Raw genomic sequence first — 69,456 nt, 5'->3', positions numbered from 1 at the left:
TTAACAGAAAAGGCAATTGGGTGCATGTGTTTGCCTTGCGACTGTTGTGTTTGCTGGCTATTACATCTATTGCTTATATATCTGGAGAGGCTTTAAGTGCCTTAATTGACTGACGCATAGTCACCATCAGACAGGCAGCCATTTGTTCTCTGCAGAAATCACCTACAAACACCTGTGGCCCGTTCATTTGTAGCATCTGATGTGAATGTTCTTGCTTTAAAAAAGAAGAAAGCAACTACGTTTTTTTTTCACTGAATGGGCAGCAGGAGGCTCTTTGTTCTTCTTCCCATTGATTTTGGTCCGCAGGAGAAAGTAGGTCTGATTACCTTTAGTCACAATGCAGTGATGCATAATGCAATCTTTAAAATTACCAAAATGTAGAGGTTTTGACTGTGCTGTCTCCGTTTCCTTTGAAACAGGGGTTCACATTTGCAACTAGGCCACTGCTGACAGTGCACAGCACACACACACACACACACACACACACACACACACACACACACACACACACACACACACACACACACACACACACACACACACACACACACACACACACACACACACACACACACACACACACACACAGTGTACTACCAGCAACATATTGTGTTTATTGCCAAAACACATAAAAAAAAGAAACAGTAAGGTGACATTTTCTGTCAGAATCCAATGCTTTTTTTCCTGAGATAAAAACATTTTCCTTGAAACGTCCAGAGTGATTGTGGTTCTGTTACAGCAGCAGGTGCCTCATTTATGCACAGAAACAGGCTGAATTACACATCTCGCCACAGTTTTGTACAAAGAGAGAAGCTGTTTTGATTTTGATTAAATTTGCAATTGTAATTATTGGGGGGGGGAACATGCCCTTTACTCGGTGTAGAATTGTTTTACAATGCGATGTAATCAAGTTTGAACTAAAATTTACCCCAGCTGTGTGACGATGCCAGCAGAATTGGAGGTGCTTATTTGAATTCTCTTCTCGAGAAGTATTGAACCAACATGTCTTTAAAGGCCAGAACTGTAGGATTCTGGATCTGGAGCACTTGGTTATAAAAAAAAGCTTTTAATAAAAAAGGTGCAGCAACCTTACACATCTTATTAAAGGCTGTATTTAGAACTGTGCGCTCCAGATCTCATCTCTTGTCTTGCTTTTAAAGACTGGTTCTCCAAATTAAGTGGAACCGTTACTATGTCCTTACTATAGCAGGAGGAACATTTAGATCACATCCCACACATCCACCTGTTGTAATGCCGTCTTCTTACCCCGAAAACTCACTGGGGATGTCTGGGTCACATTCTGGCTGCACGGTTGTAAAACCCACTGGGAGCGTTTCTGTGCGGAGCGTTTAGCCTGGCTGATTAGTTGACTTGCTGAGAGTTTGTTGATCTGGTCATATTGTCGGTTTTGAACGTGTGTCTTGTGTGCATTTACTCTGTTGTGCTACAGACAGCAGCTAAAGTGAAAGTTTATTCCACATCCAAGACCTCTCGTCTAACATGGTGTTAAAAAACCCTCTCACTGGTTAATGTCTGGCCTGGTGCCACCGATTCCAAAATAACACTGATGTGGTGGTGGAATATATGATTGAAAGTCTGTATGGGGGCTTCTATTTTGAAAACTGACCGGCTTCTCTTTACTGTTTGTTTGTCTGACTTCCTGCCTCATCTGCTCTGTGTTGGTTGACGCAGTCGGGCTGCAGCCTGCGTCGAAAATAGAAATGACGCTGTGGCCCTCCCAGTGGGTTTTAAAGCACTGACTAGAGTGGCTGCGATCAGCTCTGGCAGCCGCGAACGTGATGCAGACGCCCCCGGTGGGTTTTAGCCTTTACCTTTTTACCTTGAACACAATCACTTGGCCAGTTTTGTCTTATGAGGAGGTTGACTTCTGAGCCTTCAGCTGAGGAAGAGGTCTGGTATTAACGAGACCACTACAGCACTAGAAGAGTCTTTGCTCCCGAGGGTGTGAGATGGAAAGAACCTCGGTCATCTGTGAAAGTGATTAAAACCGAGCACCCTTAGTAGTAAAGCTTGTTTCTGGAAGTGTTTGTGTTGTGAGAAAAAAATACCTGAGGCTATTTCTCTTCATTTATCTGCTCCGGGGAGCCTGCTCTCTCCCTCTTTACTGAAACCTTCTCCTCCTTGATGCTTCCATCGTCTGTTAGTGCCGCTGCCTCTCTTTTCCTCTCCTCCTTAATGAGGTTATTTTTCACCTTTTTCTCCACAGTAACTGCACATGGTGGTTTTACGTCGGTGGCGGACTCAGAGGCGTCTGTGGAGCTCTCACAAATAACTGTGCCCTCCCACTTAGGCGTGTCCAGTCCCAGCAGCGCCATCAGCTGTTTCATGACCTCATCCACGTAACCGTTGATACGCAGGTACGCATGCTTGTCCTACAAGAAAGAAAATTACAACCCTGAAATGATGAACTTGAAGGTAGAGGACAGATCACAGTATTTCAAGTGCTATTCCATGTTTTTAATACATATATGAGTGAGTGGGTGAATGAGACTCACATGCTTCGTGGGCTGCAGGTTAACAATGGCCACTTTCCCCCCTTTGCGCTTAGTGAGGAGTGGGAGGTCTCCACTGGGTTTGATCTGCATGGAGGTGCCAAGCGTCAGTGCCAGGTCTGCTCGTCTGTGTGCACAGTCGAGAAATATATCACATATAATGGTCCCATATGGGTGACATTCTCCTTATTTGCCTATTGTTAACAGGGATTCATGGTTGTGCGTTAAGGGGTTGGCTGAGTTTCCGATGCTGTTAGAGATTGTTGGCTGTGAGGAACACATTAATAAAGCCTCAAAAGGCGTCCAGATTTTTGTCCAAGTTTGTGCCTCACATGTATCACGGTTACAGCTGAGTCATGGCACTAATCATCGGTTTCTCTGAAAAGTAATGATGTGTTGATGTTTGAAAGACCCGGTGGATCTTTTCATGAGGGTGAATGGATAAAAAAGATATTCTGTGTGCTGCATTAGAGCCAGACATGACATGTGTCCTTATTCTTTTTGTACAATATGTGCAAGTTTTATTTTTGTTTGGATTAGAAAGAGTGGTGCAGCTTGGAGAAACAGATTCAAAATCTTCTTCATCCACATGGTAAGAAAGGTCTTTAGAACAGCCAAAAGTGCTAGAAAATGACCGGCAGCGTTTTCCGTAGATTACTGGGTAATTATAGACACCTATGGATACTACCATCACTCAAACATAATGGTAATAAATGAGGAGTGCAGACTGTTATCTGCTGCTTTTCAGTAATATACTTCTACCGTAGCCATCTCCACTTCAAACGTTCTGCTCACTATCAGTCATTACACACAATAAAGGAAAGAGGCAATTACACAGCAATAGTCTCCTGTTCAGAAGTTATATGGATGTAACTCAGTTCTGCAAGTATGTGCATAACCCACCATCTCTCTATATCACAAAGTAAACGCAAGAATGTGAAAACGGTTACTGTGGGGGAATATAATGCATTATGTATAAACCCAACTTCAATTAGCGTTCAATTGTTTGTCACATTTTTGTTAGGACATATAAACATGCTCCACATGGGCCTGCCTCGAACAAATGACTCAAAGTTCAGAGGTCGGAGTTCCAGATGTCCCCTCTGTAATTAAAATGGTAATTATGCATCTATTATATCTGAATGTACTGTCACTGACACAAACATTCAATTCAACTTGTTGCATTCTAAATGCACAATTAAAGCTTTTCTGGCCGATGGATTGAATGGAACACACAGGAGGCAGAACTGGACTGTGAAGCATACAAAAAGGTTTTAAATAAGGGCTGACTTGCATGTCACTGGGAGCACAGCCACACACAACAATAACTTAAATAAATCCAACACATTATTTCACATTTTTTTCAAAGGACATGTTTGATGTCAAAGGAAATCAGGATTGATAAGAGTATGTACAGTGTGTTAATTAGCTACCAAGGCAGGTGCTGAATAAAAAAACAAAACAGTCAATAGTATAATGTAAAAAGGAAACAATGGAGCACAAACTGCTCTAATTCACCTGCTGGCTTCTTCTGCTTTGTTCAGGTCTCTGTCGGGAAGCGAGTCCTCCCAGTCAAGTATAGTGCTTATCAGCTTTCCTCTGTTTTAGTAGAGAAAACACAGACACACTAATAAATGGACCATGCTGCACTATTTGTTATTTCAAAATGTGGCTGAAGCATGTATTACCTGCAGGCTCTGAGTCCTCTGGATCGTACCACGTCACAGTAACGTCCTGTCGGTTTCAGCCCCATCACACCGATCACCTTTTCTCTGACATACTGCCTGGAAAACCAACAATTCAGTTACAGTTAAGGAGCTCCTGACAAGTACCACACCAAAGTCCATTTATACATGTGAAATGACACAAAAGCATGAAGATATAGACTCAGTGGCCACTTTATTAGATAAACCAGACAAATTTTGCCGCTTGACACCCTGATTTCTTGCACATCAACACAACAAAATGCTCTTTAGAGATATCAGGAAATCATGCAGCTGCTGCAAAGGTGTTTAAAGATAAAGCACAATTGTAACTCAGCTCTACTTTATTCCAAGAGTAATCTGCTTGGATGGCATCTGAAGACCGTACAGGTCACTGGAGCAAAGTGAAGTCGCTGTCGTGTTCCTGGAATCATTTTCAGCTAATGAGCGTTCTGTGAAAGGGTGCATTATCCTGCTGGTCTGGCCTTTCTCCTCTAATCGCTCTAATTAATGAGTTGTTTTCAGTCATACAGCGGCCGCTGAATGCCTATTTTTTTCCTCAACATGTCACTCTCTGTTTTTGAGATGCTAGAAACACAACCTCTGTCAGCAACGATCACAGCAGATGCAAGAAAGCTTAGATACTGTGCATGCTAATGTGAGGTCAACATTACCTCCGGAACCTCCTGTCTGCATGCTTTATGTATCGAGTTGCAGCTACATGATTTGCTGCTTGCATTAACAAGCAAGTGTACTTAATAAAATGGCCTCCAAGTGAAAGACAGTAGCTTGTAGAGATGGAAATTATCAAGATCAAAATGTAAGGGTTTGGTGTGTGTGCACATACCTGCCACACTTCTCGCACTCCTCCACAAACATGTTTCCATGAAGCTCTGATAACATATCCCTAATAGAGCAAGAGGGAGAAGAATCCACAAAGGCAGAATGATCACACAGATGATATTCACTTAGATCAATGTCTCCACAGTTAATGTCTTTTAAACAACTTTTTCTCACTTCTTGAGCTCTGATAGAAAACAAGTCCTCAGATTCACTGCTGCGATCCACCTGGTTTCACTTTACCAGTTCCTCTGCTTCTGCCTCTGATTTCCTCAGAGGACTTCCACTTTTCTGTCTGGCCACGTCTAAAACTGGCTGATGGAGGGTAAAGGGAGAGCTAAGAAATGACTTCCAGGGAAGTCTTCCAATATGAAAAAAGTCTGGACATATGTTGTGAATGAAAAATTAAATTGTTGGCCTTGGGTTAGTCCAATATGATTGGATATTGCAGCATCAGACCAAACATTTTCCATTACACTGAGCATTATTTTAAGTTATTTGAGTGGTATTTACAGAACCACTCATTTGATGTTGGTACAATTGTTATCACAAAGCGGCAGATTCATATTTAAAAACAATGAGTCACAACTAAACAAACTGATGTGGAACACTGTGGTCACATAACTTGCAATCCTGTATACATTTTGATTGAACAAGTTAACTTTTTCTCTAAATAAGGACCTCACGTCCTCTGCTCACTTATTCATTCCCTCTTTACTCACTTTGCTTCAAGCACAGCATGTCCCTAAAATGTAACATAAATTAGCATAAGGAGAACATTTTCATCTACATCTACATCATTTTGCAGGTAGAAAATGCTGTAGAAACTCAAACAGGATTTAATAGGATGATGCAGCTTTAAAGCTCCATCAATTAATATTTTGATATTAACAACAGGTCAACTAACAATATGAAATGTGAGGGGGTCACAAAAATATCATTTGATTCCTAAACTCTACGGAGAGTTTTGGCAGCTTTCCGCTCATTGCTTTGGTTCGGTCTCATTGCATTTAACAGATAAAGAAACAGATATTTCCCTGAGGAGTTACTAAAGACTCGGTTTATATATATGTATATATACATTTTTACACAAGAACTGTTCGTAGTTGTGGAGCTACAAAAATTAGCTGGTTAACACTGAATGGTTGAAATAATAACTGAATGGATGAAAAATGAAAATAATCATTACTTGAAGCCCTGCAGTGTTACTGCTTTAAGTGCTACTTGACGTTATATATATACTTAGCTGTGAGAAAACTTAATGCTCCATGCCTACCAAACTATGATTTGAGTTAGTTATATAGTGTGTAAGATGCTTGATATTTCATGCTACAGGACAGGTGGGGTTACCTGGGGAAGCCTGATCGGACGTGTAGGCCGTCCACATTCTGGCTGATGAGGTACTTGAGGTACCCGGCCCTCTGCAGTCCAAGGAGGGCCATGTGAGTCAAGCTGGGTCGGGCATCTTCAAACGTGGTGTCAAAGTGAGGTGACTCGCCCTTTTCTTCTAACGTCCACACACCCTTTGGACCCCTGAGGGGGAATATAGGGATGAATAGACAAGCAGTACTTATAAACAGGATTGGATGTGTTGCGATGCAGTGGGTGGATTGGAGGCATTCAGTGTCTAAATTTGGTGCGTGGGTTTGTGTGCAAATTGCAAATTGTGTTGAAAATGAACAATCTTTTGGGAATTTCTGCAGGAGTTCTGCAAAGTCTGTGCACCAAATTGACAACATGTTGTGAAATGCTGCAACTCTGAGGTCACTAAAAATATGGACCATCAATTGCACACTGTGCAAAGATTCTCCCCCAAAGAAATCCAACAGCCTAATTTGACAGAATTATTTCTAACAGTATACAGTGACAACTTTTCAGACTCAAATGTATAAATATCCCCTTCTCAGATCTGAAATAATTCTGTTCATGCTTCTTTAATTAATCAGTCAGTTTTGGGTGTCTTAACGAGGGATGAACACCGTGCTACTGTCAGTAGTTGTGCTGCCAAACACTGACAATTACGAAGTTATTTCAAGGACACTCGACTTATCTTTATGCGTCTGATGAGGGAGCACTTCCTGTGAATTCTCAAACACAGGCACAACGGCCTCATCTCTTGCGCTCTATTTTAACAGACCTATTTCCCACCATCCATATGATTCATAGCCTGCTCAGCCAAGACCAGTTCAAAGATGTACCAGCATTAAGTGAGAGGGGTGTATGTCTGTTATTTCACGCTTATCACCATGAGAAAGACGCTGCAGGACATAAAAACCACAGGGGGTCTGTAAAGCTGCTATATTTATGTTTTAGTGTCAACCTGAACGGTTGAATTTCTTACTCTGAGCTAGAGCATGTGTGTATGCTTTAGTTTGTGTGTGGCATAATTGTGTTAGTAGGCCTGATGTGTACACTCTATAGAAACCTTGGTTTTAATGATACGGTCATCCAAGGTCAATATCACATGACTGACAAGCACAGTAGTCAAATATTAATTAGGTTCCCATAGCTGACATCTCCGGGCATCTATATGTGAATTCTTTTAGGCATATTACCTGATGGTGAATCCACTCAATCTTATGCACCACAGCTATTATTAATATGTGTTACAGTATCAAAGGACACTCTTGCACTATAATTGAAGAGTGGGGATTCATGTCAGTGTTGCCGTTTTACACAGAGCTGGATCTGACAAATAATAAGCAAGTACCACCCTCATCTGCTCATACAGCGGTACTACACACACACACACACAAAAAAAAACAGGAGGCTAAACCACGAGGTACAAATTACATCTACCAGAAATAGAAGAAAGTGATTTAAGCAAAATGATCATTTCTGGCCTGGATTCACTGATTATGCGGTTTACTTAAGTACAGTATTTTGATTATGCTGACCACAATTTTGATCCCTCAGAGTTGCAATGTCATATAATCCAGCTGTCAGTTCAGTCACAAAGTGAAATCCATAATGGGCATGTGGTTTAAAGAGTAAAGACTCATCACTTGACTCATTACAGCAATATTTGTCTCTTATTGTTATAATAAACTGTACTTTCTTTGTCTATGTCAGTTATTAAGCACAACTGTCAAATATGTTCCCGGAATCGCACATTAGGATTTGTTGCTTTTCTCTGTATATCAATATATTTGGGATTTGGGAAGCTCGTCAGATAAAACTAGATGTCTGAAGACATCGTATTGGGTTCATTTATAGACTAAAAGATAAATTCATAAAAAATAAAAAAAAAGGATAAAAGAATTGACCGTTAAAATAATAATTGATTCCAGCGTTATCAGTAACACACCCACAGTATGTTACAATGAATGTGCAGATAGAATAATAAGAACAAATATTTTGTTTAAAAACTGACAAATAAGGCTGAAGCATTCCGTGGGATAAGGAGGAATTTGGTGTAGCATATTAGATATAGCATAGCATATTAAATCAGTGCTCTCTCTGTACTTGACCTCTCAAAGACACTTTTGGAAACTGTACATTTCCTTAGATTTCCCTGTTCATTCACTACCACCATGACAATCAGAATTCTTTGAGATTTTAGATTTACAAAAATAATTCAGATTGAATCATTTGGGGCATCAATAATAAGATGCATGCTTATTTCTGTAGGATAATTTGAAATCAATAAAAATTACTACATACTACTACAAACATAGTTTAGTTGTAGACTGGCTGGCTTTCACATAACAATATGAAAAGTATATGCACATAGGAAAGGTTTATTTCAGCAGTGTAACAGCAACATACTGTCCCAATATATGGATACACCTAAATAAAGCACCACTGGTATTCCAGACACAGGTCAGGCTACAACGTTGTCTATTCAGCTCATTTTTAAACAGCAATGAATTTCAACTCTTAGGTTCCTGTCAGTTTCCTGGTTGTTGTGTGACACCTTGTGGTGAAATGTGGTGACAATCACATCAGGAGATGGGATCATGTTATGTGTTTGTGAGCCCTCCAAAAATCAGATACCATCAATAACAACATTGCAAAATATCAACAAAATATATGTTCACTTTATTGTCCTTGTTTTCCTGTCTATTTGCGTGTAAATACATGAGAGCAGCAGAACAACCAGTGTAAAAAGCTGATTCTGATTCATGACTATGATACATGGTTGAGGGTGAAAAGCAGTATGTTAGTAAAAAAAAAAAAGGCTGAGAAAGGAGCTGTAGTGACTTTGTTTGTGCCTCACCTGAAGTCAGGGATGCCCGTTGAGGTGCTGATTCCTGCTCCAGAGTGGACGACCAGATACTGAGATTCTTTTATCAATTGAGCAAGTGTCTCCACCTTCGCCTTCAGCTCCTCTGGACTATCAAAGGTCTGCCACAGAACAGAAAACATCAGGTATGTTATGATCTACTCTGGGGTGAGTGATGTGGTGGCCCTGCAGGAAGAGAGATTCCCTGCTCATTTCACACAGCATGAACTGAAGCCAAAAAAGTGTCTTACGTGACAGTTATGCAGCTTGAAACTTAAGAAAAAAAAATGCTCACAATGCTGCAATAACAAACATTTATCTGAATATGTTGCACTTTTAAGGTAGTACAACTAACTAAAGACAATTATAAGATAATAAAATCTAATCCATAATTTGTAGCACAAATGGGGCAGAAAATACCAGAATTTGTTTCCATCAGAAACTTTGCATTGGCTTTTCAAACACCTTAATGAAACCAGCTTGTCTGCTGATTTAAATGCATTAAACCACTGAGTTGTCGCGTCCTGATTGTTTTTTAATGTTACCTGTAAATTACTTTTGCAGTTGAGCAGATTTTTTTTCCTAACAAGTAACAGCTTTGGGGACAAAGTTGTGAAGTCTAAAAGAAAATTTTAACAGAGAGGGTGACATTATATTAATCACATCTGTTTTCAGTTTTGATGTACTGGTACACTTTCATTTCATGCATTTTGATACATATCTTATATCTGATTGCTAGAGTCACTGTTTCAGCCTTAGTTTGTGCTAATCTTACATGGCATGGCAGTCTTACATGAAAACCCTGTTGTATAACTACAACACAAACACTGGCTCCAGACAAGAGGCAACACATGCACATTACACTACTAACATGTAAAAAAAATAAATAAATAAAAAGACGCATTCCTTGAGTATAGATCACCTAAAGAGGACCAGCTAACTTACAACAATAAAAAACATGCGTACACATTAGCAACTGATGTACAATTGATGTTAAACTCTGAATGGAGCCATTCTTAACAAAGACTAATGACGTTAATGCTTTTGATAGCATTATTTTCTGTACTTTTTCTTTAGCACATTTTGGAATAAAGATTTGTTAGATGTCGTTGATTATTCTCATACAGAACCACTTGAATTTGGAGGCATTTAAATTCTTTTCTTCACCCTGACATGAAGCAGCTACCCTCAGCCGCTAGCTAGCTGTTGATTAGCTGACTGAAGCTAACTACCGAGCTCACAGTAGCTATGTTTTACCTCAGGAAGTCCGCAAACACCTTTATCTGCGTACGGCGAGAGCCCGGCAGCATAATTCACAGACATGCTCTTGTTGGTGTCGTTTCTTTATTAATTGTGTTCAGTAAACTGTACTTCAGTTAAAATGCTAACTGAGCTCTCAGGCGGGTTTTAACTGTGTTGTTTGTTTGACGTCATCTTTGAGAGACGACGTGTTGCATTCAAAAGTGTGGGGGAAATGGGAACTCACAATAGTCAATCATTTTGGTATTTTGTAGTCTCTTGGTGAACTGTATTAATAATTGATAATTATGAAGCTTAATTGTCTAGGGAGATCATTTATATTAGATAAAACAACCAAAATCTGCATGAAAATTAGTCATGACATCTTCAGGCCGTCGATAAAGACTCATATAAGAGGCCGTAACTCTGAGCTGTGAGGATAATGCCGATATTCCCCGTGTGACCTGAATGCAACACAGTGGATTCCCAATTTCCCACAGCACGTTAACTAGCATTAGCATTAGCACATTAACTGTTAGTAGCCTGTAAAGAACACAGGTGCAACTACAAACTATTCTTTAACAGGCTATGAATTTTTATGCAAATATTAGGTGCCTTGATTCTGTAAAGAGGATGAGCGCTCATAGTCCACTGTCCTGCCCTGCACGTGCTCTGGTTGAAAGCATCTGTGCCAATAACATTAGTCTACAGCTGTTAATTTGAAATTCATTCAAGTAAAATTGGTTTGGCTTTGCGCCCCTGAAATAAGCTCAGTTAATACAGGATGAAGACACAGGCCACTTGTTTAACACACTGGTAGGTGAGCAGTGCAGCGGCTAATACACAAACACAGCGTTAGCTTGGAGCCAGGAAACCCTTCTATCAGGATCTTCTTCAGGACATGGTGGGGAACAAATCAGAGATTTGAGATGTGAGATTCAATCCTGGAGCAGCCAACTCCATGGTATCTCTTTCACACAGTGTTATTAATTTCAATTGGCTTGCGTGGAAGCTGTTACCATCTATGTGGGGCAGGGTATTAATTTTCTCTCAAAAGGCGGCATGGTGATGAGAGACATATTGCTTATCTGATCTATACCTATTCAAAAGTATTGGTCTCCCATGACTCTTGAAATTAGCCAAAAGAAAGAAACACTCTGGTTGGCTGAAGAAAGAACCTCTTATTGGCCAAAAGACTTCTTAAAGTTACTTTTTGGTTTAGTTTTCAGTCTATTTAGTTTTTGGTTATTTTTTAAGTTACTCTTACACAAAGTTGAGTCATTCAGCAAGTGTAACTGAGGACCACTGCTCAGGTGTAACATTTACCTTCACCAAACTACTTACTCATTACTCTAGCTTTAGCTTGTTTAAGTGTGGATGCTGTTACCACTATGCAGGACGGGGGATTGTTTTCCCCCATAAGGACTGTGGTGATAAGTGTTACCTCGGGGCGAAGTATTGTCCATTAGAAGTATACAGACACATAAAACAACCAATAACAGGATAAACAGTCATGTCTGTAGAGCACAGACCATGTAGACTGAATATAAGAATTGTGGACCTCCATTTTGAAGCCTCGAGTTTGGCTTTATGGGTGTCGCCATCTTGTTTCTTTTGGAATCAGAAGTGAAGTTCGTAACACAAAGACCGCCTCTGATTGATAAGTCACATTGTAGTCCCACCCTAAAGCATACCCTGCTTTACTGTCTATTTCCCTCTAAACTGGACCACAGTTTACTAAATGAACATCATGCAGTGTTGAAGAAGTCTGTAAACTAGTGACTGAGACCATAAATTCATTAAGTCTTTACTGAGGCAGTAAATCAAGTGAGAAGGAGGCTCATTTTCTCATAGAGTTCCATTGACTCCTACTACTTTTTGCAACTAGCTTAGTCACCCCCTGCTGGTCATTACAAAGAGTGCAGGTTTAAGGCACTTCCCCATTGGCTTCACTTTTCAGACCTGGAAGCTACGTCCACTTCTTTCATAGCATATGGAAAAGACATACAGTAAAAAAAGAAAAAAGAAAAAAAAGATGTAGACACACGGGCCCATTATCACACTTGTATACGCAACACAGCTAGAGAGGAAATCTAAAATGTGTAAATTAGCCTTCCAAATCTGTGAGATTTAAAAACTACATCCATATATGAGAAACAATAATTGTGTGTTTAGGGGAAATTAATCTTTGAGCACAAAGGAAAAGCTCACATACAGACCTATAAGAGTTTTAATACCAATACGATCAAAAGATGAATATATTTTGAAAACATTTAAGATGTGTCTCCCGACTGGAAGAATAAATATCAAACGTGCAACCTGGAATAATATGCTAGATTTTTTTTTCCTCAAATAAATCTTTATTTTTCAGTTTTAAATAGCGGAAAATAAAAAATAAAAGACAGGTGAAAAGAACAATACGGCGATCATCCATACAGCTACATGTGCATATCAGTTATGGTTCCTGTTAAAGCTGTAAACCAACTCTGATGACCACCTAAAAAGAAGAAAATACTTGCTTGTAATTGTTTTGTTATATGTAAGTCATTATCCTGAGAAATTCAGTATGAAGTGCCAATTTGAGTAAATGAAACAATCAATATTGCTAATGCAAAAATGCACACAGAGGACACCCATGCACTCCAAAAATGATATCAAAACCTGTCCGCTGACGCAAAGGATCGAAATGAAAACAAAGCATGGAGGCCTTGTTCTCGTTCACCTCCAGAGACTTCCAGGGCTGAAAAACTTTGATAATCCTGACTGAAACGGCAACACCACCTTTTGACACACACTTTTCATACAGAAGGTTTTTTTTTTTTTTTTGCCAATTCAACCTATTAATCTCATCACATAAATCATTCTCAAGCCAAGACTGCAGGCATAATGTCTAACCAAAGAAAGAGACTAAAATAACAAAGCTTGCAAGAGAGCAAATAAAGACCAGAATACAACAAACAGTCGAATGTTCTGGGCTGTCTTTTACACTTCTTTAACTCTTTGGCTCCGTCAGGCCTCTCAGAGAGCAAACCAGAGGAGAATCGCAATTCAGATCAGTAATTAGTTCTGCCCTCCCCCCCCCGAAAAACTTGGTCATCCTACACAACTCTTAAATCTGAGCTACTCCAAATAACATAACCCCACACTCAAAATGACAGAGAAACACGTCCAACAGTAACTAGAAGAAACACAGCAATGATCAAGTTCATATCACCAAAAAAGGTCACGAGGATCTGACCCACTGACTCGGGTCCTCCAGATGCAGAGTTCTCTGGGATCTCCATTAAAACAAGTCCCTCTTATCAGCGAGCTGAACGCAGATCATGATGTCGGTAAACAGTCCGCCAGTAAAAGAGACAAAAAGCTTCTGATGATGTTCTGGCATGCACAAGAACTTTGAAAACGTCGTCCCGTGACATCCCGTCCTACTGAAGTGCGACGGACTGTGAAACTTGGAAATGTCTGATTCGGAGTTTTTGCACAAACAGGCTGCTTGAAGTCCTCCGTCTTCTGTCGCTCACTGAGACGGACGACTGGTGAGCAACACTCAGTTACAGTTAGGGAAATAAAGATAAGCAAGAGCGAGGCTGAGCAGGGTTTGGAAGTGTTTGCACCAGTGCAAATGTTGCTATTGTTAACAGTGGTATTAACCCCACAATACCAGATACTGTACAAGAGACTGAATGATTCAGTAGGACTAAGTAATAGTTTAAGTTATGCTCTTAAAGTAAGGTTTAAGGTGATGATGAAAACGGATTGCAAACTTGAAGAAACTGGTGACTTTTGTGCTGGTGCAAATCTTACCAGGTCTGACTCTTTCCACAACGGCGCATCGAATTTGGCCTCTGAAAAAGAATTCAGAGGCTTCGGAAAAACAGCTCTTTTCATTGGTTTACGAGTGGGACGCTTCAAATCTTTCTTGGTTGTCAACCTAGAATTTCTAGCAACCCTGGCAACAGGCTAGATTGAGGATGCTGTCAGAAAAGCATGTCACGACTCCTCGTTGCCAGAGTCGTCCTCATCGTAGCAGCAGTCGCCATCGCCGTCCTCCACGTCGTCGTCGTCGTAGTAGTAGTCGTAGAAGAGGTCGGAGCCTTCGTCGGGGGCCGGAGCGCGCGTGCGGACGCAGTACTCGGCCAGTGTGGTGGGCACCTTCACTCCGTCTCGCTCAGCTTCCGCCTTGGTGGCCAATACCTGTTTCCTGAGGGAGATATTAAAGAATGTACACAATGAATCAAGTCTGACGCTTGCTCCGTGAGTGACGGCAATTAAACGTAATAAAGTGTTTACCTGATGATCTCTACGTACTCCCGGTCCTTGCCTTTGCTGTCCCTCCATTTGCGGTACATGACGGAGGCGTCCACATTGGCAGGAGAGAAGGTGTTGGGTTCATTCAGCAGCGAGATCACACTCAGCAAAATGGTCCTGGAACCAAAAAGAAAAGTGGCACTGTTACAAAAATATCCTCCCAAAATGAGTGATGGAGTGAGAGACATTTTAACCAGAGTAACTTTTGATCTCGCCGACCAACAGTCCAAAAGCCCAAAGACTAGACTAGCATACAGTAGATTCCCATTTGGGAAGCTGGAACCAGGAAATGTTTGGCATTTTGCTTAAAAAATAATTTCAACAATTATCAAAGTTGGTGCAATATTCTGTGCATCTTAAACTTACATTAAAGTCCCGTGTTTAGCATTTAGCAGCAGCCTGTAAAAGACATATTCTATACAATCACAGCTGTGTTTTACTGTATTAATATTATTATTATTCATTATCTGTGGTGTAGACGGTAGCAGTTATATCTGGCATTATCTGGGTGTATAGGCTACAAGCAAATACATATAGCAAACTATATGTAGTTTTATTTTATCTTATTCTATTATACATTTAATTATTTGTATTTATTCTCTATGTTTGTGCAACATGAAATGGAAAGGGGAAAAAAACTGCACTTAAAGCTTCTGATGTTGAGAAGAGACGTCTTCGCCGAACTTCCGACCGTTTTGGTAAAAGTTTTATTTACGCTGAACGCTACATTACACGTTTTGTTCCTCTGATTGGTTGTAGGTCTATCCTATTGCATCCTGGGGCATTTTGGTCTGCGGCTGTCGATGACGCCCCTTGGAAATCATAAATGAACAGAGAGGTTCCAGACTATTTTGTGTTGTGTGGATTGGACTGGCGATGTCATGCTAGCAGAGAACTGGAGCAGCTTCATGGAAGGCAGCCAAGTCAAACAGACTGCAGTGAAAAATGTCTATAACCCACAACTTTCCTAAACAAAGAGGCTGAAAGAACTGCTAACAAATGATCATCAACTATGCAATCATTGCATCATTGGCATAAATATCAGAAATTCTACTTTAATTCCTACTTATTTGTACACTCATTCTTAAAGAAACGAAACAAAGCCTTGATCATTTAAGTCATGTAGAAAATCAAACCAATTCTTCCATACACTATAAGTCTCTATAAGAATAAGAATGTAACAGAGCTCATCATAACCCATTTATATTACGACATTATCTATAAAGACTGACCTGAGTATTAAGTGTCTTCAGTTAAGGTAGAGCTTTTATTTTTGAGCAATAGTCGAGAATTTTCTTTTGTAGTGGCCTTTAATAAATCATTGCTCAGGAAATGGTGCTCTGACACAAATATACAACTAAACACTTTTGTTTAAGAGGAAACAATTTAAGCAATTTAGTTTTTACACAACAATCCAGCACAAAAAGGGAGAAGCCTACCGATCACGTTACACATGTGTTGCTGAAATATGACCTCAATGTCAGTTTCTGAAGAGACTCCACTGATGACAACTGTCATTTGATGAAGGTATGTGCGAGAGAAGACGAAGAGGGGAGGTACCCAGTGGGGAGAGACATTTGAGGAGAGATAATGAGGGAGTTTGCTAACCGGACATTTTGGGTCGGATTCCATCTCTCTGAAGGCAGCTCTCCACTCTGAGGGTCGTCCACTGGAGGGTGCAATATAGAAATACACACATCTCCATTCTAAAAACAGAGGAAATCAACTCCTTTCACCATCAGATGCATCACATAAACACGTCTAGACATCTAACTGAATTAAATATAGCGTTCAGAACATTAAAAAAAAACATTTCTAATATAATAAAATACAGTCAGCGTGCGATACCTCACCTCATAGATATTGGGGTGCCACATTTTGGTGAGGAACCGGAAGGCAGGTGGGGAGTACGGGTAGTCTATAGGGAACTTGATCCTAGCCTGAGACACAACACAAGATTATATTACTACAAAATACTGCAGGACATGTTTTTACTGACTGGCTTGACTGTTATTGATTTCACAAACTATGCAACTAGTGCAGTTGACCATTTTTCTCATGTTTTTAAACTTGTTTACAACATGTTTGGAGTGACTAAGTAAGCATCACTTTGAATGTGCTTTTTCATACAATATCACTGTGGCAACCACAACAGCAATGGTCATCAAACTAATGAAGGGCAACAGGGCTGGTTGGGGGCTCTTTGGGAACAGAGAGGAGGGTTATTTGTATCACTAGCGAACCTGCACACCCTGTTCATCAGGTCTAAGAGACTTGAGGAGCTAAACTAGCAGGATGTTTTTGAACATGAGGAATATCAAAGAAGTGATTTATCCCATGAGCATCAGGTTTGCTTAATTATTCAGGTATTTTTTTTCTTGGCGTTATTAGAAGAATTGTGCTGCGTGTGTGTGCTTCAGTTTTTGATGAACTGCCAAATGTGCCACAGACAAAAATAAGGTTGTATTCTAGTCTGTTCTTACCTTAAAATAACCCCCTTCATAGTGAGTGTTTGGGGGTCCGAAAATGGCCACTTCCCAGTTGTACATATCAGCCTCGTCCACCAGTGTTATTTTGAATCCCTCGACAGGCTGCTCCTGGAGGCTCTTCATCTCCAGCATGAGAGCTTTCTGTGAGCTGGCTACATGAGAGGGGTCGTGTTGCGCCATAACGCACCGGGTAGCTTCCAAGATGACCGGGCGGTTTTGTTTAAACGAGCTCGGTTGAGTTGTGCTAACAAGCCAAACGACCCACTGACACTGAGAAAGAACTTGGTGTGTTTTCGATGCTCGGAGACAATGAAATAGGCCAAACCAGCCAGGCTGCGCACAAACCAAACAAAGGTTGCGTTGTTTTGTTCCCAAATCAGATGGATTATTTACCAATGTCAACGCTCAAAAATTGGTGGCCTGACCTAACCATCGTGGCTGACCAGCGCCTCCAGCATAAGGTGATCTACCTGGCACAGGAGCCACGGATATAAGCCGTAAATCTACTGGTAGCTGCTGGCTAATGTAAGCTAGCTAACAAGCTCTACCTTACCGACCAGCTGAAGCCGAGTTTACCGTCGAGCGATTAGTTTTCTAACTCTCCGCGAGAGCCTGAACACAAAATAAAGCACAGCTATTAATCTGAAATGACAGCAAACTAAAGCCCAAACGATAATAGGCAGAAATGTGGTTGATATCACCCTGACAGAAGACTGGATAAAGAAGAATGTTGCTGAAAGGAGTCCCCTCTCCCCTCAACACAGGCAATGGCGCGCTGTGTTCTGTGGGATTTGTAGTCCAGTTTGCTCCGTAAACAAAACATTTTATATTAAATGCGACGAAAGCGCAACACAGTTACGTACAAACTCACTTGGTTATAAATAGAAAAAATAAACTAAAAGAAAATTGGTAGTCTTTTCCGTTATTTAATGAACTATTTATTTACGAGTGAATTCCGAAAACTACATTTGCCAATTGCCTGACGTCACGAAAAGACGACTGTTGTTTGTGTTTCTGAAAAGCAGCTCTGACCTATTTTCACTCTCGCATTATTTAAACACAATGGCACTTATTCGTGCTGTTAATTTGATTTTAGGATGTTCATGATCACATGAAAACTGCATTTAAATAGGGATATTTATTTGTACTTTATTTTCTCAATTTACACTCTAACGTCTAGAAAATGCGCCATTTTATAGAAAGACCCTTTAGAGTGGCTTTCTGCTGCCTGATTAGCTAATTTTGTAACCAGACAACATAACGCATTATTTTGACAAATTAAAATATTTTGGAGTATAACAGGTATGTTTATTTACTTAATTCGTTTTTTACAAGTATAGAGGTAGACTTTGCGCTGTGAGGACAGTAAACCGCTTTCTTTGTTACCTCCTATTTACGCGACCCAGTGCCCGTCGGACCCCGTAGTGGCAGAAAGTTCGTGATGGGTTCCAAATCAAGACGTCGGTCTCGCTCCAAGTCCAGAAGTCGGAGCCGGGGTCGGCGTAACAGGTCTAAAATGAGCAGGTCTCGATCTCCCGAGGAAAGGCGAGGCCGCAGTCGGTCTGCGGAGAGGAAAAGAGCCGCTCGTGGACGGGGACGCTCGGACAGCGGGCACTCCAGCGACGGCTCTCCTAGTCGACGGCGGCCCCAACACCGGGACTGTTCAGGATCCCGCAGCGGCTCGGAGGGCGACAGGAGGCGAAGACCAGACCGTCCCAGGAGCAAGTCAAGGGGTCGATCATCAAGGTAAGGTGGCATTCAGGTCTGGTGCTAATAGGTTAGTATGAGAATAATGGTGGCCATATCACGTGTCGATCAACTCGAAAACAATAACAGTAATGTTCGAGCTAAACTGTGAGTTTAGTTGTGCACATAGTAATCAAAACAAATCTGAGCCCATGTGTCACGTTGTACTCTTAGTACTTTGATAAGTATGTGAATAAACATTCATATAGTCAAACCTGCATTACTCAAGCACTTTAATATGGATACCATGTGAACATGTAGTTTAGTTAAACAAATTGTGGTTTATGAATTCGGGCTATATATATGAACTTTGCCTTGACTTATTTCTGTGGGATAATCCACTCAGTATGTCTGTATATAAGTCAACAAATCAATGAAATGTATGAAACAGTAGCAGTAGCAGTCTGTCCACCATGCTCAGTTGTTCCCCTTGTAAGCCTGTCTAACTGTTTCCGGACTGTGCCACCATTATAGGTATAGCTCAGTCTTGCAGAAAAGCAAAGAAAATATATGTTCCCTTTAGTGTTCAAGACATTGTTGCCCATCCAGGAGCTAAATGTTCTAAATCACCTCTTATGTCTCAGTTCTGATTCAGATGATCCAAAAGTGAGGAGGGGGAGAAAGGAAATGGAGAGCCGAGGAGGAAAGTCACGAGAGAGGAGAGGGGGAAGGTCCCAGCCCGGCTCTGACTCCAGTGAGGGAAGCAGCGACAGAGAAAGGAGAAGACGGAAAAGTCCTGACAGAGGGAGTCCAGTCAGGGACAGACAGAGGAGGGAGCGAGACAGAGATAGAGAGAGGCAGAGGAGCAAAAGCAGAGACAGGGAAAGAAAAGGAGACCGAGACAAAAGTCGAGAGCAAAGGAAGAGGAGTGAGAGGAGTGAGAGGAGCAGAGACAGAGGGAGGCAGCGCTCCAGTTCAGCGGAGTCAACTGATAGCTCAGGGTCTGATCGTGAGAGCTGCGCAGTCAAAGAAAAGGAGGAGAGGAACAAACAGAAGGAGATGATGAAAGCTCTGGAGACGCCAGAGGAGAAGAGGGCCAGAAGGCTGGCGAAGAAGGAAGCAAAGGAGAAGAAAAGGAGGGAAAAGATGGGCTGGAGTGAGGAGTACATGGGATACACCAACGCAGACAATCCCTTTGGTGACAACAACTTATTAGGCACATTCAAATGGCAGAAGGTGAGTTGGAGACAAGTTTTCAGCACCAATTGATGAGTTAATAATGTAAACTGCATTCAAAATGTTGTAACTAATTTATGATCCTTTTTTTTTTTTTTGAACTCATTCATGATTCTGTGTGTGTGTGTGTGATTTTCAGGCATTGGATAAGAAAGGTATCGGCCACCTTGGAGAAAAGGACCTTAAAGAAAGAAATAAATGCATTCAGGAGGAGAACCGCAGAGAGCTGCAGAAGGTATGAGCTATAGTGTGTGTGTGTGTTTGTGTGTGTGTGTGTGGCAGTGTAATATGGCAGAGTTACCAGTAACAGCCCTTTCATTATACACATTAACTTTGTGTATTAAGGTGAAGCAGCTGCGTCTGGAGAGGGAGCGAGAAAAGGCCATGAGAGAGACGGAGCTGGAGATGCTGCAGAGGGAGAAGGAGGCAGAGCATTTCAAGACTTGGGCTGAGCAGGAAGACAACTTTCATCTGCATCAGGCCAAACTGAGGTGAGTATCCATCAACGATTACTGTATATCCCCGTGGTGGGCCTCCCCTTTTTACGTCACATAGGATTTCTTTAGTGGAATAATTTAACCCCTAAACCCAACAACTGCTACTTATGTATATGGACCATCTCACGATATTGTGCGTGTCATGTGTCCAGGTCTAAGATTAGAATCCGCGATGGTCGTGCCAAGCCCATCGACCTCTTGGCCAAGTACATCAGTGCAGAGGATGACGATCTTGCCGTGGAGATGCACGAGCCGTATACCTTTCTCAACGGGCTGACAGTCACTGACATGGACGACCTGCTGGAGGACATTAAGGTGTGTGCTTATGTTCCACACAAGTGTAACAGTTGTGTGATTAGTTTAGAATAGTTCTAATTGCACAGGATTGCTTTTATAGGGGAGATGGTGTAAATCTAATCGCTTAATCCCCCCACATTTTTTTTTTTTTAACCATTTGTGCTATGACAGATCTTGGTTAAAATTATGTCATTCATTTACCATGACATCTGTGAACAGTGATGTTTGAATACATAATCTGACAATATCACCAAGCCCAAAGAGTAATCTGATCAACCATAGTTTACTCCTTGCCTATTATTCTTCAATTGAACTCCATCTGTTTATGGTTTACTGTATGAGTTCCATTGTACTTGTAGGTGTACATGGAGTTGGAGCAAGGGAAGAACGTGGACTTCTGGAGAGACATGACGACCATCACTGAGGACGAGATTAGCAAACTGAGAAAACTGGAGGCCTCTGGGAAAGGACCAGGTACATCATTTCTCCATTACATGTTAACTTTAAGTGCTACAGGAAGCTGTGCTCAACCACATTTTTGCCCCCTTATGTTCAACCCAATCTTTTTAATTCTCAGGAGATCGTCGCGAGGGCATCAACACAGCTGTGAGCATTGACGTACAGACCGTGTTCAAAGGAAAGACTTACAGCCAGCTGCAGGCGCTGCACCTGAACATCGAGTCGAAGATTCGGGCTGGAGGGTCCAATCTCGATGTTGGGTACTGGGAGAGTCTGCTGCAGCAAGTCAGAGTCTACATGGCCAGAGCAAGGTAGGAAACAACCCTACTTCAGAAATCTGAACTATCCCCTTAAGGGCCTGATTTTTCTGGATCAGCAGCATGTGTGTAAAACTACAATTTGATAACCCAGGTTGAGGGAGCGACACCAGGATGTGCTGCGTCAGAAGCTGTTCAAGCTGAAACAGGAACAAGGAGTGGAAAGCGAACCTTTATTCCCCATCATCAAAGAGGAGCCAAGGAGTGAAGAAGATGGGTACGTTTCCCCAAAGCCACACATTCCGAAAGTGCTGGTTCAGTCAGTGAATGTGAATTTTTTAAATGGCAGTGTTCAAAATTCACTTGACACTATAGCTCTCACTTCTGTGTTTCTTTTGAGGATGTATGTTCCTCAAACAACCTCAACGATGTGTAAAATACTTGCGATGCATTGACATGTCACTTAAATGTTTTTGCAACACCAGGGAAAGAGCAGGAGAGCAAGGCGAGACACAAGAGCCTGGCCCGTCCTCATCGTCCGCAAATAATAGGAACAGAGATATGGAAGGGGACGAAGAGGAGGCAGGTCCGTCAACATCCACAGCAGGAAACCAAGATGATGAGGATGAGGATGATGATGATGGAGAAAAAGGTGATAAGAAGGACGATGAGAAGGGAGAGGTGGTGGAGGCCGTGTTGACGGAGGAGGACCTCATCCAGCAGAGCCAGGCGGAGTACGACTCGGGCCGCTACAGTCCCACACTGCTCACACAGTCCGAGCTGCCGCTGGACACACACACCATCACACCAGAGGAGGACGAGCACAGGCTGCAGTTAGCGCGCAGACAGCTACAAGTCACCGGTATGAGACCACACACACACACACACACACACACACACACACACACACTCTGTTACTTTGTATGAACACAGTGTAACATGGCTTTACTCTAGCGAACTGATCCCACACTTTGGATTTGTTGCCTGAGATATTAACTATCTGTAATAACTGCAGGGACCAGCCGTGCTTTTGTCTATCTGTAACTGATCTTTGCCACTCCCTGTATCCATAGTTTCAAATTAAATGCCCTCCAGCTTTACGTACACGTTTGGAATTTGACCTAATTTTGACAATGTGCAGCTTCCGAAGAGGTTTTTTCTTTTCTTTTTTCCCTGTGACCAACAGATCAATGAAAACTTGGTCAACCAACCAATTCTTCTCTCATCAATTAACATTGTGGTTGACCAATAGGTGGCAGCCCTTATGTGATGTGTATTTCTCCCCAAGATGCTCACTGTTGCCTCTTTTTTTACTTCTGTATCAGGCGATGCCAACGAGAGCGCTGAGGACGCCTTCGTCCGTCGTGCCAGAGAGGGCATGGGCAACGATGAGGCCCAGTTCAGCGTGGAGTTTCCTGTCACAGGCAAGATGTACCTGTGGGCGGACAAATACCGTCCCAGGAAACCCCGCTTCTTCAACAGGGTTCACACGGGCTTCGAGTGGAACAAATACAACCAGACACATTACGACTTCGACAACCCTCCGCCCAAGATCGTCCAGGGTTACAAGTTCAACATCTTCTACCCAGACCTGATTGACAAGCGCTCCACCCCGCAGTACTTCCTCGAGCCCAGTCCAGACAACAAGGACTTTGGGATTTTGAGGTTCCACGCAGGCCCTCCGTACGAGGACATTGCCTTTAAGATTGTTAACAGGGAGTGGGAGTACTCCCACCGACACGGCTTCCGCTGTCAGTTCGCCAACGGGATCTTCCAGCTGTGGTTCCACTTCAAGAGATACCGCTACAGGAGATAGAGACCACATACCAAGATGGACCAAAGCCCACTCTCTGGGTTTCAGCCATACACGGTATTTTATATACGCTGTACAGACAATGTGCTTTGTTGTATTGTTTCTAGCTGCGCTCGCTGCAAAAATAAGTTTGTTACACATTTCACAAGCTACACATCTCTCTGTACTGTCGCCTGAAAACTACAAATTAAAGTTTATTTTAGTCTGCTGCAACTGGTTGATGGTTTTCTGTTGTGAACTAAACAATCTAAAAGATGTAAACTTACTGCAGCGAAGTACAAAGACGGTTCATAACTGCAGGTAACTTCTGTTCTTCACATTCATGGCAGGTCCAGTCTTGCTGAAAAGTAGTAAAGCCAGCTGGCTATGTTTGAATACACTGAAACAACACAGCAGGCAGGTAGAAAAGGTTTAATACTAAAATCTTTGTATATAGTGGTTAGAAATTAAATGGCTCAATTTCAGTTATTGTACATTCCCTGTGAAAATCACATCAATCTTGACAAAATATTTTATCTATGACAGGATTTACAAAAATTAGTCGGACACTGAAATATACTTTTAAATGTACACACAATTGTAGTAAAATTTACCAAAAAGTACAGAGAAATTCATGTGCCTCATTTGGATAAAAAAAACCAAAAACGTACAGAATATTTTGGTGTTCGGTCTCAACAGTTTTTATACTCCAACTTATTGTTAATGCCCCATAGGTGGAGATTTTGAACTCTGAACTATTACAGCGATGTGATGAACCCAGCTGTAGGTTTAGGACATTCCCATTCATTTGTCAAACTTGAATGGTGCGGAGGGACTGACTGAATATAGTAATGTGCTTGTCATTTTCAAATTTCTGACTCGTCATCAATATACTGCAGAGATGGAAGAGTCACTTTTGGGGCATCGTTCTCCTCTGCAGCGCTGAATGCCGCCTCCTCTCTGGCGTGGTTGTTGTTACCACTGCCGTTATCCGTTTCCGACACCAGGGGCTTGTCCTCTGCCAGTGCCGGCCTCGGTCCATCTTGGTAGGTCACAGTGGAGTTCAGACCTCCCTGTTCGTCAGTATCCTGGGATTGCGCTCTATTGTTCTTTCCGCATTTCCAGGGCAGTGGTAGGTGGCCTTTGTAAAAGTTCCATGCCAAAAGGGCAAGAAGAGCCACAACAAGGAGCCCAACTACAGCCTGCAGTCCAGCCACAGAGGGGCCATCCATCTGAGCCTGGGGAAGAATCGGCAGATCGCCTAAACCAGCTGGACCTATGCTAACCTGGTACTCAACCACAGCGGTTGTGTACTTGTCAGCTTTGGAGTGCTCCACAGAGAGGCAGCGGTACTGACCAGCGTCAGAGTCTGTGGCATTGAGGATAAGCAATCCGTCTCGTAGAAACTGGAGGCGAGGTGCAGGGGTGAGAGGGCTGCCGTCCCACTCCCAGGTGGTTTTTGCCAGGTTGGAGGGTGAAGGGCAACTGAGCTTCAGGTTTCCTCCAGGCCAAATGGACCGATTCACTGGCTTAAGAGGATCTGAAAACAACACAGAGGTTCTTCACATATGTATTTCCATTTTAATATATGTATATATATGTACTGATCATATGGATTCTTTAGGTAATAGTGGGCACCAACTCACCAGCGTCTGGGCACAAAGAGGCATCTCCTTCTTTCACGCTTTGGATTAGTTGTCTGAAGCAGAGGATACAATAATTCAAAGTGAGTTTGGATAGAAGCAACGTCAAAACTGCTTGCTGCATGTTAGGACGGCTGCCTACCTTTGTGAATCGGAAAGCACAACACATTTCCCAGCAACTTGATCCCAGCCGCAGTATGGGTCTCTGGCTAGCACACAGTCCATACAGGATAAGGACCTCCCACAGGTGGCCAGTGGTAACTGTGCTGCTCCGTAGTCTGAGCTTGCGTAGAGCTGACCCTGCACACAATGGATCCATCACACATCACGATCGTGAGCTTTAACATAGGAATACAATGAACTTACACTTGAGTAGTGATTTAAAAGTAATGTCATTAGTTAGGCTATGAAAAAGTACCGTGACATTAGAGAATTTCAGTATCTTGATTGGCTGTGGGGGCTGGAAGAGTTGTACTTCCTCTATGATGAACATCTCTCCATCGTAGTTCACTGCTTTCAGCATTGTTCCTTCGTCTGTCCATACAAAAACATAGAAACGTGCCGTATTTACATGCTGACATGCGTCGGCTACCACTGATGCTGGCAAGTTATCAAAAGAAGCAAAGTGAAATATATACATGAAGTGGCAGTTTGCTGCACTGATACAACCCTGCAGACGCGCACCTGTGCCTATGAACATCACTTGGTGCTTCTCGCCATCTGCGGCCTGCACTTGGTTGACTATGATGCATGTGAATGTAGCCCCCCTTCGCACCAGTAGAGGCTTCTCTCCTATTGGCTGGATAACTTGGTCCATGAGGGGCCTATCTTTGATAAATTGAAGGGTCCGGTCTGGGAGGTCCAGAGTCTGAGTTATGCCTGCTTTACGAGCTTCATTGTCTATACACTGGCGAGGGAAGAGGGGAAGGAAAGAGAAAAGAGAGAACAAGGGAATCAGAGTATAAAAGGAATCAGCTTCCTGCTGGGGCACTTGTTAAAAGAGTTGCCTTTTGAGATTTTTTTCTCTCTCTCTGATTTTAACACACGCACACACACGTTGAATAGCAGGCAAACTCACAGCTCCGGGCCGAGGGACGGGGACATCTCCGCTGTACATCACCCACTTAACAAAAGAGGTCTCTACGGGGACTGGGGTCTTGTACTTCCCCTCGGCAAACACACTGCTGATGTCGGACACGCGGTACGCACACACTGCTGACAGATCAGATGTGTCCCTGAAACACACGCACAGGAAAATGTGAGCCAAGTGGTATGCCAAAGACCATTAAAGAGAAAGAAGCCCTCCTCCCTCTAACACAAACGTTAGTTAGTTCAAACGTACGACTGAGGAGTGAAGACGGCGTAGAACAAACAGTTCTTCCAGTGCTGCTGGGGGTCACACCAGCGGTAAGTGTCCTGGATAATGTACGGCAGCTGAGACTCCAGCACTGGACAGTCCATCCTGGCCTTCAGGAAGGATGTCCATTTTTTCTGCAGGGTCCTCTCACCTCCAAGATCCCCCTGTGAGCACAGACAGACCCCATAATGCCTCAGTAAGTGGAAACACATGACGACAAACGGGATGCACAATCAAGTAGAGGAAAGAGGCGAATGAGCGCTACTGCGGATGTGCTGTTTATATGTTACGGTCGCTTTGGGAAACAGAGCTGCAACAAATAACTGTGTGCATGATTTACTCTTTTTCACCTTGCAGACTCGGGCCACACGGGAGACCACCAGTTTGTTGTAGCAGTCGCACTCCACAGCCGTCTCACTGAAGAACAGGTAAACCTTGTCGTCATCTCCCTGCTCACTCGTCTCACTCTCTGGCATCTGAGCCATGGAGACAAAGGTGGGCTCTGGGAGAAGAAGAAGAAATGAATGAGTGGACTTTCACTCGGCTACTGAGCAAATCATCCAGTTGAAAGTCGCCACCTCAGCTCAGAAATAGCGAAGCCAATTTATCAATCATCTTGCAAAAGACACATAAGAGACTCTCCCATCTTACCGTGAAGCCAGGAGCTCTTGAACTCTGTGCGTATGGACACGGGAGAGCTGCGCATCAGGATGGGTTCAGAGCCCAGGAAGTTCATTGAAGTGGCTGAGTACAGGCTGTTTTCTGGCAAGACACAATTGCAGAGACAGAGATACAAACGAAGACGTTTTGCTACATCAGCCATCCTTCCTCAGTCGTTTCTTATCTGTTGCACAAGTGCTACTCACCAAACATGATAGAGGCGTATCTCTGTAAAGGATCAAATGGACACTTCCCTTTGCCATCCTCTCCTTTCTTCTCAAGCGTCAGCTTCCCATCTGAATAGGACTGCAGACACAGACACGGAGGCATATATACACTATGGTTTTGATAAAGAAAAAAAAATACAGTATCAATTTATACAGTATAAAATATGAATTGAGATCAGCCTGAACAGTCGCTCCATCTCACCATGTAATCACACTCAGGATCAAAAGCGTTGGTTCCACAAACATACATCCTGCCATCGTCTGTCTTGTGCAGGATCCTGATATAGTTCTTGCAATCCGTCTGTAAATGCATTTAAAAACACTGAACCTACCTGCTCAATGTGCAATGTATTTTAAAAGGCAGAAGCTGAAAGGACCCACCTCAGGATCTTTTCCTTTGTTTTTACACTCATCTTTTTGTTGTTGTGTCACTTCCCATTTAACCTAGAAGAGTGAAAAACTCTTTAAGTCACACAGTTCTAGTGGTTTTATATTGTATACACGGATGAATGCAACGCTCTCAGTTTTCATGCTCCTCTTTTCTGATTTTTTTTATCTTTACTATTTATTTGACAGAACTTTGCCATAAATTAACAATTATGTGTGCATGGGGAGCAATAATGCAATGATGATCAATCAGTTAGTGCTCAGTGGGAACATTACCATGCCAGAATTACTGTGAAGAAAAGCCAGGATGCTCTACAAGGCTTGACTCGAAAAGCTCCTTAGTAGCGTCTATAGCTACATGAACAACAGAAGCTGGAGCTTTTTCTGAAACAGTTCATGTTACTGTTGCTGAATACTAGGCCCTTACTGGTACAGCCTTGAACCAGGGCCTGAGGGTAGTTTTTACTCCAGCTTGTAGCAAGTGTTGCCTGCCAGGCTCTATTCAGGGCCGAGAGTCTAATACACAAGTGTGCTCCTAAAAGTGTCTAAGCCCTGGGGCGAGAAATAGCTAATAAGAAATAAAAAACAAGCAGACTAATGCTAATAATTAATGGGCATTGCTCCATGGTGGAACTGGCCTTTACTGCAATGATAACAAAGGTGCTCTTACTGAAGCAAGTTTCTTGGAGATGTCTTTGAGGTCAAGAGCATACACTGCCTCCCTGGCACCGAGGACAAGCAGGTCCAGGTCTTCTCTCAACAGCATGGTGGAGTAGTTGAACACTCCCTCCTCATGAAACATTTGAGCATTGTCCCCTACAGGCACAATATGACTGATTAACTCAGCATGAGTCAGTCAAAACTTGAACCATAAGCCCAACAACGAATTGACACACTCTAAGCCAAGGTTACGCAAGACTGGAAGCAGCACTCACTGTGATAGGGCACAGATCTACGAGGGACACAGTCCAATGGTGAGTCTTCTTCCAGCATCAAGGCCAGGGGCAGCAGCCAAAAGACACTGAGGGACAGCAGCGGATGCATGGCTCCTTTTGTTCAAACTAAGAGGAATTTAAGCTCTATTGTTTCCTCAACAATCAGTCATACAGGGGTAAGGACAGCGAGTGGCATCTATGACGTGATGAGGTCTGTGCTGACTGAAGGGCACTGGCCCCTTTACTGGCCCCGCTCAGCAGGCTGTCCATGATGTGATGGATGGCACAGACCAAAGAAACAAAGCCAAGGAGGACTGAAAGAGACAAGGTTGTATGGATATCACAATCAATTCACCAGACCTGACAGAAAAGGAGCTTCAAATATGTACGGGACAACGCCAGTAAGAAAGAATACATAAAATGTGTGACAATAAGACAAACATTTAAGATGTGTGCTTAAAACAAAGCGAGAGAAACAAAAGCAAAAGAGTAGAGGAACGGCTAGAAAGGGCAGAGTGAGCTAAAGTCAGCGCGGCAGTAATTCTGTCAGTGCCATAGTGATGTTAATGCAGGGCCATGAAAGGCATTCAGCGGGGTGCAGGGATGTCAACTTCAGCTCTCCTGCAGCACCAAGCACAAGCACACAATGAGAGATTCACAGAGAGTGCCAGAAGCTGGCGTACACCAGAGAGCAAGAGCTCTTGCTGCAACATCTTTGTTACAAGAGCTGCTGTGCACACACCGACTGTTGGTTTGACTTCACCCACTTAAGTTCTAGCAGCACAGTGACAATTAGCAGGAACAGCTGTGGTTTTCTGTGAACTTCTGCAACAGTGTTACTGCAACCTGCTGAGAGGGTGTGTGTTCCTTTACCAAGAGAGGTGCACTGTGTTTTACTGATGAGCTGCGGCATGTCAGAGAATGCAGCCCTGATAAGATGTTTCACATATTTCTACCTGGGGCCAAAACCAGCTTCACACACTCACACACTTACTCACTCACACACACTCACACACTCACAGACACAGACACACACTCACACACACACAGACACAGACACAGACACACTCACACACTCACAGACACACACACACACACACTCACACACCTTAGTTTTCACATGTATGTCTCCTAGCCAGAGCAATCCCGTCAGCAAGTGTTTAGTTTGAAGCATTATTTAGCCTGAAATAAGTTAACAGTGCAGCTTAGAATAATATAAAAGTAAGCTGGCGAGCTGTTTTGGTTAGTTTTGACTATACTTTGCTACTTAAAGTTATGTTTAAGTAGTTGCAGTAAATCTTTAAGCTCAAATTTACAGGAAGGTCTGGGACAAGTGTGCTACCAAAGTGCAGCAGGTTAACAGCCAACACTCCTATCAAAGTTAATCACTTACCTGCGCACCGACACGCCCAAAGCCACCGACACCTCCATTACAAATAAAATACTCCAAACACCTGTTGAAGAGCTTCTTCCAACCAGCAACTCTTCGCCAACTAGCAGGTTACTAGTTAAACTAACTAACAGTGTTGTTAGTAGAAACTGTGGCTCAGTGTGATAAACCGCGCCCAGACTTCAGGTTAGCTAACGTCGGCTGGGATGTGAAACTTGGCGCTAGCTTCCTCTGAGGCTGCAGACTTTCGGCTTCACTTCACTAAAACACCCGCAGACCTGCAGCAGCGAACTGCGGCTCCTCTTCGGTCCTGCAGCCCGCTGGGTCCGTCGGTCCGTCGGTCCTCCGGTGCTACAGAGCGGCTCTCAGCGGTCACATCCCGCGGAGAAGAGGACCTGAGTGGGTGCTGGGGGCCCGATGGCTGCTCTCTCTCTCTCTCTCTCTCTCTGTGTGAGTGTGTGTGTGTGTGTGTGTGTGTGTGTGTGTGTGTGTGTGTGTGTGTGTGTGTGTGTGTGTGTGTGTGTGTGTGTTCACCCTGAAGCGGCGCTGGTCTCAGGTCTGATTAAGGTTCATTGTTCCCATGCAGTTCTGTCTGTCGGTGGAGGCACAGGATGAAACAGGTTGGCATGAGTGTGTTTTTTGTTTTTTAGTGTTTAAACATGAGCAGCACGTCCCAACAGGAGTGATGTGACTAAGTTTAGGTTGTTGTTGGGGTTTATTCTGATGAATGACTAGAGTAGAATAGAGTAGAAGCCTTCATTCATTCATGGACTCTACTTTTGAGGTACTATCAGTGTGTAAATTGATATATAATATAAATGAATATAATACATTTGCTTCATTTTTACCAGCAGCATCATTAAAGCAATGAACACATTAATGCCTCAATAATTATAATCCAATAAGATAATATATATTATTCTGAAACAGGCCATTCTGCATAATGAGTACTTTTACTTTTGGTACTTTAAATGTATTGCGATGCTAATACTTTAGTGTTTTTACTTTAACATTTTCAAAGAATATTTCTACAGTGTGGAATTACTACTTTTACTGTGGTAAAAGATATGTGTAGCACCACAGTGAATAGGATGGATGTTTCAGTTGTTCTCATATTGTCATCACATTGTTGGACATGCACAGAAACATGTATCATATATAAAATTTACAACTAATACTTATTTATAAAATATACACTGAAGTCATGATAAACCTTTAGAGGTACAACATAATCTCCTGCAAAATATGCAACCCAGAGGTGTGTCTGCACAGGCTTATGTTACAGTGCAGCTGAATACAATAACAACATAAACCTCTATGGTACAACACCAGCGAAAACCCATTGTTATGAGCTCCACAAAACTATTTATTACATTAAAATAGGATTGGATTACACCCCTTGTCTCTCCCTCTTACATTACTGACATATTTACTGTTTGCTTGTTTTTAATTCATATTATTTCCATTTCAAATTTCACAAATGAACAGAAAAGACAAAATATAAAATAAATAATGTTAAAAAAAAACACTTCGACACAAAAAAACATGATAAAAATAGTTGGGAATTTTGCTCTTTAACAAATAAGAGAGTACTAATATTTCAACTGCGTAGCAGAGGAAAGGCCACCGAACACTTTCTTTGATTCAGAATGAAATGTAATGATGAAAATGGTCTCATTTTACCTTTTTTTTTTTTTTAAAATAGAGAAACAGTGTATTTCCAAAATAAATATGAGATCATGGAAGATGAACTAAACTGAAGGAATACTAAAGGAAACCTGAAAAGAAAAAAACAAACTCACCTCCATGTTAGACTGTAAAAATAAAACAAATTGCTGGCACCTTTTCTCCTTTCTTCTATCTTCCTGTGGTAAATATCATCAACAAGACTCCAAAAACACGGACGGATTGTCCAGCATGGTCTCTAATCATCCACTCATAGCATTGATTTATTCCAACATTACATAATGTCTTGGCTCCGTTGTCGTCACAGAAAACTGGGTTTCAATCAATGGCTGGTTCCTAACAGCCTGACACGTAGGAAAGAAAAAAACTCAAGCAATGAGTTCACTACAAGGACAAATTACAGCCATGCAAAACAATTAAATGCCCTTGATATCTAACAAACTCTATTCTTTGTTAGTGATCAAGTAGACACATCAACACATCATGTACAAACATACAAGAATCTATTCATTGTAAGAAGTCACTTGATCACAGTTTGCTACTAGCACTCAGATACTTCACATCTGCAAGGACTGGCCAATTGATAGAAATGCCACAAAATTAGTTTCCCATGTAGAAATACTTTTCATGGTTTAACACCTTCAGATCTGTAATAAATTCTAGTTTTGTTATTAAAGGCATAGAGGTAGGGCGTAGTGTAACACTGTGACAAAGCCAAAAGTCTTTGCCAGGCTTGGTGTGAAACAAAAACCTTCTGTGTTTTGTACTTGATACCCAGAAACTGTGTGCTGATATGGTTTTGTTCCCTATAGTTGACAGCCGTTCCACTAGAGGGCACCCTCGATTGTGAATACAGATAGATTCTCATGAAGAGGAACAGGAATCACCTGGAGTTTCCAGGCAGGTCTGAGCTCTGGGGAGTCGTAGCACCATTTACAGTAGCACGTACACAGTAGCAGAGAATAGGGAAACACTTAGAAATAAGCACCAACGGTACAGTTAAAGTTGAGTCATAAATTAGCCACAACAGTGTCATTGAATCAACAGTACATTAATGTTTGCTAATCAATCACAAATAGCACTCAAGAGCAGCAGACAGAGATTGTGCAGTTTTCAGTTTCTGGCCAGCTCGACTGTACTCAGACGATATTTTTTTCCAGTCATGTTACATCTAATGAGGTGAATGAAAAGAGTTGCTGAGCTGAAACCTGAGCGTGCCTGAAGGAAAATAACTTTCAGTGCAGGTAAAGTGTCTCAGGTCTCAGGTCAGAGTTCGTCGTCCCAGTGTTGATCTTGGTAGTCTGTGGTTTGTTTGTTCTTCAGTCTCCAGTGTTGCAGCAGTAATATCAGCAGCTCAGCAGTCAGACACGGGCTCGGACGGGTAAACATGAGGCTCAGTTGGTGGTCCGACACGTGTCTGTGTTTCTCAGACAGGTCTAAGCTGCCAGTCACATTGATTCAGTGTTTTTGTGGACTTCACTCTGAAGGAAAATCATTTCTTGTGGCACAATTTTGTTTGCTCCAAGGCAGTTTGTAAACAGCAAGTGGGGAAAACACTGGTGTTACCAAGGCAGGTAACTTTTTTTTTTTAGGTTTTATTAACCTCATCCAGTGTTAACCAGCCAGTTGTGCTCTTAAGGAGCCACCCAGAGTCCATTTAATCATCCAAGTCCAACAACTGCGTATGAGGACCAAAAGAATGAAACTCTGAGCAGTTTGCATCTCTTTATGACCAAGTGGCGGTGTTTGTAGTCCCTTGTCTTCCACCTAGAAGGCACAGGATGAGTACATAGCTGTGGTGAGAAGGGGTTTGGCACTGAAGACTGAGTATGCTGTGGCAGGAGGTTGTTCCTAATGAGTGGGTCACTCCTGACTGGCTCGTCTCTTCTCCAGCTTCATTTTTAGCTCCTCGTTGAGTGCTGCGGAGAGGCAGAAGAAATACGGGTCTTGAGCACCTCAGTGCGCGTTTATGTGCCACCAGGTAGAAAGCAAGTGCATCACGTGTCGGAAAAATACCAAACACATTCCACTTAATCCACACTTGATGCGCACTTCAGAAGTAAGTGTATCTACTGCGTCACACTAGTTCAGTTGTTGGATGTAATGTGCCTATGGGCTGGTTATGGCACCAACATAACTCAGGAGACATGAAGAAGTTTATGACATTTTGGATTCAGTGTGAACAGTTATGGTAGAACCTCCAGAGACGGTTTTATGGCACACTATTCACAGTCTGAGTTGAAATAGAGCTGAATGAATCAGGATCAACTGCAGCAGGTGAGACCTGCTTCGTCTACTCACTCTGTGCAAGTGGTGAAGGGGAGAGGATGAGCCGTCTCATCGGATTGGTGGGCGAGGCCGGCACTGACGAGGTCAGGATTCGGCGGTCTGGGGCAGGAGACCTGGACAGGGGGCTGCTTGGCCAGCGATCTGCGCCAGATTGAAAGCTGTGGTTATTACTGCTGTCTGCCTGTGACTGTCTGCGTCTGGTTCACGTGACCGAAACAAACCTTGTTTTGGAGGCAGGGCGGGAGCCTTTGGCAGGGGGCTGGTGGGGGCAGTGTGGAGGATCCTTTCTCCGTTCTCATCGTTGGCGGAAACGTATGCTGATGACACAAACAGAGATAACGTGGTCAGCCTCATCGATTGCTTGTACGCACAGGAGGACAAAACAAGGTTGAGGATATGTGTGTGCAGCATGGTTGCCTCACTGATGTTCTCTTCGTAAGGCTCCTCAAGTAGGAAAGGCTGCAAAGTTCCTGCGGTCTTCTCCACCAGAGCGTCGATGACCTCGTGAAGTGTAGCACAGGGGATCTGCAAGAGGAAACCTGCTGTGTTACATGCCTAAAGCTGCTGGCATGTTAGTGGTGTCTACACACAACATTGATTCTGTCATCTCAAAGCATTACTCAAATTTGTTATTTTCCATGTTCTATATCACCTCTTCAAATACAAAATCATCCATGTGCTGTTGCCACTTCCCAAAAAATCCTGAAAACTCTTCAAAGGCTACAGCTATTGTTGGATATGACATGTTGTCACTTCAGAGACTGTGTTTCTGTCTGACAGCAAACAAAACAGAAAGCCATTGGGAGATTTGCAGATATCAGATATTTGTCTGATATTTGTTTCAATCTTTTCAAATATTTAACTCCAGGATCAGGATGCATTGATCCAATGTGTACCAATACTATTAAACGGATCATGTATCGGCCATCAGTTATAACAAGCCATGCACTCAAGTTTTAAGTACCACAGCAATCTACATTTAATTGATTGTGATGACACGGTGTGGTATACAGATAGGAAAAATAAAGCACTGGTGTCAGACTGCTACATGGCGTCAAGATACCTTGAATTAAAGCCTTGGAATCTGTAGTGGGAGAGATAAAATTGGATGGATGCAAGTTTTACACACTTACAGGGTTTTCTACATCAATGACATAACCACCCTGGTCCCTCTGAGTCACACGGTAATGTCTGAACACCGACCTGCAGCAAAAGGGAGAAACAGACAGCTTGTGACGTTTGCAGTGCATGTTGTTTGTGACTGTGACATTTGCAGCTGTGGTGTGCAGATGTGTCAGCAGGCGTTTATACCCGTTGAGGTCCTGACGAGTAGTGACAGCCAGTGAGCATCCGTCTCTGCCTGGACGGAGCAGCATGTTGCCACAGTCTGGGTGTCTCTCTAAGAGGACCTCAGCCTCTGTTCGAGACACTGGGCGAAAACACCTGAATGCCACACACACATTATTAAAGGGTAATGTAGTCACACACACGCACACTGAAGGTGCTATACACATGCATCAGCACAACATCGAGGAGAACTCACGGGGGGATCTCTCCCACTAAAGGCACAGAGAGAGGCGAGGGAGGAGCGCGTGTCGGAGTGCGAGTTCTCCGCCTGGACCTTTCTTTGTCCACCACCTCCTTCAGCATCTGCAGCTGGCCCGGCAGCAACGTGAGACAGGACGGTACATTCAGCTGAAATTGGACAGAGGTGAGAATGTTTATAATGCAGCACGAGAAAGAGGGAGAGAGATTGGTGGAGGGATGCTGGTGTGCAAGAGATGAAGATTTACATCTATAACAGAGTAGAGGAAACCTTTCCACAGCTCCCTCGATTCCAAGTTAGGTGCCTAGAAAAGACAACAGCGTGTTTAGACCTTGCAAAAAGTTAATTTTATTGTGTGTGTGTGTGTGTGTGTTGAGCTGCATTACTGTGAGTTTGGTCTCTCCATCCTTCATGCGCAGGATGAGTCTGGCGGCCTCCAGGTTTCTGTCCCGGCTGCAGTCGTCCTTCAGGGACACAAACCCGGCGAGATCCAGCTTCTCCACATACTAGAACACGCGCACACACACACGTTTAAGTGTCAACACATTGTGATGCACAAACAAAATCCAAAATGTATACAATCTGAAACTTACGTGAGCGTCCTTGGCATTATTGAAGAAATACAAAGAATTCCCACATAGACAGGTCCACAGTCGCTTGGATGCCTGTCACACAGAAATGAGCACACAAATTTTTATTTTTTTTCCACGCCTGTGTAATGGATATTTCTATATCACTCTATTCACTCCAGCCCATCTCCTGTCCCAAGAGATGAATAGGAAGTGAGCCACAGCTGCTGCCAGTCTGTGGACATGGATCAGAGCAATACCCTGCACCTGAGCCAGGCTCACATTACATGTCTATATTGCATTGAAATGAGCCTAATGACACAGAGTGGGCTGGGGGAGGGTGGGGATGCCCCATTCTTTGTCAATTTATATATAAATAACAACAACATGCACTGAGGAATACTGTCAGTGTCACTGAATGCAACTCTGTATGAGATATTGGAAATGCACTTAAGGGATCAGGCTGTCAGAACAATATGTCAACACAGGAGTATTTCTCTGAGTCAGCATTGAATTCTGGGCGAAGAAAATGCTTGGCAGTCAATCTGGATGTGACACAAATGCCTAGTTATCAAGATAAGAAACACAGCAATGAATCCTTCATGTCATATGACTTAGATGACATGCAATGTTTTGACAGCAAACATGTTTCCACGATTCATGCGTCGTGATCCGTTCATAAATTGTTGCATTCTTTCAATCAGGCTCAGGTTCTTATTAAACCAGAGTTAAGAGGACAACAAATCTGTGATCCGCTCAGTGAAAGAATCCCCAGCAGCAGTCTCGCCTCGCCCATTCTAACACAATGAGGAAGTTGACAGCTCTGTGGGAACGGGAGATCAGCCGGTGTGCGCTGCACACACGCTGACCACCGCTATCCACCGCACACACTGGACACAACATGGCACTTGATCCGCACCGGGCGCACCTACCTTTTCTTTCGGCCCTCGCTTCTCCAGGTATCCTTCGTAGTAGCAGGGCGGTAGCTGCGCCCGGGGTCCCCCTGGCCCGGAGCGCTGCCTGACGGGTGCAGCCGCCATGAGTGTCGCTGGCTGGGCACGGACCGAGGACAAAGGGGCGCTGAGTAATTCGGGGAGTGACACGCCTTCCCCGATGAGATAGTGCTGTAGCAGTAATCCAACAGCTGGCTGGTGTAGCCTGCACCGTCTGCGGATCATGCAGACGGGTCGTCGTGCAGATTTGAGATTAGATGTTTGTGGGTGTAAATACCCAGTTTATAGATGTTTATTGAATAAAGAAAATGAGAGTAGGAATCAGGTGAGCTACATGTAAGAAGAGATAATCCTATGATATATTACGTATCAGTGCACATACTTCATGGACATAAAGAGTGTAAATCTAAAACAACCAATTCAGCTGCATCGCTGTAATTATCTGAAAAGAGACATTGGAAGCCAGATTACTTCATATTTATTTGAAGAAGCAAACAGCATCCATTCCCCTTTACACAGTAACAAAAATATACAATACACATGATTACACTTAGTACAGAGGTAATCCATATATCCTAAAGATAATCCTGGATAATCCCACTTTTAGTCTCCCCACAGTGTCACAGTTACAAAAATAAGGCATTGCATAAGACACAGAAGCTGTAATGAAGACACATGCAAGGCAGTTACATTTTAACACAGACATTTCCATTAACATTGGGCGTAATAAAATAAAGCTTTTAAGTCTAATAATACTTCATTTATCAATATTGCAAAATTGAGACACTTAAAGTATGGATGCAATGCGAGCCGTCACTGAGTGTTGCAATCGATGTCAGCTGCAGCATTCAGACAACTATTTCAGCTCTGACAGCAGCAGCACACAAAAATTGATCTCAGCCCTTTGTTCCACAACATTATTCATCATCAACATTATACAAGATGCATAATAGCTCAACCAGAGCCCCCCCCACCTACCGCCCTTTCCCCTCTCAAACCCTAGGCTTTTGATGTAGTGTAATGAGGCATGTGAACACACACCTGAACCACACAGTTATTACTCAGCACAGCTAAAGCCCCTGTCCCTATAAGAAACATTAATAACACAGGAGAGATGCAAACATAACATTTAGGAGGCACATACTAAGATAACAATGAGGAGATTATTCCAGGGAAGGACCAGGAGACTGAGATCCAGAGGCACCATGGGATTGGGATGGGGCAGATAATGAGAAAGGGGGTAGGGGTACGGGGGCAGGTGGTGAATAAAGGCCAGTGGGGGATGGAGGGCATAATCCACTGCTGTGTGCCCTTCCCTGCTGAAAAGACCTGTCTGTTCCGCTCCCAGTTTAAACAGAGACGGAAGAGAAGAATGGGGCAGGGGGCGGTCTAACAAGGGGATCATGACAAGGGCAGAAAGTGGGCATTTTAAGTGAACAGCACAAACCCTCACAGTTCATAGTCAGCTTGTAATAGGCTTAATTGAAACTGAAACCAGCTATTGTGCACGGGCCTTCCTCATTATTACCAAATTCTGTACACAATAGTTTGGAGATAGCATTTTCTGTCAGGTCTGGTGCACAGTTTCAGTCTGAAAACTGAGGAAGGTACAAAAAACACCCAATACACATCAGATTAATTTCCATGCTCTGAATTATAGGTTTAGAGTACTAAAGCCAAGCTCACCCCAACACTATAGGGGGAAAACAAATCATAGACCGATAAGTCATTGACAAACAGTTGGGTAAAAGCCCACAAAACATTGCGAGTGACACTGCCAGCAGTATCAAGAGAGCCTGAGAAAATGGAGGACCCGAAGGAGGTATGCTTATGGCTTTGGAGTGATGCTGCAAAACTGGAGGTGACTCATGTTATATTGTTGTGGGTTGCACTGTAATACAGATACCTGCTTTTCCCTCTTTAAAATGTAAAGTCAAGAGATAAAGATGTTATCATCTCAAATATTACGTTAATTTTGCAGTACTGTGTGCATTAAGCCGTTTTAAATACATTTCCTTTTAATGCCTCCCCCAATTTGGGAATCTGTGCAACATTTGTTTGGCATCAGCTCTAAGAGAAGAGACTGGAGGGCAGCGATAAGCATTGGAAGAGCTCTATGTAAATCAAATCATTCACAACTCGGCAGCTGCTATTGTGGTGAAGGTTATACAACTAAGCATAAATATAGAGACCTTCAAGCTCTGTAAAACGATTTTTCTGTTTCAAATAGACTTAGCTAATGTTGGTAAAACTGAGTCAGACTTCCTCTGACAGCAGTAGTGTAAGAATGAATACATTTTTAATACAGTGATCAAGGAATGTTACCTACTGATTGGCTCCTTTTTTTTTTTTTCTTTAAATAATTATTTGGCAAAATATCCTCACTAAAACATAAGACAAACCATCCAACGGGGATTTGGTAAGGGAGAATAGAGCCCATGTGACAGTGCCACTCAAACAAACAGCGAAGACTGATCTCTCGTACCACCAGGTGGCAGTGGAGGATAGTCTCAAACACACACACAAGGCAGCCAGTCCTCCATGTTGACTCTAACCAGTCTTTCATGACAGAAGGTACGAAAGCCTGAAGGCACAGAAGTGAAAACTGGGAGTGTAGAAAACGTGCATGTGTGTAGTACCAATATGACCAACAGACAGTCTTGTGAATATAAAATAGGTCAAGAGTAAAAGAATAAAGTAGTTGCACTTCTTAGTGTTTGCTGATACTGCTGGACATGTCATTACTGATGTCACTCTCTCTTGGTCTTTCTTCATCTGTTCCGGTGATGAAGGTGTAGTGTACAAAGTGCACAGGTGCTTAGAGAATGAATGTAAGGACTCGGGATGTGGTAAATGCACCCAAACATTAAGCCATCATTTTTACTGATGGAACATCCCTCCATCCTAGTGTTTTGTGTTTTTAAAAATCCATTAAATCTTCACATAATCTGAAAGAATAAAAAAAAGCTTTTCACTCAAATAACTCCTAGATACAAAAATTAGGTCTCTGTCTTGAGGTGTTTACCCTTTAATTACCCTTTAATTACAATAAAGCAATCTTTTGATTATTGAGAGTTGCTAATCCTCCATCACCTGCTCTTTGCATCCTCTCCATCCCGCTGCCCCTCTCTTGCCTTGCTGTTTTCAGTGAGCCAGAGGCACCATCACTTCCACATAGTTGTTGGGGAAGTATCCAGACTTGCTGCCAATTCTTCCCTCGAACCAGTTCTCATCGATTTGGCTGACCAAGGTGATGACGTCGCCCTCGCGGAAGCCCAGCTCTCCCTCGTTCTCTGGCTCAAAGTCATACAGGGCTTTGCAGCATGCCTCAGCTGCAGAAAGAGACATGGAAAGTAGAAGGATGTAAGGAGGGGGACAGAAAAAAAACACTGTCATTAGTGACAAAGATATTTAACAATTTCCCTTCAACAAGATTAGTATATCATCCTTTAAAAATTATTCCATTAGAGGAAGTGTGGCACCAGTATATTTTCCAGCGGGACTTTGGAATAGACCATAAAACATCAACACAGGGCATGTTTATAAGTTAGTCGTCAGTGTGGTGAGAGAGAATCCTTCTGAAGCTCAAAAATCAAAATCAATCTACTGACATGTTCCACAGCAAAAGACTGAATCCTATTCACATTTACTTTCTCTTGTGCAAGAGGTGAATGATATGAGACTCACTGACTGTAGCTATAAAATGAGCCATGTGCAAGGTAGAGATTTTTCTTGAGTTTCAGAGTCTTCATCACTTAGGCTGAACAGGCTGTCGGATACATACAATTCAGGAAAAACCTCGACTGAAACTAAAACTAATGTTTGTCCAGATTTTAGATTTGGTTGACAACATGGATTAAAATGAAAGTCAGTGATGACTTGAATCGAAGAAAAGAACGTGGTTTGCTTACGATTCTATATATCTGCAGCCTTGGTAAGACAGTAATATTCACACTGAGAAGCCCTGCCTTGTTCTGGGAACCCGACAGACTGGATGTAGCGAACCCAACAAACAGCATTCAGCAATGTTAGTCAAATACGGCACCATCACACAGACATGCATACACCTGTCTGCCACACAGATGTGCAGCAGTCAGTGAAAGTAGTGAAACTTTCTAGTTCTGTGCAAGTGACACGTTGTCTTCATCTGTCTCACTCACGCGCTCTGCTCTTGATGGAGGTTCTTGGGAAGGATGGACCTGGATATTGTGCTGGGGCTGGTTAATGTCGCAGAAGGAAAGACGCATCAGTTTTAAGATTGAGATTAACTGGCACACATGCCTTCTTGGGAGTAGGCCTTGCATACACACACACACATAGGTGAAACAGTTTTGACCTAATTTAGAAAAGTTAGATTACCAGTGGAGTAAGCTGGAGGACTTGTTGCAACTGGTGAGTATCCTCCGTTGGACTGGCTATCTTCTCCATAGTCATAGACTGGTCTGGGTTTAGGTGTGTATTCACGCCTTGGGCGAGACTGGGCGTCATTCACCCTGCACACAATCAGAATAAAACACATCACGTCTCTGAGCTCACAAGTATAGGAAGCACAAGCACGGGTGTAGGAGGGTTAAACAAAGAGATGTCAATAATCCAATTAGTACAAGTAAATTTACTTAATTATAAGTTATTCCCAAGTAAAATAGATATTTTATTTCTGTAATGGAGAAAAACTGATTAGATACAAATGATCTGTGCCAAAGATAATTACAAAAAATCTATATTGTTTAATACAAGTAAGTGATTTGTGCTCAGCTCAGCAGCTGCTTGACTTGATTCATTACTTGTACTCAGATGGGTAAAAGAAAATATGTTACTGCCGATTCATTCCTTGTCACGAGCCAGAGGATGCAGCCTCAACATACAAAAGGCGTGCTGTCCTCCACAAATAGTCAAGACACTGACCTTTCTCTCAGTTTGTCAGAAAGCTCTTCGAGGACCTGCGAGGCCTGTCTGTGGTATTGCAGCAGAGACTCCACAAAGGAAGACAGCTGACTCACCTGCTCCACCTACGTGCACACAGAAATGATTAGAATGAGACCAAACACAGAAAACAGTTGCAGTTCTTTGCTTTGCTGGTAAACTTTTTGTATTCCTGTCTCTCATCATCTCACATTTAACTTTAAAACAGCATTGTTCCTCACAATTACTTCCCTCAAACAGCTCTGAAACAGCTCATAATGGTAAGTATGAAAGAGAGAGACACCAAACAAAACAGGTTTGACAAGCTCACAGTAGTGCAAACCAGTCTGTTAAATAACAAGGTAAGTAAAATGGCACACGCTGTCCTCAAAGGCCTAACATGTGGCTTCCTACCTAAGAAGCTGTGAGCAGAATAAATAGTATCAGAATATTATTGTTTTCTTCTTAGTTTGCCCTCTTTTTTGAGTTTGTATAACTAGTTCTTAAGGGCATCAAATTATTTGACGATATAAATGGACCATGATAGATTATGCTAATTGAACCAGAAATACATTTAATACATCGGTTTATCATATTTTTCACCATACAAACAGCTTATATTGCTGGTCTTACATCTCAGTCTTGGCAAACATGAGACATCTTGGCAAGTGTGACATCGTCACAGATCCCCCAAAATCTTAATGACAGAAGTACTGATACATTTTGGCTACCCCAAAAAAAACCACACAGATTTATAAACGCTGTCTGCCTTGTGTGAACTCTACTAATCTATTAAACCAGTATTAAAGTTTTCCAGTATTTGCCAGTATTTCCACTGGCACTGATTGAATCAGACGGCTTATTTATTACTTTAAGCCTATTCTGGATGATTATAACAAATCATAATAACATAACGTTTGTTGACTTTGAATATTATATAACTTGACCTACTTTAATAACAGGATTGATTGAAAACAAACCAAAAATACTGCTAGAGTGACCAGTAGTTATAAGTTATTGCAGCTCTAAAAACTCAGTGCTTGTTGCAAAATATTTGTGCATGGTTGTATTCTCTTGCAATGCAGTCAAAATGGTGGAGTCAGAGACATAAAAGACAATTTGAAACAACTCTTTAAAAATATTGTTCAGTATGTGCGCTGCTGTCTCTTTATATTTCAGAAGAAAAAGCACAGTCTTACTTGCAGTCTGGCACTACTGCAGATTAAACTTTTATGCATAGTCAGTCCTGGCTAAAGTTACTCAATCAAACTGAGAAAAAAAAAACATATGAATAAAACAGAGAAGGAAAACCTGTCACTCTTCATCAAATTCAAGGACTGACACTCACACGAGGTAACAGTTAAATCACCCACATGAACATTTTAGCATCATTAAGAACCTGTTTAACAGCGTTTGTCAATCAAAGAGCGGTAAACTGAGATCTGACATGTTTTTTAACACTTGTTGTGAATTCCTCATGTTATGGAAATAGTGTAGATTATTTTGTATATGGATGCCAGCTACGCCCATTACTTATGTCAATGATGCAAGTTACACACTATAAACACGAGACATTCCCGAAGCATCGGGTGTTGCCTGCCATTACAGCCACTGCCTGTACAGAGGTTAGAGATGATGCAAGTTTGGACTTTATATATACAGCTGGTAGTGCAGCAAAGGGTTAGCAATGTATCAGTGTTTAGCTAGCTAGCTTTATATATAATTCATATCGTATCAGTCCATGCTTGCTTGTAGCTAATGGGTGATGTGATTTACCTTTGTCATTGAAGTTGGAGAGGATACATATATTTATCTAAACAGTTGTACGTTTATTTTAGTGATTAGCAGCTTACTCTTAGGTGAGAGGTAGTAGATACTTGAGGGCAGCGATACTCATGTACCATTGTTTTTGTGTCCATTTCAGAAAATACAAACAATATGTACAGCTTTTTATTGCCTGTAATTTAAGAAGTTGAACTCCGCCTGGTGATTTAGTGGTCACTATCCAGCTCTTCATTCCAGGTTAAATCCCAAAAATGCATTCTTTTAAAACAAGAAGTACAGGAGGTTTCAGTGTGCCACTGCAAAGCCAAGTGAATCTAATTTAGTCTTCAGGCTACTCACATCTGTTTCCAGCAGGTTGTGCATGGAGCACTCAGCCAGGTCTTTAGACTCGTGGAACTTCTCCAGGGCCTGCCTGATCTCCTCATCTTGGATTTTACCTTGGCGTTTCTTTTTATAATCGTAGTCCAAACGTCGACCTTCCAGCTTCTTCAGGTGGTGCTGAAGGGGTGAAAGAGTTTGGATTGGACAGTTTTGAGAAAAATGTGTGATTTAAACATTAGCAATTCCACTGTAAATATTGTATTCACACTATTGCAGCGGACACACAGCGCTCATTAGTTACAGCCTGAACCGTACATGCAGTAGCATACTACCTTTTTGATTCTACCTGAATGTCTTTGATATCCTTCTCAGCAACTGCCTGCAGTGGGTCAATAAAGTTCTGCTTCACATCAATATCCAGAGAGTCCTTGATCTCAGCCATCCTCTTCATTGACTCCCCAATGTCAACTAGAGCCCCACCTGCAACACACGAGCACACACATGCAAAATACCAGCATCAGGAAGTGTGGGACATGGTGAGGTATGTTAATAATAATTACTGGATCTATACCAAAGAACGGTAAAACATGAAAACAACAAGAACATTCATGGGCTCTAAGAAAATACACACACATTTCATTGTTTCTAAACATATGCCATCAAGTACATAAAGTATCTCCTCCACCCTGTATCTAATCCTCCATCTGCCTGCACTGCTCTTACCAAAGTTGGTGTCGTCGCCCATATCCCTGCCATACTTGGTCATACACTCCCCAAGGAGGCCCTCAGGCTGGGGGTAGCCCGGACTGTTCACTTGCCCGCGGATTTTGGACACCGTGTTGAGCATAGAAAGCTTCGCTCTTGTCGCCGGGTTGGGCTGGAGATACTCTGATGTTTTGTTGATGACTTCCACCACTGCTCTGCTGGTAACATCTGCTTTCTGGTGGTAGAGGTTAGAGAGAGACAAGAATTGATACTTGTGAGCGCATGCCGAGTTGGACGTCTTTGAGTGTTTAATTTATTGAGGAACATTTGGGTGGCATCACTTAACTTTCAGAAAAACAGAAGCTCATACTGTATGTGTGTAGTATGGAGATTTTCTATACTAAAGATTGTGTATATATATATGTTACCCTCTCGAGGTCCTTGAAGTCTTCATCCAGTTTGGTTCCCTCTGCACCTCCAACCTTCTCACTCACCATCTGTAAGCACAGAGCAATCAGAGCAGCAAAGCTGACTAAAATCAGGGAATTCACTGGTCTGGTTTTGTGGATGATTACTTGTAGGATTTCACATTTTTTGACAATTTACACAGGGTCATAAAAGAAAATAAAAGAAGGCCGATGTCAAAATGGTGTTGAACCAGAACTTCACTTAGGATATTGACCATCATCCACCATTTTCTTTTTTCCAGGCCTGGTTATTATAATTCTCAAATTACAACACATGCCCATGTTTTCCGTCAGTGGAGGAAGCTCCTCAAGTCTGCATGAGGGAGTGAGTTCTGAAAACTGGACTTTCCTTTTCACTGAGAGTCTCTGTTCCATAAGGAAATATACTAAAGGATTTCTTTTTTTCCATCAGGTCAGCACACACAGCGCAGTTTCCTACACTGCAACCACATCTACAGATACTTTTACTAAACACACATGCTTACTTCATCTTGCTCTCACTCACACATGGCACATACATTCTTCATTTCTCTTCCACAGTGACAAACTCTAAAATCCTGCGCAGTTGGCTGCCAGGCCAAACAGAGACTCGTTGTGTGTGTGTTTTCACATTTGGTTCAACTCCGTGCAGCTGTCAGCAACACACTGCACATAAAACTCTGACCAGACGGATCAATCAATCTCTCTCGTTTATACAATACACAGGCCTGGCAAACTTATTTTGTATGAAACACTCAGTGGTTTATGGTATAACCAATAATGTTTGCTTAGCAATTTAGCTGACAATTACAACGTTCTATCATTGACTGAATCATGTACACTTTTATAGCGGTTTGACGTGGACATTATTGGGCAACTACCTTACAGAACTGATAATCTTCCTCCACCCTGCTCTCGTTCTATTCCTACCCTAAATAACAAGACACAACACTTGCTGGCCAGGTCTGTACTAACAGAGGGCAGGATGTTTGGTATAAGACCTATAAGTTTACATCTATACTGTATGTCCAACTTGTTGACGCAACAGGAGTTGGCCACAACCACAAGTAAGCAATCCACCTAAATATAAGATTCCTATGGACTTGTTATTACTCTACTGTCAACATACTCAGTACTGGATTAATTAAGATAACAAGCTGGTTTGGGCAGAGAATTCACATAACTAGGATTCCATTACACACCCACCGAGCTAGGAGCTGCCACCTAAAAATCACATTATTTTGGGCCAATCACATAATGCAAGAGTGTGTTGCAAGGCAGGTGTCATCTAAGCTTGTTTGTGGTGGTGGGTTTGACTTTTAACTGCTTCTAGAGCCGACAGTTATAGTTCTGTCCTACAAGAGACGAGCGCTATCAGACTATTATGAAGGTCTGTACACAATCTGCCAGTAACACATTTATCTGACTTGGCATCAAGTCAGTTCCATCTGAGTGAACATTTGATTTGCTTCTCTAAACTCTCAGATGCATCTAGTGTCAGTGTAACTGGTGCTTTAAGCTTTACATGCATGCTACAAGTGTCACACTGACCAAAATGACAGGTTCAGCAATAGAAACAGCTCAGGTCTATTGTTAGAAAAACAGGAAACACTTCAAGCCGGGAGATGACAACATTAGTGAGTCTAACTATGGTATCAACACAACACATTGCCCAATTTCTCTGGTGTTTTCATTGTGCAACCCGAAACGTTTGAGACAACAATCACCACTGCACCATGAGGGTTAACACACGAGTAAAGAATGTACCTGCTGTTTATCATACCAACAAAACACGTCACCAACCATTAAAACTAGAATCTACCCTTCTGTGTCTGCCACAGGCTTCGGCTAATATGCCTTCACCTTGTAGCTACTTGAAAGGTATGCAATGGAAATACCGCGATACAATTACTTAACAAAACTTTATTGCAAACTCACGACAATTTACTGACTGACGACTAACCTCATTAACCTCTGGGAAAGTAAGCGCTTCGATAAATAACTTTAGGGCATTGAAGCCACCGGTAAACAGCCTGGTTTAACGCCAACGTTAGTTATGTTAACCTTAGCTTAGCTTAACTCAACTATAATGGTACTAACATTAACTTTGTAACTCTGTACATTAGCCGTAGATAGCTACACTGACGTTACCTGTGAGCCACAACACATTTGACAGTTGTCGGAGAGTTTAATAACGATGTGACTAGTCGCACAACTTAGTTTTGAAAAGGCTAAAGCTAAACAAGAAAATGTGTTTTATCGTTACATTTTGTCTTTGGCTAACCAGCTCTGTTAGCTTGAAGCTAGCGTAAACTCGCCATAAAAGTACCGATGGTGTTAGCTAAGGAGGCTAGCTAAGCTATCGCCTAACGTTAAAAAAAAAAAAGTCGCGCGTTTACCTGGCTTGCTTTGTAAAATTGTTTCTTTAATCCCGCGACGGACATCTTGCACCGTCAGTGTTGCCACCTGGACCTCGACGGGAAAAACTGTGTTTTCAAGTGGTTGCCGCGGGTCTGTGGTTTACAGCAGCGAGAGGAGCCGAGCAACACGTCTTCAAACTTTGCACCGTAGATGTGAAACTTGCTAGGCAACCACAATTTCCTGGCCTCAGCTTCATGTGGGAGGCTCCATCCTGCAGGACAAAGTGGGTCAAAACACACACACACACACACACACACACACACACACACACACACACAGAAATCATGCATCCAAACATCCTTCTCTCTTTGCAAAATGTCACAATGAATAATTTGCTGACATTGACTTCAGCTGGCACACACATCCATTAACCACCATTAAACATGTCTTTCCTGCATATTGCTGCTACCCTCCTGTGTTTTAAAGTAAACCAATAGCAACAAATCATTTGGAAAATATTAGTCTTTATAGGGGTTTGGCTGTAATAACTCGTTATTTTAGTTCATGCAGGGCTGCAGCTAATGATTTTCAACATTGACAAATGTGCCTATTATTTTCTCAATTAATCATTTGTTCCCTAATATGTCAAGTAATGATAAAAGGTTTCTTAGAGCTCTTTCACGCCCAAATTTAAATTATGGACCAAGATATTTGATTTATGACACATAACAGAGAAAAGCAAATCTCCATTTTGGAGCAGCTGCAACCAGAGAATGGTTAGATTTTATGATTAATTAAATGCCTTTGATGATTGTTGTTGCCAATTAATTTTGGGTCGACTGATTAATCGACTACTCCTTGCACTTTTAAGTTATTGGCATGAAAGGAATACAGTGTGAGCACAAAACACATGCTAGTCTGTGTAGTGGCCCCTACATTTGCATGTTTATAACATCAGATCAATCTGATCACTCAGCAATATGCAAAGTTTCATTATTCAGCATATATATATCAGCATGAAAGCCAAATAAAATTAAATGAAACATTTCAAAGAAAAGGAAACCATTTATTACATTCTTAAAACCACATACAATGTATCCCATTGGACAACAATATATATTGCGCTGTGACTCAGTTACTCTTGGACTAGTAATATACCTCTTGTACATTTTGTCATACAGGGAAAGAGAAGGGAGACAAACTATTCTTGTTTGTTTGTACTTTTCCTAATCTTTCTTCAATTAAAAAAAATAGATCACTGACTTTACAAGACAAAAGTGGAGACATGTAAAGAAAAAGGTGGATAAAAGACTGACAAATAAATGAAAATCACAGCAAAAAAACATTAAATCCCAATAATGAAATTCATCTTTAACTCTAACTGATTTATTTCTTCTTCTTTTTTCTTTTTAATTCCTATGTCTTGAAATGTAATGTTACAACTTTAGGACAAATGGGAAGGGCTTTGACACTTTGTGATCAACATTCACAAAAATAGAACTCACGTCCACAGTGATTATGGTTATGGGTCTCATCTTAGGTGCAAAGGTGTGAGGAGCACAAGGCTAAAGGACGACACAGGTAATAAAGGGACAGGAGATCACAGCTAGCTCCCTGAGCGGCAGGCAGCAGGTCCTCGGACTCTGCTCAAAAGCTTCACAGCACCCCAAGTAAGACATCATCATCATCATCATCATCATCATCATCATCTCAATGCTATAACAACCTTCAGAAACTGTTACTTATGCACATGAAAAATGTAAACAGTTATGAGTGACCTTGTGTGACAGATATGGAATAATAAAAAAAATAAAATAAAATAAAACAGAAACTATTAAGTCTTACTGGCATTGAGGCCCAACTCAGGGGGGCAGCTGGTAGCTCTGTCTGGTCTTAGACTAGTGTCCAGTGAGATAGAGGAAAGTATAAGTGCTTGGTATTTGGACAAGTGTTGGGTTTGGGACTGAAGGAGAGAGGAACAGCAAATGTACAAAATAATACAGTTGCTCCAACCAGTGTGGAGGGTTTATGATACATGTTATGGACCACTGTCGTCCCGGCCTTTAGCCAACTGAAACATCATGAGTGAAAGACAATTATACGACACCTACTGCACTGAGTGCTGGTTAGAAACAGGTGGGGAGACACTGTGTATCCCCTGTTATTATACAGTTCATGAAGTCATCTTTTGCCTTGCTTTCTCTCTTCCTTGTCCTGTTTGTCCTCTAGTCGGGGGTGTGGATTTGAGAAGGGGGGGGCAGTACAGCGCAGACTGAAAAAGCTCTCAGTTTAAACGCAAGGCGATGTTTTTCTTTTTTTCTCTCTCTCGCCTGTGTTTGGGTTCACTGCCTCCCCCGCTGCGTCTGCATCTGCAACAAGTGTCCACCCCGCCGCTTGCGTGATGACCGCGCCTAACCCAGCTGGGTTTGCCGTCAAGGCAAGAAGGGGGCTGTTGCCATGGTAACCTGAGAGTACTGTCAAGAGAGGAAATGGTCCAGAGTCCAAACATCAGCCTTCGCGAAATATCCGTCTTTTCTTCCCTCTCTGCGTCTTACTATCCACTTTTCTCTCCCTTTCTCTCTGAACTGAACTCACACATTCTTACTCTCTCTCCATATACTTATATAGTCAACTATTTACATTCTTATTTAAAATATTTGTTTATAAATGTGTATATAAATTAAAGATAATTTCATCTTGTCCTGTCTCTAAGTGGCATTTACAAGGGAAGGGGTGTGTGGGACTGAGGTTTCTCATTGCATTACAAGAGCCTACAAAGAGGCAGCACCGAACACTGTCTAAATCTGTGTGAAAATGGTTCTCAGCTGATTAAGGAGGTCAGCCTAAGCCGCGAGTCATATCCTTTCTGCGTGTCTCTTTTTATGCCAGAGAAAATGACTCACGATCTTGGTCCCTAAGTGATGGTCAGTATGAGGATATTGTCTGTATGAATACGCGTGCGTACCATACTGAGATGCATTAATGTAGAGAGGAATATTGACTGATAGCTGAATTAACAGTGAGACCCGATGATCAACACAATTTCATTCTAATAATATGTGTAAAACTCGGTCTCAGAGTGGCAGGGTTGTACATTCACTGTTACTGTAGGTTCTGGCTTGTGCACTGGTGCTTATCGATGAGGTACATTCATAACTGGTTGGGCGATCCTCAGTGGATCTGATGTTCAACAAGTCTTAGAGCTTGGAGCTGTCTTATGCTTTGTGGGCTGCTGTGTTATTGTTACGATGCCCGTTTTCTTGTTGTTAATGCTACAATATGCAAAGGACCATGAGCGTGTGTGGTCTGTAGTGTAAGGTGCTTTGCCTGCTGGGAAAGTGGAGGACTACTTTGGGATCATGGGAGACGGAGCATTTAAAGTCCTGGATTGTCTCTTAACTGCTGGTTGTTGAATTTCAACATGTCTATCCTCCTCTGTCTCTCCTCTTGCTTCCCTACCTCTTAAAACACTCTCTCCATAGCTTGTCTGTCTGCCTGTCTGTCTAGCTGTTGGTGGAGTCCGGCAGAGACATCTCGCTGCCAAACACTTCCCGGTACAACGGTGGGAAACTGTAGGCGGTCTCTGGGTGGACCAGACGGAAAAACTCCAGCTTATCAATGTGGAGGTTACAGATAGACTTCATTATGGGCAGCTTGGACACCATCTGTGGGGACAGGAGAGATACAGAGGTAAGTTTATGTATGTTTGTACATTTGTATGTGTTTAAGAAGAGCTGTACTGCTGTCTTTACCTTGTCCAGTTTCTCCTCAGAAGCACCGCTCTTATGTAGACTGTGCTGCAGAGCCAGGTAGACTTTCTCTTGGAGTTTCTGAACCTTTTGGCCTTCTGTAAGCCAGGGTCGATCTACAGGAAAGAAAATATGAACCCCTTATATATTATATATTATCTCCCACGGTGACTGTATATTCTGTGACTGTAATATTATGTTTACAGTGAGTGAACTGTTTAAATCCAACCCTATGTTTCTTTTATGGCTTCACCGTTTAATGCAATGGAAGCACATCAGATGTCTCACACATAATTTTTACAAATTTTCTCAAAAACATTTCATATGCTCGGAAAACTTTACAATCTACTCAAAAAATGTTCCTTCCTCCTCAGGTTTTATAATTAATCTAAATAGCTAAATAATCTGCAAAAATTGAAAACCTGCATGTTGGAGACATCTACAAACAATATATATTCAGAACAGCGTTGAAAAGACTTTTTCTTGAACGTGTTTGTCTTTATCTATGTATGTGTGAGTGAGAAAGAGGAATAAAGATAATCACCAGGGGATAGAAGGACGGCAGCGCTAAACAGAGCCATCTCTTCATCAGACAGCTGCAGACGGCAGAGTCCTTTTCCCAGGTCAAACACTGCACTGACCAGGTCATCACAACCTGCATGAACACAGGAAATACATAAAGTAACTGTCAAGAACAATAGCTTGAAGACTCAAATAAGTCCTGCAACTGACCCAGGAGGATGATTGAGCCCCATTATTCTTTTTATTTCTGGCATTATTGGCCAAGAACACTTTGGCTCTTCTTAGTGTCAAAATTATCTAGTTAAATTACTGTCTGTCTGGTCTCTTAGGATTCAAGCGTTTTCAAAATCAATTAAAAGCAGATTACATAGAAATACTGCTGTATTGACATGACATAATATATCTTCTGAAGTTACACAACTTGGGTTTTTCCCTTAAATGACTGTATCACACTGTTGTACTGCTGTACTGTTTGTCTTTCATTGTTACACAGCTCTAGTGGGACCAAAGAGGCAAGACAATGCTTTAGAAATTGAAAAGAAAAATCCAGCAGAAGGCTTTCAGTTACTTCTCTTCAAAGGCATCTATAGCTTTTAGAAACTGCTGCTGTTACTGTCCTACAGAGTCAATAACGGAGTGAGAACAGTCCTGCAGAGGCATTTATGGTAACTATTGCACAGTGCATGCGAACAGGGCATAGGATTTTCTAACAAACATAAAGAGTATGAAAGTTACGTTTTCCTGTGTCCCTGTTAATTATCTGAATACTCACCAAGTGCTTTGAACAACTGAGCTGGGGCAAACTTCCCGTTGAAGAAAATCGTGTTGTTGTTGACGTTGAAAGCTCTGCACATACGTATCAGCAGCACTTCCAGACACCCTGAAAGGGTAACCATAGATAGAGGCAGAGATATGGAGAGAGGGGGAAAGACGAAGAAAGGGGAGGGAAGGGTGGAGACACTCCAACATGCACAGAACAACACAACAAAATGTAAATAATTTTGATTCAGATTGGTGTGAAGCATATATGACACATTTTTGAACCGTTTAAAAAAAAACCAACAGGATAACATGGATATCCACAAAGGTTTTTTTTAAGTTCATAAGATTTAAGATAAGTAAATTAATGAATTTTATGAATTGATTGAAAATTTTGTTTCCAGTGTGTGTGTAATTTTTTTTGAACAAATAAATGAAGACAAAGGTAGAAAGGTTGGAGACAAAAAAAACAGGAAGGAAATAAAGTTAGCAAGTTTCAGACTGTATTTACTTTGGAAGAATCAACTCTGTACATTAAGTATTTTTGATGGGAGCATTTTTAGATTGGACACTGACCTGCTTTCAGCAATATAATCTGATCATTCTGGCACAGGTCCATGAAGCCAGCAATGCGTTTGGCAAACTCCACCACATACTGAATGGCGTTGGTGATGTGGTGCGCACACTGCTGCCACATCCACTCAGCTAACTGTGAAAGTGACAGAAAAACCGAGATGTAAGTGTTACAAGTCTGTTGACATCACTTTTGTGACACTGAGCTGTCATTCTGATCTGGTCTCAGTGCTGTAAATATATGTCAGACTTTAGGGTCTAAAAAGTGAACACTGGTGTACCTTGTTCTGAAAAGCACGCGTTTCCTCAGGTGTGTATTGTACCCAGGTGAATCTCTTCATGTCTTCAGCGCTGTACTGACATGTCTCCAAGTGAGATTTAACAATACTCTGAGTGATGCGCTCTGTGAAAAACAACAACATATACACATGAACATCAGCGTTTTGTCTCTCAGATTGTTTGTGATGTGACCTTGAATAAGCAGGTGCTTTGCAGCGCCTTTGCTGTTTGCCGCTGGTGCCCTAGACGAGATTGAGCGCTACTGGCTCGTCTATTCATTTTATTTCCGCAGCTGTTAGGATGTTTTCCTCCTCCTGCACTTATAATATCCACCAGTCACAATGTTTCCTCATTTCTTCCTTTAGAAGTCCCCAGAGTCCTATTCAAACTCTCCTTGCAGATTACTGTTGCCACAAAGCATAAAGATGTAAAATAAAATAGAAATGTATTCTCCCCCTTAAGATCTCCAGGGACACTTCTCTAAAAATGCGTTTGCCGCCTTACCTCAGTAAATACCACTACACTATCATCCCTTTATCCCTGTTTTTGAGCTTGTATTTCTGTTTCTTACGCTCATTTCACATTGCTTGGTTCCTGTTTGTTTTGCCCATTTAATCTTGTCCTTATCCTGTTGTGCTCTCCCATGTATCTTTATGGCTCTTTTTTTGCTAAGCTGTTTATGAAATATGCCCTCGTGCTAATTGAGTCAATTTGTCTTCTCAAATGATCTCTGCTCTCATTTAATTTACTTGCACCTTTCCTGAGCAAATAATTGCAAATTGATTTAGCAAATTCCACAATAAAAGGAGAAAACATAATTACCACAACAGCTACTGTGCTGCATTTTACACCAGAATATCCAATAGTACAGCATACTTATGCCATGCTGCCGTTATAATGCCCGACTACATAAAAGCTCAGATCACAATTATTATTAGATATTCTCATACAGACTCTGTGTTTGTGAAGGTAATTAGTGAATAAAAGAAGAGATCATTGTCACCATTGCCATCATCACTGTAATCATTGTATTTATCAAAGTCGCTACTCACCAAGTTCTGTCACTGAGCAGTCATCAGGCAGATGGTCCAGCAGTGTGTGTGTGTGTCCCAGCAGCGGATGTGTGTGAGAATGTGTGTGCAGGAGCTGAATCCCATTGCTGTCTGCTCCGTCCAGTATGGTCTGCTGTGGGGAATTCTGATTGGACAAGGATGAGGAAGAGGAAGAAGAGGACGATGAGTTGGAGGTGTTCCCGGTGCTGGCACCTCCGCCGAGCAGCTCCAGGCTGCAGTACTCGCTGGCCTCCTCGGGGGTCAGCGGCAGGTCAAACAGGTCAGGCAGCGCCGCAATGTCATCCAGATCGCTGAGGGTTGAACTTGAGCCCCCACTGCTGAAGGACCGGCTCAGGCCCTCTTCACCATCCTCCCCGCCTCCACCACAGACACCGTCCTCCTTGGGTAAGGACAGAGCAGTAGAGCCTGCTCCTCCAGAGCCCACACACTCCTGGGACTTCTGGTGTTTTTGAACCTCAGCGTAGAGGCTGTCACGCTGCTTCTTAGACATACGACCAAACTTGACGGCTGCAGAAAGAAAATAGATTTTAGTAGACAAATAAAACATTTTACAGACATCACCCAATGAACTGCACTTAGCTATGTACTTAGTATAAGGCTAAAATGAATATAGATGACTCAGTCTAATTGTAAGATATTTCTGGCCCACATAGATGACTTCTGCCACCTTATCCATAAGTACTGTATGTTCCAGTCTCTATTTACAGATTGCATGATGACAGTTTGTCACCTCCACAGTCTGTACACTGTATTTGTTTTCTCTCTGCAACCTACAGGAGAGGGCAACAAGCGACAGCTGAAACATTACAGCTGGAGGCTTCGAATTCTCCTGGTATCAGCTTTGAATTAAAGGAGCACATGCTCTGGGATTCAGACATTCAACCGTTTTAAGTTTAACGGTTGAATGTCATGGTTACAGGTAGTGTGAGCGCACAATGTGTTCTTTGAGTGCATTTACCATCTCTGCTCATGCCCAAAGCCAGACACTTCTGTAGGCGGCAGTGCTGGCAGCGGTTACGGTTAGTTCGGTCGATCAGGCAGTTCCTCTGGCGGGAACAAGAGTACATGGCATTGTTCTGCTGGCTGCGACGGAAGAAACCCTAGACAAACGCAAGCACAGATATACAAACACCATAAATGGCACGAAGGACTGAGATAAAACAGGTTTGGTGAAGTTGAGTTTGGCAGCCTGGTTTATTCTCTGTGTTTCTTCCTCACCTTGCAGCCTTCGCAGGTAATGACCCCGTAGTGGATTCCTGAGGACTTGTCCCCACAGATCTTGCAGGGGATGACCTCGATTTGAGCTGAAGGACCAAAAACAACATTGACGAGAGGTCAGAATGATGCTGCCTAATGCGTCCTAGTGTATGAAATAGCCTCACATTTACATAGAAAGTGAAGTTGAGATGTGCTTAGTGAAGCACAGCAGTTTGACACGACTGAGTCATACTGTGGACTGTTGCCAGAAACAGTTAATATCTAAACAGTAGCACAACATTGAGTAACAGGATACATTCAGTCAGATGTACACACACACGCCCACATTTGGCTTATATTCAACACCAGCGTGTTGTCAGTGTAAAGTGTTATTTTTAACAAAGACTGTTAATGATTTTCTTTATGAATAAGATTTTTGAGACCTCACTGCTCTGTACAGCACAACAACTGGCTAAATTAATAGTGATTTACTGTTCACTGCAGATTCTGTTGAATCAGCAGAGATCAGTAAATCCTTAAATCTAATTACTCTTGATCTGGACTGTGTTTTTTTGACTGGTCTTGCTCTCAGTAGTCAGTTCTCTATCCCTTAATGCTCTCCGTTCTGCCAGTAAACACATGATTTCCAGGGGTGTGCTAATGATACACAGCTGTACAGTGAGTCCTGCTAAAACTTAACAAGATGGCCAAATCAGCATGTGTTACATATTTCCTCTCTTTCTAAGTGATGGATGTAACAGAACTTCTTTCTGCAAAGTCTACAAAATATGAGATCCTTTTATTGTAATTCTTGCCGCTTCTCCGTCACTATAATGCAAGCCAGACATATTTCAGCCACTAGCTTTGTCTCTATTTTTCATTCTGTTTTGCTGGTCATTTTTTGTGGCGCTATCATGTTTTCTCTAGCTCAAAGCTTATAGCTCTCAGCCAAAATTGAGTCTTTTGTATCTTCTGTGGACCTTGAAAAGGTTGCCCATGCTTTTATCTCGTCACAGTCAGACTGCTGTGTACTCTGAGCTCTATTAGAAGTGTCCATGTCCATGTCCTGCCTCCAGCTGATGCAAAATGCAGCTGCAAGGCTTCCAACAATTTCTGTTTCACTGGATTGTTATATTACACCTATCCTTGCCTCCCTTGTCTGGGAGCTGTTGAGTTTCAGGTTTATATATATTTAATATATAATATTTAAGATGCTTTAAAGTCTCTGAAACTCTCCAGTAATGAGGAAACACTATATAAATTATGCTTTATTAGTACTCTCATTGGAAATTATTAACACATTTTAGAAACTGAAACAGAGACAAATCTTGTACTTTGCACCAGAGTGTTCCGACCAAAGATCAAAACATGTCATGTAATTGGTCCAACGAATGAGAAACCAGATGTGATGATCATTAACTAATTAAAATGTTCTATTGATGGCAACAACCCGGCAGCCACACTGTCCCACAAGTACATACAGTACAAGAGAAGATAACATTAACTGAGTTTGTGTGCACCCTGCATGTGGCCCCCATGAAAGAACAGAGTACACAAACAGATAGGGAATCACATGATACTCTCACACATGACACACACACACACACAAAGACTCCTTCTGTATTGACCAGAGAACAATAACCGCAGCTATAATATTAGATAGTTACTGCTCAGTCTTACTGTCTGTACAGTCTTGAGTGTACAAGAAACTCACTTCACGACGTGTGGAAAACCACTTAGTCGTGAAGGAGTAATTGAGGAGAATTGTTGCACTCTTAGGTACTGGAAAACACAACTTTCCACTTCTTTCCCCCTTTAATGACACAGTCGGCTGTCTCTTCTCTAAACTGTTGACTAAAATACTCCAACTGATCATGGCAGCTGCAGGCATGCAATGGAAAAATATCTCCCTCCCTCCCTTCCTCTCTTTCTCTCAGGTTCCCCTCCACCCCTCCCTCATCTCACAGTTATATAACTCTCGTCTGTGAGCATTCCTCACAACACTCATTCAGCAGGCTCACTCTAGCAACACCGACACCCCGCCCTCCACACACTCTCTCTTTCCGACTGGCTGAGGGCCGTTCGTAGCCTCCTTTGTATTGGCTGAGTCACCCGTCACTCTGGCGCTGTAGCCTGTCAGCCCATGTGGACAGTCTGTCCTACTGACACACTTTCCCACTGCAGGGGGAGCGGGAGGAGGGAGGCAGGCGCGATCCCGGCTCTCCGCAGGCCAGTTTTAAGGTGGAGCTGAACAATGCTCGGACTCCCCTGTAAAACACTTCCCCAAAGACCCATAGCTTGCATCACAAAAGTGGCTGTGTTACATAATAACAAAATTACCTGAGAGGGGAAGCGTTAATAAGCTTAGAATAGCTGCACTTACCAGTTACTAGGTAACACCGATTTCCACTGATTTCCCATAAAGCCAGTGTCTGTGTGGACTGATTTCAAACACACACAAACACTCAAACACTCATTCACAAGAAACCACATTTGATTTGACTGTTGTAGCCCATACTGTATCTGGCTACAGTCAACTCAATGCCCCGAACTTGAATGTCAGCTATTCAGCCCCCACCCCTCTCCTCGGTACTTTGACATTGAGCTTCTGCTTCAACCCGTTCTATTCTTGTCCTGTGCTGAGAGCCAGAATTACACAGATGCCCAGCCACCCACCCCTGCTACCGCCACACATACATGCTCTCTCACTCCTCTGACTCTCTGCAGATATCCAGGCCCACAGACACAGTGAGATATCCATCTCTATAATGTGATTGTCTTGTGCGTAAGCTGGTAAATGAAAAATGACTATAGAGTTGAACCAATTACCTTCACACAATGCATTAACAAGTACAGAGAATGAACAGGGATGCTTTGAAGAACTGAACTGCAACAAACAATTATTTTAATTATTGATTATACTTATCTATTATTTTCTTAATTAATCAGTTGATTGTTTCTGTTTACATCATTATAACATTTTTGCTTCAAAAAGTGATTTTAACAACAGCTGCCAAATCATTTTCTGTCTATCTAATCATTGATTTATTAGATCATTAATCTCTGCAAAAAACAGACCGGTATGAGATAAACAACCAGTGAAAATTAGCTTACTTTATAGAAATGACAAATTCAACTGTCACACAGACACCGCAGCTGTAGCCACACTAATGTTAAAGCAACATTTACCTTTAACCCTGTATATCATTGTTGACCTGTGCTAAAACACCGGTCTTAGTCATCTGACCTTTAGCTCTCTAGAGCTAGCCGGCATTCCAAGAAGATCGATACCAATCCTGCTCTTTGCTGACATGATGAATGAAAGCTGCATTCGTCACCCACTAACACATTAACTAAGTCACAAATAGGGCTAATATGAAATGCAATAAATTAGATGTCATCACTCAAAAAGGCAAACAAAGAGTGGTGTTTCAGTGCGGTTGTTTGAGCAGTAACAGACACTTTGTGCGGCACACCCAAGCCGTTTTTCAAAATTAGCTGGGAACAGACACTTTAACAGTTCAGAGTGTGTTTATCAGCCGGCTAAATGTGTAACCGTGTTATCTCTACAGAAGGCTAATTCAGTAGGGGTGGAGTAGAGGAGCAGAGAAAAATCACTGACTTTGTGCTTCCAACAGTTCACTTCTTGGTATCTTAACATGGAACGACCAGTCAGTAATCCTCTGTTCATGTGTGTCAGTCAGTATGTCAGTGTGTCAAGTGTGACAAAGGAAAAAATGTGAATTTTGAACCTGCACATGTTACGACCACATTTGCTCAACACACACACATACACACACTTCATATCACCTCTCCATATTGTAATTTTACAACCTTTTTTGGTATGAGTACGAGTTTGTTTTTGCTTATTATACAATATGCAGACTACTAAATGTTCTTGAGCAACAGATTGACACAAAGGTGAATAAGAGCTGGTCTTTACCTCACCATGAAATGGTCCTTGTGCTTGAACTCTAAACGTATTAGCAATGCTGAAGTGCTTGTTGTGTCTTGCCTCACAGTTGGGTGTAGGCTTACAGTGCAGCACAGAGCTGTATCACAACAATCCACTGCGGTCGCCCCGTCGCCTCCGTCTCTTTTGAAATCAGGTTAGAGAACGGGAATTTTTTCCATAATTTTTTTGTTTTCTGTAAAATGAGGAGTTTGAAAAGCCCCGAGGCCTGCAGAGATAAACCCAAGGAGGGAAGATAGGTCCTCAGATATGGAAAGAAAACCTTTTTGTTTCCTCACCAGCTGTCATACTGATTACACCTGACACCTTCTACCTAACAGCTGCATTACGCCGCCAACAACTCTTACAAAATATTTCTATTTTACTCTGTACAGATGATAATACTTGAAAAACAAAACATTGTCTGTCGAGTGTCGCATTCAAATCAAGGGGCTATCTATTTTAAATGATGCAAATACCAGAGGAGGCCGGGCTGAGGCCCTCAGAGGGGGGGATTACAACAGAGCTAAGAATTCCTGGGGCCTCTTCTACCAGGTGTCGGTGTGTGACATGAGTCTCATGATCTTTCGCTATGTCCATATGTAATAAATACTGTTACATTCTGCAGTAGGGGCACTCTGCTATCCAGTACAGTGAACCAGAGGAAGTGTCAGGGGTCTAGACAACCACCACAGGGTCTCTAAAAGTCTGTCAGCACGCCAAAGCCTGCTGGAATGACTCAACAACTTTGGACCAAACCGATTGTGATTGCAGATACAGTACGCCTATGGGTGCTCAAAGTGGGATAAAAACGCTGACATGCTTTCCTTGCGAGGAAACGGCAGGTTGAGTGAGTAACCTACATTTTCAGCGCAGTGAGCTCAGAAGGAGCCCTGGTTTGTTTACATTTGGATATCCTGCCAGAAATGGAACCTCCCTCCACCGGAGGCCCCCTCTGCCTCCCTACTCACTCCCCCTTTGGAGTGCAAAAATTCATCTCTTTCCTCCCCTGCAGAAAAAAAAAAAAAAAAAAAACACTCCATGCAGCTTATGTCCTGTCCCGCAGAACAAAAGATTGCAACGTTGGAATATACTCAGAGGGGGAAAATCTCAGTAATGCAACACAAGAACAGAACCAAACACTAAAAGGATGATTTATGATCTGTACAAGTGTTTGTTGGCAGCCAATAACTGCTGCGTGTAAATCACTTTCAATTACTAGAATTATTAATAAATACAACCTATTTAGAGGTTATTTATTGAATACCTTTAAATTATAGACCTGTTTACCGCACAGTCTGTATATAAACTACCTTCCTTGTTAATAACAATTATCTGGCGCCCAAGTCCAGGCTCAGCCTGTGACATGCTGAAGGCCGACAGTCGCACCACACGGAGCCGCACATGGCGCTGCACGTACGGCGGCACGGCGCTTCCCACAGCCACCCCCCCTCCCTCCGCTGCGAATGCTGTATAACGTTGGGTGACATAACTAGGTCAGTGGAACAGCCTGGTCCCTCTCCCTCCGTACGGTCACATTGTCGGCCATGCTGGCACAGCCATCACGTCACAACATCATCACAGCTGCACCAACACTGCTCAGATTCATCTCGTTAAGTAAATTATAGAAAAACAAAAAGGTTTGCGAGCATCTTCACAGGACTATTTTATTTTTTTCAAATTATAAAAATATAAAAGATCACAAAGTCAGAGCATTATGTATAAATAGTGGCAGAAACACAGCTGAATTGATGTGTACAGTGTTCACTTTTTACATTTTAATTCACCAGACTGGAAACCTCATAAAGCCGCATAACAGATTACATAATTCTAGTTTTGGTTAACAACAACCTCCTCTCATGCCCCTCCCTCTCCTTATTGCGTAACTCTAACATGGATCCCCTGACAAAATTTACAGAAGGACTCCCAGGTGAGATTTGACTCGCATTCCTTCAAAAACAGGCACTTTTGGCTCCGCAGCGAGTCATAAAGCACACTTGCAATTTTTCTGCGCAACTGAAGTCTTGGATGATTAAAAAAACTCAAACAAAAACTTAATTAACCTGCTTGAGCAGATTGTCAAGAGTGAACCACACGCTTGCATGTTGAACTTCAGTGCGGAGCACGCAGCCTCTGGCTCTGTGCGGCTATAATCCAGTCATGGGGGATTAATGCGCACTGGGAGGAAAGCAGGCGCGCTCAAGTCCCCGTGCGCACACATGTGGCTGCTCCAGCCTCGTACAAAAGCACGCAGCGATCACCACCAAGTTCAACTAAACATGCACACGTATATGGAGCCATAAAATCCACTCACCTCTCATTTTGGTGTTTTCTTCTTCTGTGCTGGACGGTGGAAACTCGGCTACATGTGGTTAATGTGGGTGCCAGGATAGGGGAGGATAACGCGCCGCAGCCAGAGTGATCTGGCTCTGTAAATATTAACTTCGTCCCGGCTGCAGACAGTTCTCGTGAAGCACGGCCAAAAGGAAAAAAAGAAAAGAAAAAAAAAACTACTCGAAAGTCCCGTCCTCTATCGCTCGGTCAAGTCCGAGCGGAATAAGTGCAGAGTGCAGAAAGTCGCTTTGGATCGCATCGTATCAGTTCCTGCGAAGAGATTTGGCTCAACTTTCTGACAGAATAGTTCCACGGAGGACGAGAGACGTATGGACCCCCCGTCTGCGCTCTGACTCTCCGCTTGCTCTCCTCTCAGTCTACCCTGCTAACCTACTTTCTCCAAAGCGTGGACTCTCCCATGATCTCACTGCCGACAGCTCCTCTCGCAGCTCTCGCGGGGGCGCGCAATCGGGAGCGAGTTTAAGGTGGCTGGGCAAATGATTGACTAGTGCTCAGTGGTGGTGAGGAATAAAGATGATCACTTCCAGGAGATAATAGGAAGGTAATGAGAGCTACAGTCAGTTCTGCTTTAAAACAGACACCCCTCTGTTTTCTCCACCTCTTTGACTTTATGTAATAAGCCCCAGCTTCTCTAACAGTAAAGATTGTGGCCTGTTGATACGCCATCGAGATTGATATCTGTCTAATTGGGTGTTGCTAAAATTAAAAACAAACATCAAGAGGCTATCAAACAGGTTCTTTGTTTACCAGAGAGCTCACACCTTCCTCACTGAGTGTCTTCTGCTTTTGCCTTAACGTGTTGACCTGGATGACATCATACAAATATTTGGCACAAGTGTACTTCCAAAAATGAAAGCCTGAAAAGTGTCCATCTTGCAGAATTCTTAAAGAAACATTAGCAGAACTTAGAGCTGATAAGTGAGTAATTGTCTCTCTTCTTATAGGCAAAAATGCACAAAATTCACTGGTTGCAGCTTTTTAAATGCTTGTTTCTGTGGTCTTAAAGAAACGTTACTATCTTTGCTTTTACTTTCTTTGCACTTTTTTCTTCTTCTTTTATTTTATTTTATTTTAAAAAAAAGAAGCATATTTACAGCTCGTCTCTCCTGGTTTAATATACAAACAAAAAACAGATTCTGATGTAAAAGTGTGTGACCGTGGGTGCCGATGAGGTGGTGGGTGGGTGCTGGGGGGTGGGGGTGGGGGGTTGCTGTAGCGGGTGGCCTTATGATGCAATGTTCTGGCAGCGGTGTTATGAAACAGCATGAAGGCAGAGATTACTCAAATTAGGTTAGTGGAGCAGCGGAGCACAGAGCACCTACAGTCACAGATTGTTTTTCTGTTTCTCTCTCACACACATTCACCCACACAGAAAGACACATGCGCTCTCATTCTTTTGTTTTCTCTCCCCCTCTTCCTTGTTTTTCCAAACATAATTTCTTTTTTATTTGTACGCCACCTCGTCTCCTTTGTCACACTAACAGCCTGATGTATTTATTCATGCACACATGTTCAGATCCTTATTTTCTAGCCTTCTCAGCACCGTTTTCCCTCTCAGCCGTTTGTGTGTGCTGTTCTTCCCTCTCTCTCGCCCCGTGCACATCTCCTCTAAAGCCCCTCTGTTCTATGTCTCCCTTGACAACGGCAGTGACACTTTGACCTTAGCTCTTATGTAACCGCTGTGCAGCTTGGTTAGACAGCGGAGAAAGGAGGGAGAAAGGGAGTGGGAGGAGGAGGGCTTCGGCATGGCTCGTATATGGCAGACATTTTGTTGCCTGATGATAAAGTAAGAGGTGAAAGACGAGGGGAGGAAGAAGAGGAGCTTAGAGCTTGAGAGGCTGGAAGCTTTTGGAAGGTTACCAGCAGCTGCGTAACGGGATGAGGGAGCAGATGGGGGAGAAATGATACATAAATGGACAGATATTTACATCATAGATTGTGTGACAACAAGCAGAACTGCAGCGCACACAGGGAGGTGAAATAGCCCGCATCCTCTTTGCCTTTTTTTAAGTACAGGAAAACATTGCTAAAGCAACACAGTCATTTAGAACTGACAGCCCTGTGGAGCCAGTGATGGACAGAGAAGATCTCTCACCTGCCACGAGTATTTTAGGCTGTCTGAGATAGTAGGAGTATCTTTTTATAGGGCAGAGTTTATGTATACAGTCTCTTTGATTGCTGCGCATGAGAAAATACATGATGGGAGACAGCAGTTGGTTAAGAGTGATACTTTGTGCTGATACCAGTTACGTTGTACAGCCTCATGGGCATCAAATAGATATGGACAGCCGATCGCATACACAGTGTTCAGTGCACTGATTTTCAGATTTTTCCCACCCACCTATGAATCAGTGCTTGTCGAATGTCAGACAATTTGTTGTTGTGCATAAGATCTTGTTGTTGGGAACCGCGTAAGGTTTCTCCGGACTCAGATCAAAGCCAGTGTAGCCTTGTGACTCCCCAGGGTTGAATTTAAAGGCCTCGCTCACATCAAAGAGTCTTTGTAGGGATGAGGGACCAACTGTAACTGATTGGCTGCACATGGTTTCAGTGGGGCCCCGTGGCCAATCTCTCTGCCTTAGCAGCATCAACATCTTACATTCCAGTCTATCTTCTCACACGCCACATTATAAATCGTTTGCATACATTTAGGTGGTCAGAGGTAATTTAACATACAGCTGCCATAGATGACATTCACCACGCCGTGTCCTTTAGTCCCTAATTTGCACTAATTATTACATCACACCCACAAAAAGGCGAAAGCAAAAACACACACGAGCACATACACATGTACTGGAATGTGCCAGTCAGTTTGTTGGGATTATTTCTGGCTCCTGCCATCCACAGAGCTGTAATCCCTCCCTCTTTCCTCTTTCAGTTAATCTCCCTGTTTTCTTCTCTCTGGAGGCACCATTAATCCCTCTCTCCTCCCCTCCCTACAGCCACGGCTCTGTAATCTGGAGCTGTGAGCTTTGCTGCGTCACTGGGTCAGTGTGTCAGATAGAGTACAAACACCGTTCCCTCCTGTCAAAATCTGCTCATCCTCCCCCACTCGACTCCAACTTCACTTCGTTGTCGTATCTCCATCGTTTCTATTTCACATTCGCCGTCCTCTTTATCTTCATCTATCTTTTCATACACTGCACACAGGTCTGATAAAGCCTGCAGAATAAATAATATATGGGTTCAATCACAGGTCATTAGGTGCAGATTCATCTCACTGAGCACACAGGCTCCCCCAACTCGCATTAATTACAGCAAGAGAAGAAGCATAGTAGACACTTGTAGTGTCCTTGGCCTGCCTTACACACAATTACTCTACTGAAATGTGTGACTGCTATTGTGGAGTCTGCGACAACAGTTCTTACGACATTTAATGTAGTAATACAGTAATATTTAATATAAAAAAAATCATCAACACCCGTTTGTTAAGATGAGCACGACCTCAGTCAAGCCTGAGTGTAGCTTCAAAACCTGACCAGTGGCTAAAAATGCAACTCATTTTCATAATATTTACATTTTTTTTCCATGTATATTCTCATATGTAAACTGAGTCTTACATAAACACACGGTTTCCTGCCAAATTAAGAACACTTTTCAGGTTATTTTACAGGAGGCATTTCTGTATTTCTGTTTTTCTCGGTGTGAACATTTGAATCAGGATCTGATGACAGGTGGTGGATAGTTTTGGGTTCTGTCAATCAAATCCGATCAATCCACACCTGCATTGATCTGATAATGATCTGTTCACAGACCATCTCAGTTTGATTATAATGTTACATATGACCATCTAGTGTTTGCTCAAGGCCACTGTACAGTAAGTACAGACGGGTTCTTCTCTATTTCCTTTGAACAAATAGTCACATGAATCAAAGCTCACTTCCTTAAACCTCCATAACATACAAGCATGTCTTCTAACATAGCACACACACACACACACATGTTACACCCATGTTTAAATTTCTACAGTATATCCAGACTTGTCTTTACAAAGACAATCAGCAGCATATCTCTCCCTCAGTCACTCACTCTCTCCTTTTCCTTTTCAACCGCCCTTCGACATCTTGCTCCCTTTGTTCCTGGCAAAGCAGGTTTGACATCCACACCCACAGACGCTTGAATAGAGGGAGGCCTCTGGTGCTGACACATTCACAGAACTGAAACTCTAATTCAGGTAATACATCAAAACAAAAGCCAGTTGATTGATTTAAGTGTGAACCTGGTCATGACTGATCATAAATGAAAGCTCTGGGCTTAGATGTGTACATTTGTGGAGACTGTTCAACTTTTGTCTGTGTCAACGTTAACTTTGAAATCCGATGCAAATGCAAATATGTGCAATGTAAAGATTTGTTAAGAGTAAATGGAGGTTGCGGTGGCAACTGTGTTTATCTCCAGTGTGAATCAACATGCTTTGCCACGTGAACTTGACCCAGTTACACCCAAGTGAGTGTGAATTCACACACATATGGATCCACGCATATGATCATAAGTGTGACAACTCTGTGATTTCTATCCACAGCAAAACAAGCACAACGAGGTGGAAACATTTTTCTGCATATGTTCCTCAACTGTAACTATTCTCGCTTTCGCTCACATCGTCTTTTTTCCCCCATCTTTGGCCTGATGACCTACATCTGTTGTGTGCCTTCCTCGGGGCACTGCTGGGCACTCATACACTCCTTATCTCACTGCTTTTTCACCCTCCCATTTACTCCCATTCACCCACCTCATATTTCTCCTCCCGTGCTCCCTTAGATCCTCTATTCCCTCTCATTTTCATGCAAGACTAGAGCTCGTTTTTGTTTAATCCTGTAACTGCTGCAGATGATCTAATCAGGGAAGAATGGAGTAACTGAGAAATCCCTCTGTGATGATCAATTCATATTCAAACATGAAACAACAGGATCTTCCTCTGTACATTTATCTTTCATTGCACACCTCTTGTCTGGTTTCTGAACAAGTTTATCATATTAACCCCCCCCCAGATTTTTTCGCCTCTTTCTCTACGACCTTCTGTTCAACACATACAATACACAGTGCGTACACACATATCACATATCACACTCTGCATTCTCACATATCATACACTGCATTTGGTAAGAGGCAGGCATGGGTGAGATTCAGTTCATATATAACCGCCCAGATGACTCATGGGAGCGCAGCCAGCAGAAACAGGGACATCTAGTGTTGGGTGTGTGGTACAATATGTTGTGCTTATGTAATACTTGGAGTTTGCTCTTCAGCATGCATATTTCATGGTTTTCAGTCCATATTGTGAACAGACTGTAAAGACACATGAGCCAAGTTAAGTATTTTATGGGGTTTGAAAACAGCAGATGAATGCAACGATTGTTGTCATCATCTCTGACACACACACACACACACACACAAAGGCAGACACATACACAGACACAGGCAGACACACACATCATCTTTGTGTTCCCAAAGCAAATGCACAGTAACAGTGACACAATTTCTGATGGCTGCTGCTGACTGCCCCTCCATGTGTGCAAGTGGCTGATCACAGATTGACAGATTGCATTATGTAATCTGTTATCACAACAAGAAGTTGGACCAGATCATTGAAACTCTGGCTGATAAGCGGATCCACGTGGTGCAGCGGATTCATCTAACTTGACACCTGTAAAAGTGCCTTTGCTCCGTGGATGTTGTTGTGTTTGGTGGATGCTGATTACTGATTTGGAGGATGCACCACTGTCATCAATGAAGTGGAAGTGTTTATTAGTGTTATTTCGGAGGTGAAAGGAGAGAAACAGGACGACTGTGCAGAAAGTCTGCATTGCGTCACAGCGGGGAGCAGAGGAGGAAAAGGGAGAGAAAGTAGACAGGAGGGGGAGAGCAGGGGCACAGTAAGGGGAGAGAGGGGTGTGTCTTCACTGACCTAGTTAGAGCGATGGAAACCCCCCCCCACTCCTCCCTCACCCACCCACCACCCTGCCTCACTACCGACGTGTAAAGGGCACTTTCAAACAGTACCAGACAGACAGGAATGGATGCAGCGAGGCAGGAAAAAGAGAGCCAAGTGGTGAGAGAGACAGGCAGGGGGTTGGAGGGGGGGGGGCAGACCAACAGACAGGCAGACGGGAGTAAAAAAAAAAAAAAGATCGACAGAGACTAGCAGACAAATATATCCACAATGATATACCAGATCTGGGTAGATCTGGGAAATATCTCTGTGAAAACAGGATAAGCCTAAAGGGATTTAAAAGAAATTAATGATAACAGCAGACCGCATCCGAAATACGGGACCCCTTCATATCCTGTGCAATATTAGGTTTCTGCCTTTATTTTCAGAGAATAACATCTTTGAAGCACAAGGCAGCTTTTAATAAAACCAGAACGTCACTAAGAAATGCAATAACTGCAAAAATATAAGCTGCAATTCCTAATAAACAGGATGTCATCTTACATTTCCTGCTTTTTTGGGGTTCTTGATTTAGAAATCTGTGTTTTCAAGGCCGTTGCAATACAACGTGTTACCAGGATTAACACGTACTGCAGCAGTGACAGGTGCTTCTCTTCATTAAGCCACTGCATCTCCAGGTCACTTTTACATTAATGGCTCATACTCATTCACACAGCTACACTTGACCCTCAGTTTTCTCCAGTAGGATGATTGTTTCCCCCTCTGGCTTCAAATAGTCCACATTTCAGTTTGGAGGCCACAGTTTAATGGAGCAATCTGACTTTCTGCTTGAAAGGACAAAGCAAAACTTTCCTGAAACCAAACTGTACCAACTGAAAATAGATTTAACTACATAAAACAGTAAAAGGGCAACTTAATATGGCAAACATTTCTGCCCTGTCATCTGTTTCTGTGTCGTGTATTCTCAACTGTTCCGTTTAGCCAGCCCAAAACTGCACATTCCCTTTTTATTCTTTTTTTTTTTTTAAAGGCCCGCAGACGTTTTTTTAAAATCTTTTCCTTCCCTTATTCAGTGAACTTTCTGCTCCGCTGAAGTCCTCATCCTCAGTGACAGACTGAAGACAGGCTGATATTTTTCTTATCTCTGCACTTTGCTCACCTGGGTGACCTCTTGAGTGGCTGAAAACACTGGAGGGGTGTTAGTCCAGTGAGTCCTCAATAACAATTGACGTAACCCAGAATTTGTTTTGGCCCATCTTTGTGCAGCACTTGATGCTTTCTCAGTACTTTGTCATTACTGTTTTAACCTGATACAAAGAAAGGACAAACTTTAAACCTCTAATATGAATCTGTCTAATCTATGAATATGAATCCTCACCAAAACAGTCCTCCTCTTTCTCTCTT

General features: G+C 42.4%; 7 protein-coding genes across 7 annotated transcripts; 1 reads left to right on the top strand and 6 right to left on the bottom strand.

Annotated features, from left to right (window-relative positions):
• Positions 1–602: 602 nt before the first annotated feature.
• Positions 603–10,687, bottom strand: sirt6 (sirtuin 6). Its single transcript, XM_070844607.1, has 9 exons — positions 10,539–10,687; positions 9,276–9,403; positions 6,407–6,589; positions 5,064–5,123; positions 4,202–4,297; positions 4,032–4,112; positions 2,517–2,640; positions 2,070–2,393; positions 603–1,990 (listed from the first exon to the last, which is right to left on the bottom strand). Exons 1-8 carry the CDS (start codon positions 10,602–10,604, stop codon positions 2,076–2,078), a joined length of 1,056 nt encoding a protein of 351 aa, XP_070700708.1. The 5' UTR covers positions 10,605–10,687; the 3' UTR covers positions 603–1,990; positions 2,070–2,075.
• A 2,184-nt stretch (positions 10,688–12,871) lies between these two features.
• cdc34b (cell division cycle 34 homolog (S. cerevisiae) b) lies at positions 12,872–18,066 on the bottom strand. The gene is made up of 5 exons (XM_070844608.1): positions 17,312–18,066; positions 16,682–16,768; positions 16,437–16,534; positions 14,811–14,945; positions 12,872–14,721 (listed from the first exon to the last, which is right to left on the bottom strand). Exons 1-5 carry the CDS (start codon positions 17,495–17,497, stop codon positions 14,511–14,513), a joined length of 717 nt encoding a protein of 238 aa, XP_070700709.1. The 5' UTR covers positions 17,498–18,066; the 3' UTR covers positions 12,872–14,510.
• A 668-nt stretch (positions 18,067–18,734) lies between these two features.
• Positions 18,735–23,770, top strand: cactin. The gene is made up of 10 exons (XM_070845699.1): positions 18,735–19,063; positions 19,648–20,239; positions 20,379–20,474; positions 20,585–20,730; positions 20,889–21,051; positions 21,393–21,507; positions 21,611–21,803; positions 21,904–22,026; positions 22,235–22,611; positions 23,075–23,770. The coding sequence occupies exons 1-10, from the start codon at positions 18,759–18,761 to the stop codon at positions 23,563–23,565; spliced, it is 2,601 nt and encodes an 866-aa protein (XP_070701800.1). The 5' UTR covers positions 18,735–18,758; the 3' UTR covers positions 23,566–23,770.
• A 194-nt stretch (positions 23,771–23,964) lies between these two features.
• sema4e (semaphorin 4e) lies at positions 23,965–30,216 on the bottom strand. The gene is made up of 15 exons (XM_070845549.1): positions 30,144–30,216; positions 28,751–29,064; positions 28,486–28,631; positions 27,810–27,872; positions 27,631–27,729; positions 27,408–27,507; positions 27,193–27,303; positions 26,892–27,043; positions 26,527–26,705; positions 26,263–26,419; positions 25,869–26,091; positions 25,603–25,718; positions 25,327–25,484; positions 25,188–25,240; positions 23,965–25,081 (listed from the first exon to the last, which is right to left on the bottom strand). Exons 2-15 carry the CDS (start codon positions 28,857–28,859, stop codon positions 24,408–24,410), a joined length of 2,340 nt encoding a protein of 779 aa, XP_070701650.1. The 5' UTR covers positions 28,860–29,064; positions 30,144–30,216; the 3' UTR covers positions 23,965–24,407.
• Positions 30,217–33,183: 2,967 nt separating this feature from the next.
• stap2a (signal transducing adaptor family member 2a) lies at positions 33,184–37,270 on the bottom strand. Its single transcript, XM_070845550.1, has 11 exons — positions 37,163–37,270; positions 36,255–36,326; positions 36,048–36,167; positions 35,909–35,965; positions 35,659–35,810; positions 35,427–35,558; positions 35,249–35,318; positions 34,538–34,640; positions 34,337–34,432; positions 34,128–34,256; positions 33,184–33,745 (listed from the first exon to the last, which is right to left on the bottom strand). Exons 1-11 carry the CDS (start codon positions 37,268–37,270, stop codon positions 33,690–33,692), a joined length of 1,095 nt encoding a protein of 364 aa, XP_070701651.1. The 3' UTR covers positions 33,184–33,689.
• A 2,268-nt stretch (positions 37,271–39,538) lies between these two features.
• Positions 39,539–47,875, bottom strand: LOC139214482 (endophilin-A2-like). The gene is made up of 8 exons (XM_070845350.1): positions 47,742–47,875; positions 45,325–45,393; positions 44,915–45,131; positions 44,538–44,671; positions 44,210–44,368; positions 42,089–42,192; positions 41,543–41,676; positions 39,539–40,515 (listed from the first exon to the last, which is right to left on the bottom strand). Exons 1-8 carry the CDS (start codon positions 47,784–47,786, stop codon positions 40,328–40,330), a joined length of 1,050 nt encoding a protein of 349 aa, XP_070701451.1. The 5' UTR covers positions 47,787–47,875; the 3' UTR covers positions 39,539–40,327.
• An 873-nt stretch (positions 47,876–48,748) lies between these two features.
• Positions 48,749–62,695, bottom strand: LOC139213923 (nuclear receptor ROR-beta-like). Its single transcript, XM_070844629.1, has 10 exons — positions 62,122–62,695; positions 55,877–55,962; positions 55,617–55,758; positions 54,638–55,165; positions 53,588–53,709; positions 53,310–53,442; positions 52,747–52,854; positions 51,997–52,107; positions 51,456–51,568; positions 48,749–51,368 (listed from the first exon to the last, which is right to left on the bottom strand). The coding sequence occupies exons 1-10, from the start codon at positions 62,126–62,128 to the stop codon at positions 51,207–51,209; spliced, it is 1,512 nt and encodes a 503-aa protein (XP_070700730.1). The 5' UTR covers positions 62,129–62,695; the 3' UTR covers positions 48,749–51,206.
• Positions 62,696–69,456: the final 6,761 nt, after the last annotated feature.

The sequence above is a fragment of the Pempheris klunzingeri genome, chromosome 15 (genome assembly GCF_042242105.1).
Source record: "Pempheris klunzingeri isolate RE-2024b chromosome 15, fPemKlu1.hap1, whole genome shotgun sequence".
Lineage (NCBI taxonomy): Eukaryota > Metazoa > Chordata > Actinopteri > Acropomatiformes > Pempheridae > Pempheris > Pempheris klunzingeri.
Note: the sequence above shows the minus strand (reverse complement) of the source record. Positions and strands in the feature narration are given on the sequence as shown.

What these genes read in the sequence shown, in the direction of transcription:
- sirt6 (XM_070844607.1), bottom strand. Translation starts at nt 10,604, where the DNA reads ATGTCTGTGAATTATGCTGCCGGGCTCTCGCCGTACGCAGATAAAGGT. An exon ending in GTGTTTGCGGACTTCCTGAG is followed by an intron (nt 9,404 to 10,538) that starts GTAAAACATAGC and finishes GTTCTGTGGCAG; the next exon opens with ACCTTTGATAGTCCAGAGGA. An exon ending in ACCTGCAGCCCACGAAGCAT is followed by an intron (nt 2,394 to 2,516) that starts GTGAGTCTCATT and finishes TCTTTCTTGTAG; the next exon opens with GACAAGCATGCGTACCTGCG.
- cdc34b (XM_070844608.1), bottom strand. Translation starts at nt 17,497, where the DNA reads ATGGCGCAACACGACCCCTCTCATGTAGCCAGCTCACAGAAAGCTCTC. An exon ending in ATGAAGGGGGTTATTTTAAG is followed by an intron (nt 16,769 to 17,311) that starts GTAAGAACAGAC and finishes GTTGTGTCTCAG; the next exon opens with GCTAGGATCAAGTTCCCTAT. An exon ending in GAGTACGTAGAGATCATCAG is followed by an intron (nt 14,722 to 14,810) that starts GTAAACACTTTA and finishes TATCTCCCTCAG; the next exon opens with GAAACAGGTATTGGCCACCA.
- cactin (XM_070845699.1), top strand. Translation starts at nt 18,759, where the DNA reads ATGGGTTCCAAATCAAGACGTCGGTCTCGCTCCAAGTCCAGAAGTCGG. An exon ending in TCAAGGGGTCGATCATCAAG is followed by an intron (nt 19,064 to 19,647) that starts GTAAGGTGGCAT and finishes CTTATGTCTCAG; the next exon opens with TTCTGATTCAGATGATCCAA. An exon ending in CTGCATCAGGCCAAACTGAG is followed by an intron (nt 20,731 to 20,888) that starts GTGAGTATCCAT and finishes TCATGTGTCCAG; the next exon opens with GTCTAAGATTAGAATCCGCG.
- sema4e (XM_070845549.1), bottom strand. Translation starts at nt 28,859, where the DNA reads ATGCATCCGCTGCTGTCCCTCAGTGTCTTTTGGCTGCTGCCCCTGGCC. An exon ending in GCCGTCTTCACTCCTCAGTC is followed by an intron (nt 26,420 to 26,526) that starts GTACGTTTGAAC and finishes CGTGTGTTTCAG; the next exon opens with GGACACATCTGATCTGTCAG. An exon ending in TGAAATTCTCTAATGTCACG is followed by an intron (nt 25,485 to 25,602) that starts GTACTTTTTCAT and finishes CATTGTGTGCAG; the next exon opens with GGTCAGCTCTACGCAAGCTC.
- stap2a (XM_070845550.1), bottom strand. Translation starts at nt 37,270, where the DNA reads ATGGCGGCTGCACCCGTCAGGCAGCGCTCCGGGCCAGGGGGACCCCGG. An exon ending in ATGGAGAGACCAAACTCACA is followed by an intron (nt 35,966 to 36,047) that starts GTAATGCAGCTC and finishes TGTCTTTTCTAG; the next exon opens with GCACCTAACTTGGAATCGAG. An exon ending in TTAGTGGGAGAGATCCCCCC is followed by an intron (nt 35,559 to 35,658) that starts GTGAGTTCTCCT and finishes TGTGGCATTCAG; the next exon opens with GTGTTTTCGCCCAGTGTCTC.
- LOC139214482 (XM_070845350.1), bottom strand. Translation starts at nt 47,786, where the DNA reads ATGTCCGTCGCGGGATTAAAGAAACAATTTTACAAAGCAAGCCAG. An exon ending in AGGATATCAAAGACATTCAG is followed by an intron (nt 44,369 to 44,537) that starts GTAGAATCAAAA and finishes TCACCCCTTCAG; the next exon opens with CACCACCTGAAGAAGCTGGA. An exon ending in TCTGACAAACTGAGAGAAAG is followed by an intron (nt 41,677 to 42,088) that starts GTCAGTGTCTTG and finishes GATTGTGTGCAG; the next exon opens with GGTGAATGACGCCCAGTCTC.
- LOC139213923 (XM_070844629.1), bottom strand. An exon ending in TTACCTGCGAAGGCTGCAAG is followed by an intron (nt 55,759 to 55,876) that starts GTGAGGAAGAAA and finishes GCGTTTGTCTAG; the next exon opens with GGTTTCTTCCGTCGCAGCCA. An exon ending in TCAGTTGTTCAAAGCACTTG is followed by an intron (nt 52,108 to 52,746) that starts GTGAGTATTCAG and finishes GTGTTCATGCAG; the next exon opens with GTTGTGATGACCTGGTCAGT.